We start from the raw sequence: 72,089 nt of genomic DNA, 5'->3' as shown, positions 1-72,089 counted from the left end.
TGCAGAACTCCTGTATTTTGATGAAAACTCCCTGAAATCAAGCTGTAACTTCAAGTTTATGCATCTTTCTATGCTTTCAGGTTGAAACTTGACTGAAAACTCACTTTGAACAAAAGTTATGGCTGTTTTGTGTCGCAGGTCACAAATAGTGTTTTCTCAGCGAGAGAAGGCCAAAATGAACAATTCATGCATAACTTCTGTATTTTGAGGAAAACTCACTGAAATCAAGCTGTAACTTCAAGTTTATGCATCTTTCTATGCTTTCAGGTTGAAACTTGACTGAAAACTCACTTTGAACAAAAGTTAGAGCATTATTGTATTACAGGTCACAAATAGTGTTTTCTCAGCGAGAGAAGGCCAAAATGAACACTATATGTGGAAATCCTGTATTTTGATGAAAACTCACTGAAATCCACCTGTAACTTCAAGTTTATGCATCTTTCTATGCTTTCAGGTTGAAACTTGACTGAAAACTCACTTTGCAGAAAAGTTATGGCATTTTTGTATCACAGGTCACAAATAGTGTTTTCTAAGCGAGAGAAGGCCAAAATGAACACTTCATGCAGAACTCCTGTATTTTGATGAAAACTCCCTGAAATCAAGCTGTAACTTCAAGTTTATGCATCTTTCTATGCTTTCAGGTTGAAACTTGACTGAAAACTCACTTTGAACAAAAGTTATGGCTGATTTGTGTCGCAGGTCACAAATAGTGTTTTCTCAGCGAGAGAAGGCCAAAATGAACACTTCATGCATAACTTCTGTATTTTGAGGAAAACTCACTGAAATCAAGCTGAAACTTCAAGTTTATGCATCTTTCTATGCTTTCAGGTTGAAACTTGACTGAAAACTCACTTTGAACAAAAGTTATGGCTGTTTTGTGTCACAGGTCACAAATAGCATTTTCTCAGCGAGAGAAGGCCAAAATGAACCCTTCATGCAGAACTCCTGTATTTTGATGAAAACTCACTGAAATCCACCTGTAACTTCAAGTTTATGCATCTTTCTATGCTTTCAGGTTGAAACTTGACTGAAAACTCACTTTGAACAAAAGTTATGGCTGTTTTGAGTCACAGGTCACAAATAGCGTTTTCTCAGCGAGAGAAGGCCAAAATGAACACTTCATGCATAACTCCCGTATTTTGATGAAAACTCACTGAAATCAAGCTGTAACTTCAAGTTTATGTGTCTTTCTGTGCTTTCAGGTTGAAACTTGACTGAAAACTCACTTTGAACAAAAGTTATGGCTGTTTTGTGTCACAGGTCACAAATAGTGTTTTCTCAGCGAGAGAAGGCCAAAATGAACACTTCATGCAGAACTCCTGTATTTTGATTAAAACTCACTGAAATCCTCCTGTAACTTCAAGTTGATGCATCTTTCTAGCCTTTCAGGTTGAAACTTGACTGAAAACTCACTTTGAACAAAAGTTATGGCTGTTTTGTGTCGCAGGTCACAAATAGCGTTTTCTCAGCGAGAGAAGGCCAAAATGAACACTTCATGCAGAACTCCTGTATTTTGATGAAAACTCACTGAAATCAAGCTGTAACTTCAAGTTTATGCATCTTTCTATGCTTTCAGGTTGAAACTTGACTGAAAACTCACTTTGAAGAAAAGTTAGAGCATTTTTGTATCACAGGTCACAAACACTGTTTTCTCAGCGAGAGAAGGCCAAAATGAACACTTCATGCAGAACTCCTGTATTTTGATGAAAACTCACTGAAATCAAGCTGTAACTTCAAGTTGATGCAGCTTTCTATGCTTTCAGGTTGAAACTTGACTGAAAACTCACTTTGAACAAAAGTTAGAGCATTTTTGTATCACAGGTCACAAATAGTGTTTTCTCAGCGAGAGAAGGCCAAAATGAACACTTCATGCATAACTTCTGTATTTTGAGGAAAACTCACTGAAATCCACCTGTAACTTCAAGTTGATGCATCTTTCTATGCTTTCAGGTTGAAACTTGACTGAAAACTCACTTTGAAGAAAAGTTAGAGCATTTTTGTATCACAGGTCACAAATAGTGTTTTCTCAGCGAGAGAAGGCCAAAATGAACACTTCAGGCAGAACTCCTGTATTTTGAGGAAAACTCACTGAAATCAATCTGTAACTTCAAGTTTATGCATCTTTCTATGCTTTCAGGTTGAAACTTGACAGAAAAATCACTTTGAACAAAAGTTAGAGCATTTTTGTATTACAGGTCACAAATAGTGTTTTCTCAGCGAGAGAAGGCCAAAATGAACACTTCATGTGGAACTCCTGTATTTTGATGAAAACTCACTGAAATCCACCTGTAACTTCAAGTTTATGCATCTTTCTATGCTTTCAGGTTGAAACTTGACTGAAAACTCACTTTGCAGAAAAGTTATGGCATTTTTGTATCACAGGTCACAAATAGTGTTTTCTAAGCGAGAGAAGGCCAAAATGAACACTTCATGCAGAACTCCTGTATTTTGATGAAAACTCCCTGAAATCAATCTGTAACTTCAAGTTTATGCATCTTTCTATGCTTTCAGGTTGAAACTTGACTGAAAACTCACTTTGAACAAAAGTTATGGCTGTTTTGTGTCGCAGGTCACAAATAGTGTTTTCTCAGCGAGAGAAGGCCAAAATGAACACTTCATGCAGAACTTCTGTATTTTGAGGAAAACTCACTGAAATCAAGCTGTAACTTCAAGTTTATGCATCTTTCTATGCTTTCAGGTTGAAACTTGACTGAAAACTCACTTTGAACAAAAGTTATGGCTGTTTTGTGTCACAGGTCACAAATAGCATTTTCTCAGCGAGAGAAGGCCAAAATGAACACTTCATGCAGAACTCCTGTATTTTGATGAAAACTCACTGAAATCCACCTGTAACTTCAAGTTTATGCATCTATCTATGCTTTCAGGTTGAAACTTGACTGAAAACTCACTTTGAAGAAAAGTTAGAGCATTTTTGTATCACAGGTCACAAATAGTGTTTTCTCAGCGAGAGAAGGCCAAAATGAACACTTCAGGCAGAACTCCTGTATTTTGATGAAAAGTCACTGAAATCCACCTGTAACTTCAAGTTTATGCATCTTTCTATGCTTTCAGGTTGAAATTTGACTGGAAACTCACTTTGAACAAAAGTTAGAGCATTTTTGTATTACAGGTCACAAATAGTGTTTTCTCAGCGAGAGAAGGCCAAAATGAACACTTCATGCATAACTTCTGTATTGTGAGGAAAACTCACTGAAATAAAGCTGTAACTTCAAGTTTATGCATCTTTCTATGATTTCAGGTTGAAACTTGACTGAAAACTCACTTTGAACAAAAGTTATGGCTGTTTTGTGTCGCAGGTCACAAATAGCGTTTTCTCAGCGAGAGAAGGCCAAAATGAACACTTCATGCAGAACTCCTGTATTTTGATGAAAACTCACTGAAATCAAGCTGTAACTTCAAGTTCATGCATCTTTCTATGCTTTCAGGTTGAAACTTGACTGAAAACTCACTTTGAACAAAAGTTATGGCTGTTTTGAGTCACAGGTCACAAATAGCGTTTTCTCAGGGAGAGAAGGCCAAAATGAACACTTCATGCATAACTCCTGTATTTTGATGAAAACTCACTGAAATCAAGCTGTAACTTCAAGTTTATGTGTCTTTCTGTGCTTTCAGGTTGAAACTTGACTGAAAACTCACTTTGAACAAAAGTTATGGCTGTTTTGTGTCACATTTCACAAATAGTGTTTTCTCAGCGAGAGAAGGCCAAAATGAACACTTCATGCAGAACTCCTGTATTTTGATGAAAACTCACTGAAATCAAGCTGTAACTTCAATTTTATGCATCTTTCTATGCTTTCGGGTTGAAACTTGACTGAAAACTCACTTTGAGGAAAAGTTAGAGCATTTTTGTATCACAGGTCACAAATAGTGTTGTCTCAGCGAGAGAAGGCCAAAATGAACACTTCATGCAGAACTCCTGTATTTTGATGAAAACTCACTGAAATCCTCCTGTAACTTCAAGTTGATGCATCTTTCTAGCCTTTCAGGTTGAAACTTGACTGAAAACTCACTTTGAACAAAAGTTATGTCTGTTTTGTGTCGCAGGTCACAAATAGCGTTTTCTCAGCAAGAGAAGACCAAAATGAACACTTCATGCAGAACTCCTGTATTTTGATGAAAAGTCACTGAAATCAAGCTGTAACTTCAAGTTTATGCATCTTTCTATGCTTTCAGGTTGAAACTTGACTGAAAACTCACTTTGAAGAAAAGTTAGAGCATTTTTGTATCACAGGTCACAAACACTGTTTTCTCAGCGAGAGAAGGCCAAAATGAACACTTCATGCAGAACTCCTGTATTTTGATGAAAACTCACTGAAATCAAGCTGTAACTTCAAGTTTATGCATCTTTCTATGCTTTCAGGTTGAATCTTGACTGAAAACTCACTTTGAACAAAAGTTAGAGCATTTTTGTATCACAGGTCACGAATAGTGTTTTCTCAGCGAGAAAAGGCCAAAATGAAGACTTCATGCAGAACTCCTGTATTTTGATGAAAACTCACTGAAATCAAGCTGTAACTTCAAGTTTATGCATCTTTCTATGCTTTCAGGTTGAAACTTGAATGAAAACTCACTTTGAACAAAAGTTAGAGCATTTTTGTATCACAGGTCACAAATAGTGTTTTCTCAGCGAGAGAAGGCCTAAAGGAACACTTCATGCATAACTTCTGTATTTTGAGGAAAACTCACTGAAATCAAGGTGCAACTTCAAGTTTATGCGTCTTTCTTTGCTTTCAGGTTGAAACTCCACTGAAAACTCACTTTGAACAAAAGTTATGGCTGTTTTGTGTCACAGGTCACAAATAGCGTTTTCTCAGCGAGAGAAGGCCAAAATGAACACTTCATGCATAACTCCTGTATTTTGATGAAAACTCACTGAAATCAAGCTGTAACTTCAAGTTAATGCATCTTTCTATGCTTTCAGGTTGAAACTTGACTGAAAACTCACTTTGAACAAAAGTTATGGCTGTTTTGAGTCACAGGTCACAAATAGCGTTTTCTCAGCGAGAGAAGGCCAAAATGAACACTTCATGCAGAACTCCTGTATTTTGATGAAAACTCACTGAAATCAAGCTGTAACTTCAAGTTTATGCATCTTTCTATGCTTTCAGGTTGAAACTTGACTGAAAACTCACTTTGAACAAAAGTTAGAGCATTTTTGTATTACAGGTCACAAATAGTGTTTTCTCAGCGAGAGAAGGCCAAAATGAACAATTCATGCAGAACTCCTGTATTTTGATGAAAACTCACTGAAATCCACCTGTAACTTCAAGTTTATTCATCTTTCTATGCTTTCAGGTTGAAACTTGACTGAAAACTCACTTTGAACAAAAGTTATGGCTGTTTTGTGTCGCAGGTCACAAATAGTGTTTTCTCAGCGAGAGAAGGCCAAAATGAACACTTCATGCAGAACTCCTGTATTTTGATAAAAACTCACTGAAATCCACCTGTAACTTCAAGTTTATGCATCTTTTTTTGCTTTCAGGTTGAAACTTGTTGAAAACTCACTTTGAACAAAAGTTATGGCTGTTTTCTATCACAGGTCACAAATAGTGTTTTCTCAGCGAGAGAAGACCAAAATTAACACTTCATGCATATCTCCTGTATTTTGATGAAAACTCACTGAAATCAAAATGTAACTTCAAGTTTATGCATCTTTCTATGCTTTCAGGTTGAAACTTGACTGAAAACTCACTTTGAACAAAAGTTATGGCTGTTTTGTGTTGCAGGTCACAAATAGCGTTTTCTCAGCGAGAGAAGGCCAAAATTAACACTTCATGCATAACTCCTGTATTTTGAGGAAAACTCACTGAAATCCACCTTTAACTTCAAGTTTATGCATCTTTCTATGCTTTCAGGTTGAAACTTGACTGAAAACTCACTTTGAACAAAAGTTATGGCTGTTTTGTGTCGCAGGTCACAAATAGCGTTTTCTCAGCGAGAGAAGGCCAAAATGAACACTTCACGCATAACTCCTGTATTTTGATAAAAACTCACTGAAATCAAGCTGTAACTTCAAGTGTATGCATCTTTCTATGCTTTCAGGTTGAAACTTGACTGAAAACTCACTTTGAACAAAAGTTATGGCTGTTTTGTGTTGCAGGTCACAAATAGCGTTTTCTCAGGGAGAGAAGGCCAAAATTAACACTTCATGCATAACTCCTGTATTTTGATGAAAACTCACTGAAATCAAGCTGTAACTTCAAGGTTATGCATCTTTCTATGCTTTCAGGTTGAAACTTGACTGAAAATTCACTTTGAACAAAAGTTATGGCTGTTTTGTGTCGCAGGTCAAAAATAGCGTTTTCTCAGCGAGAGAAAGCCAAAATGAACACTTCACGCATAACTCCTGTATTTTGATGAAAACTCACTGAAATCCACCTGTAACTTCAAGTTTATGCATCTTTCTATGCTTTCAGGTTGAAACTTGACTGAAAACTCACTTTGAACAAAAGTTATGGCTGTTTTGTGTCGCAGGTCACAAATAGCGTTTTCTCAGTGAGAAAAGGCCAAAATGAACACTTCATGCAGAACTCCTGTATTTTTATGAAAACTCACTGAAATCAAGCTGTAACTTCAAGTTTATGCATCTTTCTATGCTTTCAGGTTGAAACTTGACTGAAAACTCACTTTGCAATAAAGTTATGGCATTTTTGTGTCACAGGTCACAAATAGTGTTTTCTCAGCGAGAGAAGGCCAAAATGAACACTTCATGCAGAACTCCTGTATTTTGAGGAAAACTCACTGAAATCAAGCTGTAACTTCAAGTTTATGCATCTTTCTATGCTTTCAGGTTGAAACTTGACAGAAAACTCACTTTGAAGAAAAGTTATGGCTGTTTTGTGTCGCAGGTCACAAATCGCGTTTTCTCAGCGAGAGAAGGCCAAAATGAACACTTCATGCAGAACTCCTGTATTTTGATGAAAACTCACTGAAATCAAGCTGTAACTTCAAGTTTATGCATCTTTCTATGCTTTCAGGTTGAAACTTGACTGAAAACTCACTTTGAACAAAAGTTATGGCTGTTTAGTGTCGCAGGTCACAAATAGCGTTTTCTCAGCGAGAGAAGGCCAAAATGAACAATTCATGCAGAACTCCTGTATTTTGATGAAAACTCACTGAAATCCACCTGTAACTTCAAGTTTATGCATCTTTCTATGCTTTCAGGTTGAAACTTGACTGAAAACTCACTTTGAACAAAAGTTATGGCTGTTTTGTGTCGCAGGTCACAAATAGTGTTTTCCCAGCGAGAGAAGGCCAAAATGAACACTTCATGCAGAACTCCTGTATTTTGATGAAAACTCACTGAAATCCACCTGTAACTTCAAGTTTATGCATCTTTTTTTGCTTTCAGGTTGAAACTTGATGAAAACTCACTTTGAACAAAAGTTATGGCTGTTTTCTATCACAGGTCACAAATAGTGTTTTCTCAGCGAGAGAAGACCAAAATTAACACTTCATGCATATCTCCTGTATTTTGATGAAAACTCACTGAAATCAAGCTGTAACTTCAAGTGTATGCATCTTTCTGTGCTTTCAGGTTGAAACTTGACTGAAAACTCACTTTGAACAAAAGTTATGGCTGTTTTGTGTTGCAGGTCACAAATAGCGTTTTCTCAGGGAGAGAAGGCCAAAATTAACACTTCATGCATAACTCCTGTATTTTGATGAAAACTCACTGAAATCAAGCTGTAACTTCAAGGTTATGCATCTTTCTATGCTTTCAGGTTGAAACTTGACTGAAAATTCACTTTGAACAAAAGTTATGGCTGTTTTGTGTCGCAGGTCAAAAATAGCGTTTTCTCAGCGAGAGAAAGCCAAAATGAACACTTCACGCATAACTCCTGTATTTTGAGGAAAACTCACTGAAATCCACCTTTAACTTCAAGTTTATGCATCTTTCTATGCTTTCAGGTTGAAACTTGACTGAAAACTCACTTTGAACAAAAGTTATGGCTGTTTTGTTTCGCAGGTCACAAATAGCGTTTTCTCAGCGAGAGAAGGCCAAAATGAACACTTCACGCATAACTCCTGTATTTTGATAAAAACTCACTGAAATCAAGCTGTAAATTCAAGTGTATGCATCTTTCTATGCTTTCAGGTTGAAACTTGACTGAAAACTCACTTTGAACAAAAGTTATGGCTGTTTTGTGTTGCAGGTCACAAATAGCGTTTTCTCAGGGAGAGAAGGCCAAAATGAACACTTCATGCAGAACTCCTGTATTTTGATGAAAACTCACTGAAATCAAGCTGTAACTTCAAGTTTATGCATCTTTCTATGCTTTCAGGTTGAAACTTGACTGAAAACTCACTTTGAACAAAAGTTATGGCTGTTTAGTGTCGCAGGTCACAAATAGCGTTTTCTCAGCGAGAGAAGGCCAAAATGAACAATTCATGCAGAACTCCTGTATTTTGATGAAAACTCACTGAAATCCACCTGTAACTTCAAGTTTATGCATCTTTCTATGCTTTCAGGTTGAAACTTGACTGAAAACTCACTTTGAACAAATGTTATGGCTGTTTTGTTTCGCAGGTCACAAATAGTGTTTTCTCAGCGAGAGAAGGCCAAAATGAACACTTCATGCAGAACTCCTGTATTTTGATGAAAACTCACTGAAATCCACCTGTAACTTCAAGTTTATGCATCTTTTTTTGCTTTCAGGTTGAAACTTGATGAAAACTCACTTTGAACAAAAGTTATGGCTGTTTTCTATCACAGGTCACAAATAGTGTTTTCTCAGCGAGAGAAGACCAAAATTAACACTTCATGCATATCTCCTGTATTTTGATGAAAACTCACTGAAATCAAAATGTAACTTTAAGTTTATGCATCTTTCTTTGCTTTCAGGTTGAAACTTGACTGAAAACTCACTTTGAACAAAAGTTATGGCTGTTTTGTGTTGCAGGTCACAAATAGCGTTTTCTCAGCGAGAGAAGGCCAAAATTAACACTTCATGCATAACTCCTGTATTTTGATGAAAACTCACTCAAATCAAGCTTTAACTTCAAGGTTATGCATCTTTCTATGCTTTCAGGCTGAAACTTGACTGAAAACTCACTTTGAACAAAAGTTAGACCATTTTTGTATCACAGGTCACAAATAGTGTTTTCTCAGCGAGAGAAGCCAAAATGAACACTTCATGCAGAACTCCTGTATTTTGATGAAACCTCACTGAAATCCACCTGTAACTTCAAGTTTATGCATCTTTCTATGCTTTCAGGTTGAAACTTGACTGAAAACTCACTTTGAACAAAAGTTATGGCTGTTTTGTGTTGCAGGTCACAAATAGCGTTTTCTCAGCGAGAAAAGGCCAAAATGAACACTTCATGCATAACTCCTGTATTTTGAGGAAAACTCACTGAAATCCACCTTTAACTTCAAGTTTATGCATCTTTCTATGCTTTCAGGTTGAAACTTGACTGAAAATTCACTTTGAACAAAAGTTATGGCTGTTTTGTGTCGCAGGTCAAAAATAGCGTTTTCTCAGCGAGAGAAATCCAAAATGAACACTTCACGCATAACTCCTGTATTTTGATGAAAACTCACTGAAATCCACCTGTAACTTCAAGTTTATGCATCTTTCTATGCTTTCAGGTTGAAACTTGACTGAAAACTCACTTTGAACAAAAGTTATGGCTGTTTTGTGTCGCAGGTCACAAATAGCGTTTTCTCAGTGAGAAAAGGCCAAAATGAACACTTCATGCAGAACTCCTGTATTTTGAGGAAAACTCACTGAAATCCACCTTTAACTTCAAGTTTATGCATCTTTCTATGCTTTCAGGTTGAAACTTGACTGAAAACTCACTTTGAACAAAAGTTATGGCTGTTTTGTGTTGCAGGTCACAAATAGCGTTTTCTCAGCAAGAGAAGGCCAAAATGAACACTTCACGCATAACTCCTGTATTTTGATGAAAACTCACTGAAATCCACCTGTAACTTCAAGTTTATGCATCTTTCTATGCTTTCAGGTTGAAACTTGACTGAAAACTCACTTTGAAGAAAAGTTAGAGCATTTTTGTATCACAGGTCACAAATAGTGTTTTCTCAGCGAGAGAAGGCCAAAATGAACACTTCATGCAGAACTCCTGTATTTTGATGAAAACTCACTGAAATCCACCTGTAACTTCAAGTTTATGCATCTTTCTATGCTTTCAGGTTGAAACTTGACTGAAAACTCACTTTGAACAAAAGTTAGAGCATTTTTGTATCACAGGTCACAAATAGTGTTTTCTCAGTTAGAGAAGGCCAAAATGAACACTTCATGCAGAACTCCTGTATTTTGATGAAAACTCACTGAAATCAAGCTGTAACTTCAAGTTTATGCATCTTTCTATGCTTTCAGGTTGAAACTTGACTGAAAACTCACTTTGCAATAAAGTTATGGCATTTTTGTGTCACAGGTCACAAATAGTGTTTTCTCAGCGAGAGAAGGCCAAAATGAACACTTCATGCAGAACTCCTGTATTTTGAGGAAAACTCACTGAAATCAAGCTGTAACTTCAAGTTTATGCATCTTTCTATGCTTTCAGGTTGAAACTTGACTGAAAACTCACTTTGAACAAAAGTTATGGCTGTTTAGTGTCGCAGGTCACAAATAGCGTTTTCTCAGCGAGAGAAGGCCAAAATGAACAATTCATGCAGAACTCCTGTATTTTGATGAAAACTCACTGAAATCCACCTGTAACTTCAAGTTTATGCATCTTTCTATGCTTTCAGGTTGAAACTTGACTGAAAACTCACTTTGAACAAAAGTTATGGCTGTTTTGTTTCGCAGGTCACAAATAGTGTTTTCTCAGCGAGAGAAGGCCAAAATGAACACTTCATGCAGAACTCCTGTATTTTGATGAAAACTCACTGAAATCCACCTGTAACTTCAAGTTTATGCATCTTTTTTTGCTTTCAGGTTGAAACTTGATGAAAACTCACTTTGAACAAAAGTTATGGCTGTTTTCTATCACAGGTCACAAATAGTGTTTTCTCAGCGAGAGAAGACCAAAATTAACACTTCATGCATAACTCCTGTATTTTGAGGAAAACTCACTGAAATCCACCTTTAACTTCAAGTTTATGCATCTTTCTATGCTTTCAGGTTGAAACTTGACTGAAAATTCACTTTGAACAAAAGTTATGGCTGTTTTGTGTCGCAGGTCAAAAATAGCGTTTTCTCAGCGAGAGAAATCCAAAATGAACACTTCACGCATAACTCCTGTATTTTGATGAAAACTCACTGAAATCCACCTGTAACTTCAAGTTTATGCATCTTTCTATGCTTTCAGGTTGAAACTTGACTGAAAACTCACTTTGAACAAAAGTTATGGCTGTTTTGTGTCGCAGGTCACAAATAGCGTTTTCTCAGTGAGAAAAGTCCAAAATGAACACTTCATGCAGAACTCCTGTATTTTGATGAAAACTCACTGAAATCCACCTTTAACTTCAAGTTTATGCATCTTTCTATGCTTTCAGGTTGAAACTTGACTGAAAACTCACTTTGAACAAAAGTTATGGCTGTTTTGTGTTGCAGGTCACAAATAGCGTTTTCTCAGCGAGAGAAGGCCAAAATTAACACTTCATGCATAACTCCTGTATTTTGATGAAAACTCACTCAAATCAAGCTTTAACTTCAAGGTTATGCATCTTTCTATGCTTTCAGGCTGAAACTTGACTGAAAACTCACTTTGAACAAAAGTTAGACCATTTTTGTATCACAGGTCACAAATAGTGTTTTCTCAGCGAGAGAAGCCAAAATGAACACTTCATGCAGAACTCCTGTATTTTGATGAAACCTCACTGAAATCCACCTGTAACTTCAAGTTTATGCATCTTTCTATGCTTTCAGGTTGAAACTTGACTGAAAACTCACTTTGAACAAAAGTTATGGCTGTTTTGTGTCGCAGGTCACAAATAGCGTTTTCTCAGCGAGAAAAGGCCAAAATGAACACTTCATGCATAACTCCTGTATTTTGAGGAAAACTCACTGAAATCCACCTTTAACTTCAAGTTTATGCATCTTTCTATGCTTTCAGGTTGAAACTTGACTGAAAATTCACTTTGAACAAAAGTTATGGCTGTTTTGTGTCGCAGGTCAAAAATAGCGTTTTCTCAGCGAGAGAAATCCAAAATGAACACTTCACGCATAACTCCTGTATTTTGATGAAAACTCACTGAAATCCACCTGTAACTTCAAGTTTATGCATCTTTCTATGCTTTCAGGTTGAAACTTGACTGAAAACTCACTTTGAACAAAAGTTATGGCTGTTTTGTGTCGCAGGTCACAAATAGCGTTTTCTCAGTGAGAAAAGGCCAAAATGAACACTTCATGCAGAACTCCTGTATTTTGAGGAAAACTCACTGAAATCCACCTTTAACTTCAAGTTTATGCATCTTTCTATGCTTTCAGGTTGAAACTTGACTGAAAATTCACTTTGAACAAAAGTTATGGCTGTTTTGTGTCGCAGGTCAAAAATAGCGTTTTCTCAGCGAGAGAAATCCAAAATGAACACTTCACGCATAACTCCTGTATTTTGATGAAAACTCACTGAAATCCACCTGTAACTTCAAGTTTATGCATCTTTCTATGCTTTCAGGTTGAAACTTGACTGAAAACTCACTTTGAACAAAAGTTATGGCTGTTTTGTGTCGCAGGTCACAAATAGCGTTTTCTCAGTGAGAAAAGGCCAAAATGAACACTTCATGCAGAACTCCTGTATTTTGATGAAAACTCACTGAAATCCACCTTTAACTTCAAGTTTATGCATCTTTCTATGCTTTCAGGTTGAAACTTGACTGAAAACTCACTTTGAACAAAAGTTATGGCTGTTTTGTGTTGCAGGTCACAAATAGCGTTTTCTCAGCGAGAGAAGGCCAAAATTAACACTTCATGCATAACTCCTGTATTTTGATGAAAACTCACTCAAATCAAGCTTTAACTTCAAGGTTATGCATCTTTCTATGCTTTCAGGCTGAAATTTGACTGAAAACTCACTTTGAACAAAAGTTAGACCATTTTTGTATCACAGGTCACAAATAGTGTTTTCTCAGCGAGAGAAGCCAAAATGAACACTTCATGCAGAACTCCTGTATTTTGATGAAACCTCACTGAAATCCACCTGTAACTTCAAGTTTATGCATCTTTCTATGCTTTCAGGTTGAAACTTGACTGAAAACTCACTTTGAACAAAAGTTATGGCTGTTTTGTGTCGCAGGTCACAAATAGCGTTTTCTCAGCGAGAAAAGGCCAAAATGAACACTTCATGCATAACTCCTGTATTTTGAGGAAAACTCACTGAAATCCACCTTTAACTTCAAGTTTATGCATCTTTCTATGCTTTCAGGTTGAAACTTGACTGAAAATTCACTTTGAACAAAAGTTATGGCTGTTTTGTGTCGCAGGTCAAAAATAGCGTTTTCTCAGCGAGAGAAATCCAAAATGAACACTTCACGCATAACTCCTGTATTTTGATGAAAACTCACTGAAATCCACCTGTAACTTCAAGTTTATGCATCTTTCTATGCTTTCAGGTTGAAACTTGACTGAAAACTCACTTTGAACAAAAGTTATGGCTGTTTTGTGTCGCAGGAAACAAATAGCGTTTTCTCAGTGAGAAAAGGCCAAAATGAACACTTCATGCAGAACTCCTGTATTTTGAGGAAAACTCACTGAAATCCACCTTTAACTTCAAGTTTATGCATCTTTCTATGCTTTCAGGTTGAAACTTGACTGAAAGCTCACTTTGAACAAAAGTTATGGCTGTTTTGTGTTGCAGGTCACAAATAGCGTTTTCTCAACAAGAGAAGGCCAAAATGAACACTTCACGCATAACTCCTGTATTTTGATGAAAACTCACTGAAATCCACCTGTAACTTCAAGTTTATGCATCTTTCTATGCTTTCAGGTTGAAACTTGACTGAAAACTCACTTTGAAGAAAAGTTAGAGCATTTTTGTATCACAGGTCACAAATAGTGTTTTCTCAGCGAGAGAAGGCCAAAATGAACACTTCATGCAGAACTCCTGTATTTTGATGAAAACTCAATGAAATCCACCTGTAACTTCAAGTTTATGCATCTTTCTATGCTTTCAGGTTGAAACTTGACTGAAAACTCACTTTGAACAAAAGTTAGAGCATTTTTGTATCACAGGTCACAAATAGTGTTTTCTCAGTGAGAGAAGGCCAAAATGAACACTTCATGCAGAACTCCTGTATTTTGATGAAAACTCACTGAAATCAAGCTGTAACTTCAAGTTTATGCATCTTTCTATGCTTTCAGGTTGAAACTTGACTGAAAACTCACTTTGCAATAAAGTTATGGCATTTTTGTGTCACAGGTCACAAATAGTGTTTTCTCAGCGAGAGAAGGCCAAAATGAACACTTCATGCATAACTCCTGTATTTTGAGGAAAACTCACTGAAATCAAGCTGTAACTTCAAGTTTATGCATCTTTCTATGCTTTCAGGTTGAAACTTGACTGAAAACTCACTTTGAACAAAAGTTATGGCTGTTTTGTGTCGCAGGTCACAAATAGCGTTTTCTCAGCGAGAGAAGGCCAAAATGAACACTTCATGCAGAACTCCTGTATTTTGATGAAAACTCACTGAAATCAAGCTGTAACTTCAAGTTTATGCATCTTTCTATGCTTTCAGGTTGAAACTTGACTGAAAACTCACTTTGAAGAAAAGTTATGGCTGTTTAGTGTCGCAGGTCACAAATAGCGTTTTCTCAGCGAGAGAAGGCCAAAATGAACACTTCATGCAGAACTCCTGTATTTTGATGAAAACTCACTGAAATCCACCTGTAACTTCAAGTTTATGCATCTTTCTATGCTTTCAGGTTGAAACTTGATGAAAACTCACTTTGAACAAAAGTTATGGCTGTTTTCTATCACAGGTCACAAATAGTGTTTTCTCAGCGAGAGAAGACCAAAATTAACACTTCATGCATATCTCCTGTATTTTGATGAAAACTCACTGAAATCAAAATGTAACTTCAAGTTTATGCATCTTTCTATGCTTTCAGGTTGAAACTTGACTGAAAACTCACTTTGAACAAAAGTTATGGCTGTTTTGTGTAGCAGGTCACAAATAGCGTTTTCTCAGCTAGAGAAGGCCAAAATGAACACTTCACGCATAACTCCTGTATTTTGATAAAAACTCACTGAAATCAAGCTGTAACTTCAAGTGTATGCATCTTTCTATGCTTTCAGGTTGAAACTTGACTGAAAACTCACTTTGAACAAAAGTTATGGCTGTTTTGTGTTGCAGGTCACAAATAGCGTTTTCTCAGGGAGAGAAGGCCAAAATTAACACTTCATGCATAACTCCTGTATTTTGATGAAAACTCACTGAAATCAAGCTGTAACTTCAAGGTTATGCATCTTTCTATGCTTTCAGGTTGAAACTTGACTGAAAATTCACTTTGAACAAAAGTTATGGCTGTTTTGTGTCGCAGGTCAAAAATAGCGTTTTCTCAGCGAGAGAAAGCCAAAATGATCACTTCACGCATAACTCCTGTATTTTGAGGAAAACTCACTGAAATCCACCTTTAAATTCAAGTTTATGCATCTTTCTATGCTTTCAGGTTGAAACTTGACTGAAAACTCACTTTGAACAAAAGTTATGGCTGTTTTGTGTCGCAGGTCACAAATAGCGTTTTCTCAGCGAGAGAAGGCCAAAATGAAAACTTCACGCATAACTCCTGTATTTTGATAAAAACTCACTGAAATCAAGCTGTAAATTCAAGTGTATGCATCTTTCTATGCTTTCAGGTTGAAATTTACTGAAAACTCACTTTGAACAAAAGTTATGGCTGTTTTGTGTTGCAGGTCACAAATAGCGTTTTCTCAGGGAGAGAAGGCCAAAATTAACACTTCATGCATAACTACTGTATTTTGATGAAAACTCACTGAAATCAAGCTGTAACTTCAAGGTTATGCATCTGTCTATGCTTTCAGGTTGAAACTTGACTGAAAATTCACTTTGAACAAAAGTTATGGCTGTTTTGTGTCGCAGGTCAAAAATAGCGTTTTCTCAGCGAGAGAAAGCCAAAATGAACACTTCACGCATAACTCCTGTATTTTGATGAAAACTCACTGAAATCCACCTGTAACTTCAAGTTTATGCATCTTTCTATGCTTTCAGGTTGAAACTTGACTGAAAACTCACTTTGAACAAAAGTTATGGCTGTTTTGTGTCGCAGGTCACAAATAGCGTTTTCTCAGTGAGAAAAGGCCAAAATGAACACTTCACGCATAACTCCTGTATTTTGATAAAAACTCACTGAAATCAAGCTGTAACTTCAAGTGTATGCATCTTTCTATGCTTTCAGGTTAAAACTTGACTGAAAACTCACTTTGAACAAAAGTTATGGCTGTTTTGTGTTGCAGGTCACAAATAGCGTTTTCTCAGCGAGAGAAGGCCAAAATGAACACTTCATGCATAACTCCTGTATTTTGAGGATAACTCACTGAAATCAAGCTGTAACTTCAAGTTTATGCATCTTTCTATGCTTTCAGGTTGAAACTTGACTGAAAACTCACTTTGAAGAAAAGTTATGGCATTTTTGTATCACAGGTCATAAATGGTGTTTTCTCAGTGAGAGAAGGCAAAAATGAACACTTCATGCATAACTCCTGTGTTTTAAGGAAAACTTCATGAAATATACCTGTAACTTAAAGTTTATGCATCTTTCTGTGCTTTCAGGTTTAAACTTGACTGAAAACTCACTTTGAACAAAAGTTAGAGCATTTTTGTATCACAGGTCACAAATAGTGTTTTCTCAGCGAGAGAAGGCCAAAATGAACACTTCATGCAAAACTCCTGTATTTTGATGAAAACTCACTGAAATCAAGCTGTAACTTCAAGTTTATGCATCTTTCTATGCATTCAGGTTGAAACTTGACTGAAAACTCACTTTGCAATAAAGTTATGGCATTTTTGTGTCAAAGGTCACAAATAGTGTTTTCTCAGCGAGAGAAGGCCAAAATGAACACTTCATGCAGAACTCCTGTATTTTGAGGAAAACTCACTCAAATCAAGCTGTAACTTCAAGTTTATGCATCTTTCTATGCTTTCAGGTTGAAACTTGACTGAAAACTCACTTTGAACAAAAGTTATGGCTGTTTTGTGTCGCAGGTCACAAATAGCGTTTTCTCAGCGAGAGAAGGCCAAAATGAACACTTCATGCAGAACTCTTGTATTTTGATGAAAACTCACTGAAATCAAGCTGTAACTTCAAGTTTATGCATCTTTCTATGCTTTCAGGTTGAAACTTGACTGAAAACTCACTTTGAACAAAAGTTAGACCATTTTTGTATCACAGGTCACAAATAGTGTTTTCTCAGCGACAGAAGCCAAAATGAACACTTCATGCAGAACTCCTGTATTTTGATGAAACCTCACTGAAATCCACCTGTAACTGCAAGTTTATGCATCTTTCTATGCTTTCAGGTTGAAACTTGACTGAAAACTCACTTTGAACAAAAGTTATGGCTGTTTTGTGTCGCAGGTCACAAATAGCGTTTTCTCAGCGAGAAAAGGCCAAAATGAACACTTCATGCATAACTCCTGTATTTTGAGGAAAACTCACTGAAATCCACCTTTAACTTCAAGTTTATGCATCTTTCTATGCTTTCAGGTTGAAACTTGACTGAAAACTCACTTTGAACAAAAGTTAGAGCATTTTTGTATCACAGGTCACAAATAGTGTTTTCTCAGCGAGAGAAGGCCAAAATGAACACTTCATGCAGAACTCCTGTATTTTGATGAAAACTCACTGAAATCAAGCTGTAACTTCAAGTTTATGCATCTTTCTATGCTTTCAGGTTGAAACTTGACTGAAAACTCACTTTGCAATAAAGTTATGGCATTTTTGTGTCACAGGTCACAAATAGTGTTTTCTCAGCGAGAGAAGGCCAAAATGAACACTTCATGCATAACTCCTGTATTTTCAGGAAAACTCACTGAAATCAAGCTGTAACTTCAAGTTTATGCATCTTTCTATGCTTTCAGGTTGAAACTTGACTGAAAACTCACTTTGAACAAAAGTTAGAGCATTTTTGTATCACAGGTCACAAATAGTGTTTTCTCAGCGAGAGAAGGCCAAAATGAACACTTCATGCAGAACTCCTGTATTTTGATGAAAACTCACTGAAATCAAGCTGTAACTTCAAGTTTATGCATCTTTCTATGCTTTCAGGTTGAAACTTGACTGAAAACTCACTTTGCAATAAAGTTATGGCATTTTTGTGTCACAGGTCACAAATAGTGTTTTCTCAGCGAGAGAAGGCCAAAATGAACACTTCATGCATAACTCCTGTATTTTCAGGAAAACTCACTGAAATCAAGCTGTAACTTCAAGTTTATGCATCTTTCTATGCTTTCAGGTTGAAACTTGACTGAAAACTCACTTTGAACAAAAGTTATGGCTGTTTTGTGTCGCAGGTCACAAATAGCGTTTTCTCAGCGAGAGAAGGCCAAAATGAACACTTCATGCAGAACTCCTGTATTTTGATGAAAACTCACTGAAATCAAGCTGTAACTTCAAGTTTATGCATCTTTCTATGCTTTCAGGTTGAAACTTGACTGAAAACTCACTTTGAACAAAAGTTATGGCTGTTTAGTGTCGCAGGTCACAAATAGCGTTTTCTCAGCGAGAGAAGGCCAAAATGAACAATTCATGCAGAACTCCTGTATTTTGATGAAAACTCACTGAAATCCACCTGTAACTTCAAGTTTATGCATCTTTCTATGCTTTCAGGTTGAAACTTGACTGAAAACTCACTTTGAACAAAAGTTATGGCTGTTTTGTGTCGCAGGTCACAAATAGTGTTTTCTCAGCGAGAGAAGGCCAAAATGAACACTTCATGCAGAACTCCTGTATTTTGATGAAAACTCACTGAAATCCACCTGTAACTTCAAGTTTATGCATCTTTTTTTGCGTTCAGGTTGAAACTTGATGAAAACTCACTTTGAACAAAAGTTATGGCTGTTTTCTATCACAGGTCACAAATAGTGTTTTCTCAGCGAGAGAAGACCAAAATTAACACTTCATGCATATCTCCTGTATTTTGATGAAAACTCACTGAAATCAAAATGTAACTTCAAGTTTATGCATCTTTCTATGCTTTCAGGTTGAAACTTGACTGAAAACTCACTTTGAACAAAAGTTATGGCTGTTTTGTGTTGCAGGTCACAAATAGCGTTTTCTCAGGGAGAGAAGGCCAAAATTAACACTTCATGCATAACTCCTGTATTTTGATGAAAACTCACTGAAATCAAGCTGTAACTTCAAGGTTATGCATCTTTCTATGCTTTCAGGTTGAAACTTGACTGAAAATTCACTTTGAACAAAAGTTATGGCTGTTTTGTGTCGCAGGTCACAAATAGCGTTTTCTCAGCGAGAGAAGGCCAAAATGAACACTTCACGCATAACTCCTGTATTTTGATAAAAACTCACTGAAATCAAGCTGTAAATTCAAGTGTATGCATCTTTCTATGCTTTCAGGTTGAAATTTACTGAAAACTCACTTTGAACAAAAGTTATGGCTGTTTTGTGTTGCAGGTCACAAATAGCGTTTTCTCAGGGAGAGAAGGCCAAAATTAACACTTCATGCATAACTACTGTATTTTGATGAAAACTCACTGAAATCAAGCTGTAACTTCAAGGTTATGCATCTTTCTATGCTTTCAGGTTGAAACTTGACTGAAAATTCACTTTGAACAAAAGTTATGGCTGTTTTGTGTCGCAGGTCAAAAATAGCGTTTTCTCAGCGAGAGAAAGCCAAAATGAACACTTCACGCATAACTCCTGTATTTTGATGAAAACTCACTGAAATCCACCTGTAACTTCAAGTTTATGCATCTTTCTATGCTTTCAGTTTGAAACTTGACTGAAAACTCACTTTGAACAAAAGTTATGGCTGTTTTGTGTTGCAGGTCACAAATAGCGTTTTCTCAGCGAGAGAAGGCCAAAATGAACACTTCATGCATAACTCCTGTATTTTGAGGATAACTCACTGAAATCAAGCTGTAACTTCAAGTTTATGCATCTTTCTATGCTTTCAGGTTGAAACTTGACTGAAAACTCACTTTGAAGAAAAGTTATGGCATTTTTGTATCACAGGTCATAAATTGTGTTTTCTCAGTGAGAGAAGGCCAAAATGAACACTTCATGCATAACTCCTGTGTTTTAAGGAAAACTTCATGAAATATACCTGTAACTTAAAGTTTATGCATCTTTCTGTGCTTTCAGGTTTAAACTTGACTGAAAACTCACTTTGAACAAAAGTTAGAGCATTTTTGTATCACAGGTCACAAATGGTGTTTTCTCAGCGAGAGAAGGCCAAAATGAACACTTCATGCAAAACTCCTGTATTTTGATGAAAACTCACTGAAATCAAGCTGTAACTTCAAGTTTATGCATCTTTCTATGCTTTCAGGTTGAAACTTGACTGAAAACTCACTTTGCAATAAAGTTATGGCATTTTTGTGTCGAAGGTCACAAATAGTGTTTTCTCAGCGAGAGAAGGCCAAAATGAACACTTCATGCAGAACTCCTGTATTTTGAGGAAAACTCACTGAAATCCACCTTTAACTTCAAGTTTATGCATCTTTCTATGCTTTCAGATTGAAACTTGACTGAAAATTCACTTTGAACAAAAGTTATGGCTGTTTTGTGTCGCAGGTCAAAAATAGCGTTTTCTCAGCGAGAGAAATCCAAAATGAACACTTCACTCATAACTCCTGTATTTTGATCAAAACTCACTGAAATCCACCTGTATCTTCAAGTTTATGCATCTTTCTATGCTTTCAGGTTGAAACTTGACTGAAAACTCACTTTGAACAAAAGTTATGGCTGTTTTGTGTCGCAGGTCACAAATAGCGTTTTCTCAGTGAGAAAAGGCCAAAATGAACACTTCATGCATAACTCCTGTATTTTGAGGAAAACTCACTGAAATCCACCTTTAACTTCAAGTTTATGCATCTTTCTATGCTTTCAGGTTGAAACTTGACTGAAAACTCACTTTGAACAAAAGCTATGGCTGTTTTGTGTCGCAGGTCACAAATAGCGTTTTCTCAGCAAGAGAAGGCCAAAATGAACACTTCACGCATAACTCCTGTATTTTGATAAAAACTCACTGAAATCAAGCTGTAACTTCAAGTGTATGCATCTTTGTATGCTTTCAGGTTGAAACTTGACTGAAAACTCACTTTGAACAAAAGTTATGGCTGTTTTGTGTTGCAGGTCACAAATAGCGTTTTCTCAGCGAGAGAAGGCCAAAATGAACACTTCATGCATAACTCCTGTATTTTGAGGATAACTCACTGAAATCAAGCTGTAACTTCAAGTTTATGCATCTTTCTATGCTTTCAGGTTGAAACTTGACTGAAAACTCACTTTGAACAAAAGTTATGGCATTTTTGTATCACAGGTCATATATGGTGTTTTCTCAGTGAGAGAAGGCCAAAATGAACACTTCATGCAGAACTCCTGTATTTTGATGAAAACTCACTGAAATCCACCTGTAACTTCAAGTTTATGCATCTTTCTATGCTTTCAGGTTGAAACTTGACTGAAAACTCACTTTGAAGAAAAGTTAGAGCATTTTTGTATCACAGGTCACAAATAGTGTTTTCTCAGCGAGAGAAGGCCAAAATGAACACTTCATGCAGAACTCCTGTATTTTGATGAAAACTCACTGAAATCCACCTGTAACTTCAAGTTTATGCATCTTTCTATGCTTTCAGGTTGAAACTTGACTGAAAACTCACTTTGAACAAAAGTTAGAGCATTTTTGTATCACAGGTCACAAATAGTGTTTTCTCAGTGAGAGAAGGCCAAAATGAACACTTCATGCAGAACTCCTGTATTTTGATGAAAACTCACTGAAATCAAGCTGTAACTTCAAGTTTATGCATCTTTCTATGCTTTCAGGTTATAACTTGACTGAAAACTCACTTTGCAATAAAGTTATGGCATTTTTGTGTCACAGGTCACAAATAGTGTTTTCTCAGCGAGAGAAGGCCAAAATGAACACTTCATGCAGAACTCCTGTATTTTGAGGAAAACTCACTGAAATCAAGCTGTAACTTCAAGTTTATGCATCTTTCTATGCTTTCAGGTTGAAACTTGACTGAAAACTCACTTTGAAGAAAAGTTAGAGCATTTTTGTATCACAGGTCACAAATAGTGTTTTCTCAGCGAGAGAAGGCCAAAATGAACAATTCATGCAGAACTCCTGTATTTTGATGAAAACTCACTGAAATCAAGCTGTAACTTCAAGTTTATGCATCTTTCTATGCTTTCAGGTTGAAACTTGACTGAAAACTCACTTTGAACAAAAGTTATGGCTGTTTTGTGTTGCAGGTCACAAATAGCGTTTTCTCAGCGAGAGAAGGCCAAAATTAACACTTCATGCATAACTCCTGTATTTTGAGGAAAACTCACTGAAATCCACCTTGAACTTCAAGTTTATGCATCTTTCTATGCTTTCAGGTTGAAACTTGACTGAAAACTCACTTTGAACAAAAGTTATGGCTGTTTTGTGTCGCAGGTCACAAATAGCGTTTTCTCAGCGAGAGAAGGCCAAAATGAACACTTCACGCATAACTCCTGTATTTTGATAAAAACTCACTGAAATCAAGCTGTAACTTCAAGTTTATGCATCTTTCTATGCTTTCAGGTTGAAACTTGACTGAAAACTCACTTTGAACAAAAGTTATGGCTGTTTTGTGTCGCAGGTCAAAAATAGCGTTTTCTCAGCGAGAGAAAGCCAAAATGAACACTTCACGCATAACTCCTGTATTTTGAGGAAAACTCACTGAAATCCACCTTTAACTTCAAGTTTATGCATCTTTCTATGCTTTCAGGTTGAAACTTGACTGAAAACTCACTTTGAACAAAAGTTATGGCTGTTTTGTGTCGCAGGTCACAAATAGCGTTTTCTCAGCGAGAGAAGGCCAAAATGAACACTTCATGCATAACTCCTGTATTTTGATAAAAACTCACTGAAATCAAGCTGTAACTTCAAGTGTATGCATCTTTCTATGCTTTCAGGTTGAAACTTGACTGAAAACTCACTTTGAACAAAAGTTATGGCTGTTTTGTGTTGCAGGTCACAAATAGCGTTTTCTCAGGGAGAGAAGGCCAAAATTAACACTTCATGCATAACTCCTGTATTTTGATGAAAACTCACTGAAATCAAGCTGTAACTTCAAGGTTATGCATCTTTCTATGCTTTCAGGTTGAAACTTGACTGAAAATTCACTTTGAACAAAAGTTATGGCTGTTTTGTGTCGCAGGTCAAAAATAGCGTTTTCTCAGCGAGAGAAAGCCAAAATGAACACTTCACGCATAACTCCTGTATTTTGATGAAAACTCACTGAAATCCACCTGTAACTTCAAGTTTATGCATCTTTCTATGCTTTCAGGTTGAAACTTGACTGAAAACTCACTTTGAACAAAAGTTATGGCTGTTTTGTGTCGCAGGTCACAAATAGCGTTTTCTCAGTGAGAAAAGGCCAAAATGAACACTTCACGCATAACTCCTGTATTTTTTATAAAAACTCACTGAAATCAAGCTGTAACTTCAAGTGTATGCATCTTTCTATGCTTTCAGGTTGAAACTTGACTGAAAACTCACTTTGAACAAAAGTTATGGCTGTTTTGTGTCGCAGGTCACAAATAGCGTTTTCTCAGCGAGAGAAGGCCAAAATGTACACTTCATGCAGAACTCCTGTATTTTGATGAAAACTTACTGAAATCCACCTGTAACTTCAAGTTTAAGCATCTTTCTATGCTTTCAGGTTGAAACTTGACTGAAAATTCACTTTGAAGAAAAGTTATGGCATATTTTTATCACAGGTCACAAATAGTGTTTTCTCAGCGAGAGAAGGCCAAAATGAACACTTCATGCAGAACTCCTGTATTTTGATGAAATCTCACGGAAATCAAGCTGTAACTTCAAGTTTATGCATCTTTCTATGCTTTCAGATTGAAACTTGACTGAAAACTCACTTTGAACAAAAGTTATTACTGTTTTGTGTCGCAGGTCACAAATAGTGTTTTCTTAGCGAGAGAAGGCTAATATGAACACTTCATGCATAACTCCTGTATTTTGAGGAAAACTCACTGAAATCCACCTGTAACTTCAAGTTTATGCATCTTTCTATGCTTTCAGGTTGAAACTTGACTGAAAACTCACTTTGAAGAAAAGTTAGAGCATTTTTGTATCACAGGTCACAAGTAGTTTTTTCTCAGCGAGAGAAGGCCAAAAGGAACACTTCACACATAACTCCTGTATTTTATGAAAACTCACTGAAATCCACCTGTAACTTCAAGTTTATGCATCTTTCTATGCTTTCAGTTTGAAACTTGACTGAAAACTCACTTTGAACAAAAGTTATGGCTGTATTGTGCCACAGGTCACAAATTGCGTTTTCTCAGCGAGAGAAGGCCAAAATGAACACTTCATGCAGAACTCCTGTATTTTGAGGAAAACTCACTGAAATCAAGCTTGAATTTCAAGTTTATGCATCTTTCTATGCTTTCAGGTTGAAACTTGACTGAAAACTCACTTTGAAGAAAAGTTATGGCTTTTTTGTTTCACAGGTCACAAATAGCGTTTTCTCAGTGAGAGAAGGCCAAAATGAACACTTCATGCAGACCTCCTTTATTTTGAGGAAAACTCACTTAAATCCAACTGTCACTTCAAGTTTATGCATCTTTCTATGCTTTCAGTATAAACTTACTGAAAACTCACTTTCAACAAAAGTTATGGCTTTTTTGTGTCACAGGTCACAAAAACCGTTTTCTCAGCGAGAGAAGGCCAAAATGAACACTTCATGCAGAACTCCTTTATTTTGAGGAAAACTCACTGAAATCCACCTTTAACTTAGAGTTTATGCATCATTCTATGCTTTCAGGTTGAAACTTGACAGAAAACTCACTTTGAACAAAAGTTATGGCATTTTTGTATCACAGATCACTACTAGCGTGTTCACAGCGAGAGAAGCCAAAATGAATACTTCATGCAGAACTCCTATATTTTGATGAAAACTGGGTGAAATCCACCTGTAACTTCAAGTTTATGCATCTTTCTATGCTTTCAGGTTGAAACTTGACTGAAAACTCACTTTGAAAAAAAGTTATGGCTGTTTTGTATCACAGGTCACAAATAGTGTTTTCTCAGCGAGAGAAGGCCAAAATGAACACTTCATGCATAACTCCTGTATTTTGAGGAAAACTCACTGAAATCCACCTGTAACTTCAAGTTTATGCATCTTTCTATGCTTTCAGGTTGAAACTTGACTGAAAACTCACTTTGAACAAAAGTTACGGCTGTTTTGGATCACAGGTCACAAATAGCGTTTTTTCATTTAGAGAACGCCAATTAAATTTCACTTAATTCTGTTTCAAGAGCTTTCTCCTTTTTTCTTTTATTAACAGTAAGATATTATTGTGCCTACTATAGCACACAAGCTAAGACATCAGGCTGGTCATTTAGTTCACAGAATATTGACCATTCCTCCTTAAAGAATTTAATATAATTGGGGTCCTTGCCTCCGCGGGTTGTCTACTGCTTCTTCCCACTATCCAAAGACATGCAACTGGGGACTAAGCTAATTGAATACTCTAAATTGACCATAGGTATGAATGTGGCAACGGCATTGACTAACTGCTCTACTGATTTTTTCCACTTTTGGGTTGAATACCAGGTTGAAGTCCCCTCCTACTATAAATGCTGTGCCTGAGTAGGCTAAAAGTGCTGTGAAGAAGCTGTGGAAGAAGGATGGGTCATCAACATTTGGACAATATATATTGGCAATTCATACCTCTGTGTTGTGTGTGGATATGATGACTATTGTACCTTCTGGGTCTACAATGGTGTTTTTACTCGTGAACCTGACATTTTTATGAATTCCTTATCCCAGGGTCACTACTGCCTCACACGCCATGGGCACCTACTCCCCAGCAACAGTCTGTAGTTTCACTATATTGGAAAAAACTTCTTCATTTGCCCCATTACATCCGGTCTTACTCGTGTTGCTGAAGACCCCATGTCCACCAGTGCAGAACAGCATGTCCCTCAACAGTCATTATGGCATACCAGCAGTCCCCTACCCAGGTCTCTTCAGCATCACAAGTCCTTCAGCTGACCATCCACGTCAACTGCCAGCCACAATTGGGTTCTTGGGTTCGAGTCCTGGCTCGGGCATGGGATCTTTCTGTGTGGATCTTGCATGTTCTCCATGTGTCTGTGTAGGTTTTCTCTGGGTAGTCCGGCTTCTTCCCACCGTCCAAAGACATGCAATTGGGGACTAGGCTAATTGGATACTCCAAATTGACCGTACGTATGAATGTGAGTGCGAATGGTTGTTTGTCTCTATTTGTTGGCCCTGCGATGGACTGGTGACCTGTCCAGGGTGTACCCCGCCTCTCACCCGTAGTCACTGGGATAGGCTCCAGCCCCCCAGCGACCCTTAATAGGAACAAGTGGAAGACAATGTTTGGATGGATGGATGGTTTACCAGGGGCCCAGCACACAGAATCTCTCTCTCTCTCTGAGGCCAGCTCTAAAGCCTCCAGGAGAGACCTGGGGTGATCCAGCAGTGTCTGGACAAGCAGGTCATTTGGCAGCAGTGCTTGGAGGAAGTGGTCTTGGGCTAATTCACTCTGGATGGCTGAGGGCATATGGACAGCCCCTCAATATCATTGCGAGGTTCCGCAGCGGTTCTCCGGGTCATCATTGGCTGCACAGCTCAGAGTGGAGAAGGCTAACCACTGTGCATAGTCCAAAGCGCCTTTTTAACGCTCCTACTAATGTATCATAATTACGGGCTTAATAGCACCAGGCTTGACAGTGCGTCACCAGTAAGACACATCGCTAGCTGTAGGGCTTTTACTTCAGTGGACCCTTGCCAGCCCGAGCTAGCAGTTCAAACTGTGCATGGAAAGCCTCCCAATCAGCCTTGCAATTGTACCTGGGGGTCTTCATGGAGGGCAGCACCAGCTCAACATGTGGCTCCCTATTCAAAGTCTGTGCTGCCACTGTACCCCTATGCATGTCAAGTCCCCCAACAGGACAGGTAGTCTGGTGAAAACCCACCTGAGCAGCCATTGTAGCTGTCATTTTCCTCTGTCTTCAGGTGCTCCCCAAGCCCCAGTCGCAGTGTACTGATCCAGCTCTCTATCACACTCCTTCTTCATTTTTGGACAGACCGTCGGCAGCATTCTCTCCATGTTGTTGTCCATTGAGGCTAACCTGGCAGATGTGCCAACACTGAGGTAATGTCTTTGTTTACTTTTCTTCTTACACCAGTGTAACATCCCTCATTGACTGACACAGAGACATTACCCAAGTTAGTGATGGTTTATTGTCAGGTTTTAAACTGGCTCCTGGGGGGGCGTAACCAACGCCAAAAAAAACCAAAAACAAACATCTGCACACAACACCAACAGCAACAATGATGCGACACACATACGGAAGCTGCCAACTCTTCCCGAGCCCCTGAGGTGTTCACTGGCCATCTGGGAAAAATAGGACTCAACTAAACTCACAGAACAGAACAGACGCAATATTAACAGTTTGTTTCATTATAAATAGAGAGGTGGCTGTAAAAGCCATGTGAATTGCATTGACCGTGGATATTTTACAGCAGTAGAGACAGTTTCATGACATAGATATATTACACTTATGTTGCTGAGGAAGTATTTATGGCTCTGACAGCAGTAAGGGAGAAACTGTTCGTCAATCTGTTTGTCCTAGTTTCAGTGGCCGTGTACCGTCTGCCTGGTGGCAGAGGCTCAAACAGTGAGTGTCCTGGATGGAAAGAGTCCTTCAGGATGGTGTTGGTTTTCCTGAGGAAGTAAGAGCCATCAAGGTCCTCCAGTGTGGGTAGAGGGCACCCAATGACCTTCTCAGCACTTTGGTGATCCTCTGGAGCTCTTTTTGCCCCTGTGCAACTGGCAAACCACGTACAGAGGCAGAATGTGAGGATGCTCTCCATAGTGGAGCAGTAAAAAGAAACGAGCAGGTTCTGGCAGCTGTTGTTCTTCTTGAATGATTCTCAGGAAGTGGAGTATTTGCTGTGCCTTTTTGACCAGCTGTGTAGTGTTCTTGGCCCAGGTCAGTTTCTCCTCTAGATGGACTCTGAGGAAGCGGAAGTCACTGAACCTTTCCACACAGGTCCAACCAATGACAAAAGGCTGAAAGTCTATTTTTGTTTTTCCTGAAGTCAATGATTAGATCCTTTGTTTTTGATGTGTTCAGGAGCAGGTTATTGTCTCTAACCAACACAGTCACTTGTTGCACCTCATCTTGGTAAGTGGACTCATCGCCTCCAGTCCTATCCACCGTGTTGTCATCCATGTACTTGATGAAGGTGTTGCTGGCAGGGATGGGTGTGCAGTCTGAGGTGTAGAGGGTGAAGAGCAGGGGGCTCAACACGCAGCCTTGAGGGGAGCTGGTGCTGAGTGAGTTCTTGATGTAACATAGTACAGTGTCCATAAATACATCCAGGTCTTTGTCCTCAAAGATGACCCTGTTTTGTAGGGCGGCTAGTCCCTGACCATTAGGTAGTTAGTAGCCACTGTGGTGCATCGATAAGAATGTTTGGAACGTTGGTACACTCCAATTGTCAACTTTATTGATGAAACAGGATTTACAGGAGATTGTGAGTGATGGCGAAAGGATATAGCTAGGTGTGTGTGTGGTTAGGTACGTGAACGCACACGAACTGAAGAACTATGATCCACCAAGGACATAAACAAACTCTGTGCTAACGTTGCTGTATAATATTCCCGACACCGGCTGCACGTTGCGTCAGCATCCCTTGACTCCACTCTTTCACAACAATGGGATTCTGTGGTAGTACCTAAATATGCCTGGACATGTCCCGCGTGTCATATGAGATTCTTTGGTAGTACATAATCCGCCTAGAGTTTGTTGCTGTATCATATGTGTTTCCGACCCAAGGTGTAGCTCGCTGGACTACCGCCCGTGGTTTTTCCTGTGAATCATGGACATGACTCTGGTAAACGGTAAGTTTTTCCCCAATGCCTATTTTTTAATGTGTTTGAGTTTAACGTTGTGTTTTAATACCGCTGTTATTTCTGTGTGCACAAATGTGTCACACGTTGTCCGTTTCCTCTACCGCAGCTCGCAACACTGTGTGATATTATTAAACGTGTCTGATATAGACATAATTAGGGTTATTGGGGGGTTTCTGACCATATGCCCCGCATGTTGTGTTTGTGTGTGTGTTTAAGTCTAGGTTTGTCCCGCGATATGCGGAAGGTGACGGGAGCCCCGGAGCCCGTGAGACTGCGGAAATGTCTCGGAGCAGCTGTGAGTTTGTTTTTCTTTTTTTTTCCCCACTACCTATGTTTTAATGCGTTTGTTTTTAACGTTGTGTTTTAATACCACTGTTATTTCTGTGCGCAGATGAGATGGATTCGTTGATGGCGCCTAAGTGAGGTTATTTTCGATGTGGGTGTTTTTTGTTTTTTTTCCCTGTATACTCTGAAGAGTTAAATAAATATCAACCTTTTTTTACACACTATGTGCATTCTTGTTTTCTGTGATGACATGCTTGTGAAAGGGGTCAGTGTGATAAAATCTGAAAATGTAATTAAACACGAGTATCTGTTTTTAAGAAGTTATGTAGTAACCCATTCTGGCAAAAATATTTGATTTTGTTAAATACAAAATAAAATCAAGGCCCAACATGCCCCGCACAGGTGGCATGGTGGTTATCTCACCAGATGTAAAAACACCGCCCACAGCGGCCGGCATACTATGAGAACACAGCCCTGCCCCATCCTCACACACAGTCCCTATAGGAAACAGACGGCACCGCGCCAGTCCACCGACTCCAGAACCCGGTGTCAAGATCGGATCATCCCATGGGATTTTTTCAAAACCTTAAAGCAGACTCACCAGAAATGGCTACACATCCCGATGGTATGTCAGAGCATCGTGTAGAACAGAACAGGCCAAAATGGAAAAAAAAAAAGCGGGTAGATGAGAGCGCTGCGCTAAAGTATGAGGAGGTTGTAGAAGGAGTTTTTCGGTATGTGTATAAAGTTAAATATGAAGACTGTAAAGTTTATCTGAGCGTGGGCGATACATGTGTGGACTCATATGGAGTTGCACACGGCATGTCTATTCGTGATTGGTCTCATTTTTATGATACATTGCGCGTAGAGTTTCACAGTAGCCATATAACGGGCTTCACCGAGCTGTACATGTCCCGATGGCACAGCTCATCAGGAACCAAATCGTATAGAGCTTGTCACGATGGTGCTGTGTTGTACCTGACATGTCTAACAAAAAAAGGCCCAAAAAAATTTGAAGACTTTTTTTTTTTTTTTAAAGACAGACCAGCTTTGTGTGAGGTGTTTAATGCCTTACAAGAAGTCATCGAGAAGGACACGGTGGCCACAGCTTTTGCAGGAGTTAGGAAGCGCCTTATTTTTGATGCTGTATCAAATCAGACTGACGATAACGCATGTGATGGCTTTCTGCACCCCGCCAAGGAATCATAGATGAGATCCTACAGGGTGTGGGTATGTGGTAGTTGTTGAAGGCAGGGGCTTTTGTAGACATTGTGTATGTGTTTGATTCATGTGTTAATTCCCTTCTCTCATTTCTTTTATTTACAGACACCCAGACACCACTCAAAACCCACCTTGTCCCCAGACTGTATTCACCAGAACTCACATCTATGCTGCACATGCCATCCAAAAACAACAACAACAACCTCCACCAGGGGTCCATTTCACAAAGCAGGTTTAGTGAAAACTCTGGGTCTATTAACCCTGAAATAAGTAAAACACAGAGTTTTCCGTTTCACAAAGGGAGGTAACTAGAAGGAACCAGAGAAAGAGAGTTATCTCTTGCCTGTTTCACAGACAGCGGTAACTTAAGCTCTCGGTCAGTTACCACAATAACAGTTTTACGTTTTACGGGCATCTACCTTCTTTCTGTTGGCTGAGTAGAAGTCTGTGTTAGTTTAAATAGGCTTAATTATTTAACAGAACATGATGTCGATGAAAAGACATTTGTGTATGAAACCAGCATTATGTTGGTGATAAAACAACTATTGTACAGTCAAACAGCCACTTAATATTTAATTTACCATGCAGAACATGGGGTACCCCATGAGATGGTCTGACCTGTTTGAATAATGTTTTTATGCCTCATTTTAAGTTGCTGCCAAGTGTGTTTCTCCCCCGCAGTATTGCATCTAAATGATGTAAATTAATGTGCTAATACAATTCCACTGACGTGAAAAACGAAGCTCTTCTCTTCTCCGTCGCCATGGTGACTCTGTGAATCAGGGCTCCATTTATGCTGGCTTTTTAGAGTTGGCGTTAATGCGCTTTACCCCAGGTGAACCTACTCCTCGTTGATCAAACTGATTCAAATCCGCTGTTCTGAAACCGAAAATTCAGAGTTTTCCATCTTAAGGTAGATCAACTCAGAGATCAGGATTAAACCGAGGGTTTCATGAACTTACTTTGTGAAACGGACCCCAGGACTCTTCATCCATGTGGTTGAACCCACCTTCGGCAGACACTTCCACTCACAGTGGTGTGTATGTAGAGACATTTATGCCTCAAGACCAGGGACCCCGTCTCGTGCAGCATGTGAAATTTGCCGTCTACCACCTGCTCACCAGAACTGTGAATAAGGCGTGGAAAGATGAGTGTTATGGGTGTCTTGTCAACCACCCGAGCCAGTGTCAACACAGCTGTCTGGAAGAAGTCCCGGAGTATTTCCTTCAAGCAAAATATGATGCCATCATGAACATGTTGTGGAACGACATATTCTTGGTGACAATCAGGAGTTACCTGTTTCTGAAACGCATGCTCTGTGACCCTGTGAAAATTGCCGCAGTAGTGGAATCTGTAATGGCTGAACTATTAGAGGTTGACAACTTTGCGGCCATACTCGACAAGCGGAACTATGCTGTGAGCAAGCATGAAAACTTCTGGTTGATATACGACGAGCAGGTGAAAACACATGGGGGCCCAAAACACCAGCTGCTCGAAAATTGTTCTGATCTGCAGTTGTAACCAGCTTTCACTCTTTTTAAAAATTTTAGTCTTTATAGATTATATCTACGTGTGCGTGTGTGTGTGTGTGTGTGTGTGTCGGGATTTTAAAATAAATCTATGATGTTTAACCAACACAAGATCATTTGCGGTTTGTCTTGACCATGAACACCATACTTCATAATATTTTTTACAACCCCTTGCACCCAGGGGGTCTTGGGAGTATAAACAGTCTGCGTAAGGCAGCTAGCGGGACAGGGGCTGCTACACCTGACTTGGACACCTTTAAAACTTTTTTAGTGGGCCAGGATGCCTACACACTCCACGCCAGGGCTTTTAAACACTTTTGCCGTAATAGAGTACTGGTCAGCAGTATTGACAAGCAATTTCAGGCTGATCTGGTTGATATGGGCGAGTATATTGAAGACAATAACAATGTGACATATTTGCTGACGTGTGTAGATGTGTTCAGTAAATATGCGTGGGTACGCTGTCTAAGATCTAAAAGTGTGACAAAGGCGTTTGCTGACATTTTGAGCAGTGGACGCATCCCTGTAAAACTCCAGACAGATGCGGGAACAGAGTTTTATAATAAACATGTGGCAGGATAGTGCTACACTCGCCACCGTGAGGGGCAGTGTGGCAGACAATTAGCGAGTGGTCACCTATAAATAGACCTGGTCGGACCCTTCTCCGCCCTTTCCGCTTCTTCTCCCTCCTTTACGGAGCCAACAGCCATGCGTGGTGGCGTCTCGCTGGTCTCAGCAGATCGGGTTATAAAACAAAGGTATGCATGCTTGCTCTGCTCAATTTATTCAGTGTTATGGGCCCCGTGTTTACTCTGGTTTTGCTCCATCCAGCAGTGTGGTGTTACTGGGAGCTGGGCTGTCTCCCTTGGGCCGGTGGGCGCGTGGTGCGCTTTCTGTGGGTAAGACGCTTAATTGTCTGCCTTACATATCAAGCTGCCAATGGTCTGTGGTGTATTGATTATTTTCCTCTCCTGGCCATCTGTGGTGTAGTCTGGGCTGCTCCCCCTTGGAGACTGGTTTTAACTAGAGGGGCAGACATTTACTTAATTACTTGAGTTTATTCCTTTTCCATTTGTTATTTCTTTCTTTGAATTATTACTGTTAAGTTTTTGTGGGCTATATCTGATTTATTGTTTAGAACCTTTATCATTATTATTATCATTATCATTATTATTATTAGTATTACCTTTTGCACCCCATTTTGATCATTTGGATTTAGAATAGTTTCTTTTGGGTTTGGGGTAGGGATATTTGGTTAGTGTGTGAGGGTTGCCTTGATTTCATGTTTTCACGTAATTGTGTTCTTTTTCTTTGACAGGTGTTAAGGGCCCGGAGCGGCAGCGGTTCCCCTGGTGGTGGTTCCTTATTCACGTTTTTTTTGGTTTGCTGTGTCACGGGTGCAGTGTAGTTTTGTTTTTTTTGGATCCCTCCCCTTTTCGTTACCACTGTCGTGGTAAGCCCCAGCCCTGTCCCCTTTTCCTTTTGGTAATTCCTCATAACACTCCTTATAATCATATTCATTTAGTCTGTTGCTCATTTTAAAATAGTTGTCGAATAGAAGTATTTTTATAATTGGAAATCACGCTCTTGTCCTGTGGAATCTCTCAAACTGTGTGCCTTTGTCCAAATTGAAGCCTGGTAATTTTGAAATCTTGTTTATATCCTGGGGTGAAAGCCCCCAGGTGGCGTTGTCAGCAACTGTTCCCCACCGCTCACCTTGCCACACTTTCAGAGGCTCATGAAGACACATAACGTCGTACATTTTTCCACCCTGAATGAGACCAAGGCTAGTGTTGTGGAGCGGTTTAACAGAACCTTGAAGACACATATGTGGAGGTATTTAACATCTGTTAATTCAAGGAGATATGTGGACGTGATCCAGGAGCTGGTCAGTGCGTACAGCAAGTCTTTTCACAGATCAATTAAAATGGCTCCTTGTGATGTGAACAGTGAAAATGGGGCCATAGTCTTTCACAGCTTCTACAAAACAAGACCAAATTCCAAAGTCACACCTTTTAAATGTTAGGTGAGGGACACAGTGTGAATATCAAAGCTGCGAGGCGTGTTTAGAAAGGGTTATGAACAGACTTTTACAGATGAACACTTTAATGTGATAGAGCGCGTGGCCAGAGACCCGCCTGTATACAGATTAAGAGACATGGCGGGAGAGCTGGTTGGACGAACATTTTATGCTCAGGAGCTGCAACATGTGATCATGGATAAAAACAAATGCTTTAAAATTGAGAAAATACTGTCCCGGTAAAAGAGGCGGGCAAAAACATGGTTCTGGTAAAGTGGGTGGGGTGGCCTGAGAAGTTTAATAGCTGGGTTGACGCCCATGATATCGTTGATGTATCATAAATGTCAGAGCCACATTACAGTGTTAACCACTCTGCATTCTGGCGCGCCACAAGATGGATAAAAAGAACGGGTTCTACATCACGCTGCCTAGTAATGCATCAGCACACGTTTATCCTAATAACAAGATATGGAACTGCAGGACAAACCTGGCCAGGACTATTGTTTTAAATGAGCCATACGAGGTGGGTGTTATTGAAGTACAATACCCCAGGATTTGGGCTTGTTTTCCCGCCTCTGACGGCGTCATCACCGTGATGACGACTTATAATGTGACAAAGACTGTGGAATCAAAAGACATTATGCTAACTGTGGGACATTATGATTCAGTCTGTAGAATTTTAAAAGAGGTTAACGCAAAGCTTGCCACCCACACCACAAATGGGGTCATACACTTTGCATACAACAACATCAGCAATAGGGTTTACATCGGGTGGTTTGAGCCATCTACCAACAAAATGCAAGATGCTACTCAAATGACCACCATCACGCTGCGCAGGCGACTAGCTGAAATACTGGGTTTTACCCCGGGTGAGGAGTTTGAGATTTATTCGCCAGTTATTCCTATGAAACATATAGCCCCCTGCCCCGCAGACATCCATGGGGGGCAATACAATATTTTTATTTATAGCGATATCGTGGATTACCAGCTGATCAGTGACAGCCATGTCCTGCTCTTGAGGTGTATAAATGTGTCTGACGAACCCCGACACATGCCCACTTTGACTTTTGACAAGCCGCATTACACATCGCTCTCCAAATCTATTATAGACGACATGGAGAAATCTTTCAAAAACGATCAAAACAAGCACATACCGTTAATGTACGGGAAGGCGACGATGGGCGATATATGACATATTACATGAACCGGGCAGGTGGGGCTATGACAGGTTTCATAGGGACAAGCACCCAATATGGTAACGGTCTGGGGGGGATGTTTCGCAGTTTATTGAGGATGGCCCTGCCACTGCTGTGAAGAGGTTTAAATATAGCAAAACCTCATTTAAGGACAGCAGCCATAATGGGAGATGTGGTTTCAAACATAGTGAGAAGTGCCGAGCCGGGGCATCAGGAAAGAAATGGGTTTATTGCACACAGCGTGAGACCGAGAAAAAGACCCCCCCCCCCCGTGTCACCGCCTCTAAAAAAGAAGAAAAGAAATAAAACACCTGCAAAAGAAGGCAGCACTCAAGAGGAGAAGAACTGATATTAAGTGTTTTTCTGTTGTCTTATATTATCTTTTAATAATACTTTGAACTTACATATACTAATAAGTCAATCATGCAAGTTTACGTGGATCTAAAGACAAATAGTCTTGGAATGTGCTTCCATATAATCCTTATCGTATGTGGGTATCTCTGTTGTGGAAATAGCCCCAATTTGTCTGATTAGTCAGGAAGAGCTGTGAGGCCCCCTTGTAAAACACCTTAACTACTTCCTGAGGCTCAGGAGTTTAAATAAGATTACATGCAGCTATGTCATTGATTTTGCCTGGGATGCATAAGCAGGAGATCCCAGATCCGTTTCTAATATTAAAGAACTACATTGAATAATAACTAAATATGGTGTTGGATCATTTTCTGCCTCTTTGGGAACTGCCACAGAAACATCTTTATAACAAGAACATCATCAGCTCGTGGCAAAACAGCGATAAGAGACATATTTTAAGAAAATGTTTGATTCACACCCAGTCAGGAGTGTGTGTGAAAACCGAGCTCTACCTGTTCACAGTCCCATACACGCAGACGTCTATTGAGAAATCTACGAATGTGGAGGTAGCACCAGTCTCAGCTCTCACAGAGAATGGCCCCCTGGAGTTCTATATTTCAGCATGTGGTGAGGATCACCTGGATTTGAATGATATCATATATCTACACACGAGTGCGGATCCAAAACCTGGATGGGACGGCTCTGGACAGTCGGGCTGACATGGGGTTTATTAACTACCCCGGATGCACGTTATTTTGTCAAATTGATATTAAAATAGGGGATAGGTTGGAAACATCACTGATGATGTGTCCAGGTTGCATCACTAGTTGATGTATGTAACAAGCTTCTGTCTGGAACACCCAGTGACTATCAGGAAAGACTGATTGACTACCAAGAATAGAGTGGTGGCAGCTGGAGAGACAGCGGACAGCCCGGAGAGATGGCACCGGGGCAGAAAGGGTCAGCAACCCAAACCTGCATCTTCCTCTCTACTAGGAGGAAGAACCCAACCTAAAGCTACAGATCAACTTACGGGAAAATACCCCCAGGGATCCCCGAGAGGGGGGGAGGATGAGGGTCCCACTCGGAAGGACCAAAGAATGACGACACTACGCAGCGGAAATACGACAACGAGTACAGAATGCTTTTGTGGCAAAGTGTGCAAAAACCCGCGTGGCCTGAAGATCCACCAGACCAAGATGGGATGTGTGCAGACGGTGCAGGTGTCACAGCGCGCAGGGAACGCCCCTGGTGAGACGCAGGAGGAGCTAGGCCTGGAGTCAAACCATAGTGCCCAGATCCCCCAGGTGACACAAGCCCCAAACCCACACAGACCACCAGAACACCGTCGGGTTAAATGGCCCCAAGCGAACAAGGAGCAGGAGTGGCGCCAGTTTGATGAAGACACCAATTCCATTTTGGAAGCGACAGCCAAGGGGGAAGTCGATGGACGTCTCCAAACCATGACCACCATCATCATCAGCCTAGCAGCTGAGAGATTTGGCTTGGAGGAGAAGAAAGCAACGAAACTTCCTTACACCAAAAGCAACAGGGCAAACAAGATCCATCAGCTCAGGCAGGAGCTGAAGGTCCTGAAGCGGCAGTTTAAGGAGGCGAGAGAGGAGGAGAGGGGACCTCTGTCAGAGTTGCGAAACATACTCCGCAAGAAGCTCATGATCCTGAGGAGGGCTGAGTGGCACAGGAGAAGGAGGAAGGAAAGAGTCAGGAAGCGGACTGCCTTTCTAGCTAATCCATTTGGGTTTACAAAACAGCTGCTGGGGCAGAAGCGCAGTGGCCAACTTACCTGCTCCAAAGCTGAGATCGATCGTCACCTAGATGCAACCTACCGAGATGCCGCCAGGGAGCAAGAGCTGGGCGACTGCCAGTCCCTGATCGACCCACCTGTACCAACGCTGGACTTCGATGGGAGGGAGCCCAGCTGGAAGGAGATCCAGGAGGTGGTCAAGAAGGTGAGATCAAGCTCAACCCCAGGACCTAGTGGGGTACCTTACAAGGTATACAAGAACTGCCCAAAGTTACTCCACAGGCTCTGGAGGATTTTGAAGGTGATCTGGAGGAAGGGAAAGGTTGCTGAACAGTGGCGTTTCGCTGAAGGGATATGGATTCCAAAGGAGGAAGAGTCTAAGAACATCGATCAGTTTAGAACCATCTCCCTGCTCAGTGCTGAAGGGAAACTCTTCTTCAGCATTGTTGCCAGGCGTCTGACAGACTACCTCCTGAAGAATTCCTACATCGACACTTCAGTCCAGAAAGGAGGGATCCCAAAGATATCGGGGTGTCTGGAGCATAATGGAGTAGTCACCCAGCTGATCAGGGAAGCCAGAGAGAACAAGGGCGACCTAGTCGTACTGTGGCTGGACCTTGCAAACGCATATGGGTCCATACCTCACAAGCTGGTCGAAGAGGCATTACGCCGGCATCATGTCCCTGCCGAGTTCAGAAACCTCATTCTGGACTATTACAACAGGTTCAGTCTGAGGGCCTCAGCAGGGACCACAACATCAGACTGGCATAAGCTGGAGAAGGGAATCATCACTGGATGCACAATTTCAGTGATCCTCTTCGCACTCGCCATGAACATGCTGGCGAAGTCTGCTGAGGTTCAGTGCAGAGGGCCCCTAACCAAGTCCGGTGTGAGGCAGCCGCCCATCAGGGCCTTCATGGACGACCTGACTGTGACAACACCAAACGTCCCAGGGGGCAGATGGATCCTGAAGGGCCTGGAGGAATTAGCCACCTGGGCCCACATGACCTTCAAGCCTGCAAAATCCAGATCCCTTGTGTTGAAGAAAGGAAAGGTTACCAACAAGTTCCACTTCACACTTGGTAGCATCCAAATACCATCCATCACCGACAAACCTGTGAAGAGCCTCGGGAAGGTGTTCGATTGCAGCCTGAAAGACAAGGCAGCCATCCATTCGACCAACCAGGAGCTGGAGGCGTGGCTAGCCAAGGTGGATAAGTCCGGTCTATCGGGCAAGTTCAAGGCCTGGGTGTACCAACATGGTATCCTCCCAAGGATTCTCTGGCCCCTCCTGGTGTACGAGGTCCCAATCTCCACAGTCGAGGGCTTTGAGAGAAGAGTCAGCAGGTTCCTGCGGAAGTGGCTTGGTCTCCCTCGAAGTCTGAGCAGCATCGCCCTGTATGGCAAAAACAACATGCTGAAGCTCCCTATCAGCAGCCTGAAAGAGGAATTCAAGGTGAGCCGTACTAGGGAGGTGCTGCAGTACAGAGAGTCATGTGACCCTAAAGTCTCTCAAGCAGGGATCGTAGTCAGAACAGGGCGGAAATGGAGGGCAGCAGAGGCTGTGAATGTTGCTGAGACACGGTTGCGGCACAGGGCTCTGTTGGGGACGGTGGCTCGGGGAAGAACAGGCCTGGACAGCAGCAGTACAACATCTCGCTTTGACAAGGCAAGGGGGAAGGACAGGAGAGCACTGCTCCAGGAAGAGGTGCGAGCAGCAGTGGAAGAAGAGCGAGCCAGCAGGATGGTTGGGATGCGGCAGCAGGGAGCCTGGATGCGTTGGGAGCAGGCAGCAGAGCGTAAAGTCACGTGGACTGAGCTGTGGAAAGCCGAGCCCCAGCGTATAAAGTTTCTGATCCAGGCCGTCTCTGATGTACTGCCAAGCCCATCTAACCTGTTCTGCTGGGGGAAGGTGGACTCTCCAACTTGCGCTCTGTGCCAGAAGAGAGGGACCCTGGAGCACATCTTGAGCTGCTGCCCGAGAGGCCTGAGTGAGGGGCGCTATCGCTGGCGCCATGACCAGGTCTTGACGGCAATAGCGAACTCCATCTGCAGTGGAATTGCACACTGCAAGCGCCTCCGCCCAGTGAAGAAGACCATCGCCTTTATCAGAGCTGGGGAAGAACCAACCTTCCAATGAGGCCAAGACCTGTTCCTCTGGCCTGCTGGCAATGGCACAAGACTGGGAGCTGAGAGTTGATCTGGGGAAGCAATTAAAGTTCCCAGAGATCGTGGCCACAACATCGCTAAGGCCAGACGTGGTGCTGACCTCAGCAACCTCCAAGCAGGTCGTGCTCCTGGAACTCACGGTCCCTTGGGAAGACCGCATCGAGGAGGCCAACGAGCAAAAGAGGGCTAAGTACCAGGAGCTGGTGGAGGAGTGTCGGCGCAATGGGTGGCGAGCGAGATGTGAGCCCATTGAGGTGGGATGCAGAGGGTTTGCAGGCCAGTCCCTCTGCAGGGTTTACAACATGCTGGGCATTACGGGGGCCAGTAAGCGAAGGGCCATCAGGGAGGCCACGGAGGCAGCAGAGGTTGCCTCACGTTGGCTGTGGATCAGGAGAGGAGATCCGTGGGTAGGGTAGCGCTACCTGGACACAAGTTGGGGGATTGATCATCCCCGGCTGGGTCGCCTGGGTGAGAGTGTATGATGTTGTGAGACCCGAAACACTCAATGAGCCCAGGAAACATCACTGATGATGTGTCCAGGTTGCATCACTAGTTGATGTATGTCACAAGGTTGATCACACAGAGCTCCAACACATACCCATACAGGGGTATAATTGAATGTTTAATCAATTATAACACGGGCACCCTGAACACACAATTTAGCAATGCGCTGTTTCGTAAAGACAGCCATAATCACATGAACGACACGTCTATAACTGGCGCTAATCCCGGACTCGCCCACAGAGGAGCGTATACCGTACACAGCAGAATTATAGAGCTAATTGTACCGTTACATGCTGATTTGTTTTTCCAAGAAAAACGTATGCTCAATGGAGTCAACATATCGTTAAAGTTTATACGCTCTACAGACCAGTTTTGTCTGATGACTCCACAAAATGTGTTGTATAAAGCCAATATCATGTCAGCCAGCATATTTGTGAAAAAAGGAAAATACCGTGGTTCCCTGCAATGACGATTGTTAACACAGATCCATCTCATCTGCCCGGAGAGCATTGGCTCGCTTTTTACATCACAAAAGACAAGAACGGATGCTGTTTCAACAGCTTTGGGAATACACCTGATATTTTTGCCCCCGAGATGAAGACTTTTTTATGGAAAAACTCTATAGCTGTGTCTTTTTCAAAAAAACAGGTTAAAAGCAATCAGGTTGTCTCCTGTGGCCAACACTATGTGCTTTTTCTTTACCACATGCAGAAAGGAATGTCTTTTGATAGAGTGTTAAAAATGTATACGGATAATTTACTGTGTAATGATGCTATGGTGTGTAAGTTGGTAAACAATATCAAACCTGTAGCCGTGTGCCACGGCCATGATTTTACATGTGTGCGGTGTGGAAAATAAAAAAATAAAAACACAAGAAATCAGTATGATCTCAAGCGTATTTTATTCTCAAAGAAAAATGCACCAGCATTTATTTATAGTAAAGACAAACAAGGCAAAACATGTGTGATAAGTGAAAAAAATCATGGATTTACATCGACCAAAAACCTTTTAAAAATAAAATAAGCCAGTATAATGCATGTATTGACAACGACAATAAAATGAAAAAAAATAAATAACAGAAAAGAAAAGAATAATGCAGACATCAATTCCATTAGCTTTTCCACATTGATCAAATAGCTTTTTAAAAATTACACGAATGCATGAATTGACAACAATAATAACATGAAAAAAGAATAAAAGAATAACTAAACATCAATAGGTCTCCCACTACTCGTCACCCAACATTGTTCTCTTGCTGCCTCTTTTAACAATAGGTGTTGAATAGGTAAAGCTGACATCGTCTGCGTGTATTATGTCACCGATAGCTCTGCGGACATGAGTGTTTGGTATCGCAGAAAGCAACACATTTAAATCAGTTTTTAGAAAAGTCGACCACCCCTTCAGTCTTGACGAGTCGCTCACATTGTGGCTCGCTGTGACATTCTTGATCAAATCATACACGTGTGAGCCTTTAATTATTTTATTATTGAGAATAATTTCCCCTTGGTCTGACCACGACACAGTGTCTGGAGCCCTAGTTAGTAATGCCAAAATGTGCTCCGTGTTTCTCTCACTCCTCTTAGGCATATGTTTAATTAAATCTGAGACTACGCGGTCTGTTGCATCTGTTGTGTTTGCAGCAGATGTGGCAACAGCGCCCTCTTCAGCGTGAGCAACGGCCTTAACAGGGTTTTGGGAAATATGGAGCGACAGACTCAACACATTCTTTTCCTGCTCACCTTGTCTCACAAGTGTCAGATATCTCTTTAAGATATATGCATATTTTTTGGCTTTTTCATGCAAATTCCCACCTGGCTGATCCAGAACCTCGGCCATGGCTTTGTCCCCCTCGTTTTGCGCATCAACTCGTATTGAGCTGGTGGTCTGCTGCTTCAATGAATCCAGCTGACGTTCGGGAACCAGATACATTTCATCCGCATATTCCATGGCTCCCTCTACTTTCTCCGGACAAGGTCAACAATGAAAGGGATTGCAGCACCTAACAGCGGCAGTAAAAAGCCTCCAGACTGGTTTACAGGTTTTCTCTTTTTAACGAGTTTGACTTTTTTGTCTGCAATGAGTCTGATCTGTTTTTTTTTTCTTCTTAAGCTGTCTGTATTGCCTAGTGTTTAGAGGTATGTTCCCATTTAGCACATTAAGTGCTATTTCACAAAGCGAAATGATGAGATCAGACCCCGAACTTGCTACAATGACCCTTCTCATATTCGGCGGTGACTTATATAGCAGTTCGTGCAGTGGGAGGTTTCTTTGAACGCATGAAAACGTCATGACTTTTTTTTCTAATCTTTTTTTAGGCACGTAGACGACCATCTTCTCAGCCAAAAGATTGCCTCTGAGTCTCAAATGTTCAGGGTTCTTTGCTTTATAATCTATGAATAGGTACCCGTAAGCGGCGAGGGTTGCGTCATTGAACGACTCTAAAAATATTTTTTAGGCTTATGGTCCTGCTGGCTTTGCCTTGGATAAACAGATTTTGCACCAGATATATGCAGCTAAGGTTTGATGATGTACATATTTTGTAAAAACATTTTGAACTTCTATATTACCACTGGCGTCATTCATCAATAATTAATTGATTTTTTTTAGGCGGTAGTAGAAAATCGTCACACAGAGAGTACGGTAAACCCTTCACAAAGTTTATCTATCTAAGTTTTAAGAGTTGGTCGCACAGTGGCTGCCAACACAAATAAATGTAAACAATGTTGTTTTATAGGGTGTGAAATAATCCGCTGCGCATTTTCTGTAATATCTTTAACAAAAAAAGTTTTTCAACAATTGGATGGGCCACTCACCACCATGCTAAAGGTGTGTGTTTTAACCGGGGGGTCAACACCAGAATCCATTTTTAAAAACCGTAAGGCAGAGTGGTGTAATCAGGAACCACCCAGCGCTTGTTATAAACTACCTGAACTCTTTTAACTACTGTGTCATTTTTTTTAAAACCTGTCCTGTTCAGCAGCTGGGGCAAGCAGCATCAATGTTCCTGGTGCCTTGTTGTACTGAAGCAGTTTTACTCTGCATAGGAGGAATCTGATAAACTCCTCCTATTGCCATTTATGTTCAATTTTATTAGGAATGGTATTGGTTCATTGATAAAGCTACCGGACTGAGGCTCAGGAGTGGATAGAAAGAGAACAGGGACAGGATAGGGAAGACAAGGGGGGGGACAAAAAAAACAACAATAGCTGAAAAAAAAAAAAACCAAACCAACCAACAAACAAACAAACAAACAAACAAACAAAAAGTAACAACAACAACAGAGAGGAGAAAAGAAAAAAAAGAGGAAAAAACATTGGTTGCAGAATTTCCATTGCAGGCTTACCATTTAGTTTAATCTAATTTTTAGATAAATGTCTGAGTGTGTTATTATGGGTCAGTTGTGCGCTGCATGCATGTATGTGTGTATATGCATGTGTATGTGTGTGCTACGGTTTGTCTTGGATGCTGTAGCTGATGTGGGGGGGCCAGGACATCATAACCCCAGTCCAGGATAGCAGGCAGGTCAGGACCAGGCCACCGCAGCACCCAGAAACCCGCAGGACAATGGGAGCCCCAGGCCACCCCTCCCCCCAGGAAACAGCCACAGGCCCAACCCATGCCAGGACCTGTAGGAAAGCATAGGAGCAGCAACCCCCATCCGGAAGCAACCCACAGAGAGACAGGGGCAGAGAGAGGACCCCGGTCCGAGATTCGGCCAGAGCCCCCTAAGAGGTCGGCCAGCGGCGAAGGGCCGACACCTGCCCACACCCAGGTGGGGCAACCACAGCCCAGGCCCAATGACCAGGCCCACCGCCCCCGTACAGGGCTACCCTGCCCCCAACCCTTGATCCCCATCCCCTCCATCCATCCCCTGTTCTCCCCCTCCCCCCAGAGCAGGCGGGCTTCAGGCTATAGGGCAGGATGTAGTTGTCAAAACCTGAAGCATTGTGTGCTATGAATGTGAATCCGCGAAACTTGGGCCGTCTGTAATGATCAACAAATGCCCCGATGCAGCGCAAAGTGTTGAAACAGAATTTGTTTCCATCCATGTCCATAGCACACACAAAACATGCCTTGTGTTTTCCCTCGTGGTACCGGGTTTTGAAATCATAAAAGATGTATTTCTCTCCAGGTCTTTTTTTTCTCTATAGGCTGTATAAAGCACATGTGGTCTGAGCTGCCGTTGACAAGACATTCATTACAGTGGGCACATTTTGCAGGTGCACAAGCGTGGGTTTTTTTACCAACTTTGTAAATCACCCCGCAGCCGATACAATATTTTAAGCTGTCGCATGGGATCAGGCCATGAGTTTTATCGTGCTCTTTGTGTGCTTTGTAACAAACCTCTGATTTGCAGATGCGGTTGCAGTCCTTGCATTTTAGAGTGTTTGACGCTCGTTCGCAGCAGTGTGTAAAGCACACATTGCACAAATATTTACATTTATGCCTTAGAGGACTGTCATAGGTTTTGTGGCAGTAATTACAGACATACGCTGTGCCAAAAAATGTTTTCACGTTGGTGATTAAGTAGCAGTGATTGTTGTGTAGATAAAGCCAGATGGTGTTTAAATTAGGAGCGGTGTTAGTCTGGAAACATTGCAATAGTTTACGGGCCTCTGTGTGGTGGTAAATCACAATTTTGGCGTTTATTACAGCCTCAAAATTGGCCACGTGTGTGAGTAAAACCGGCTCTGAGGGGTCGAGACCTGCCGACACGTGTAGACGTGTGGCAAGCACCATTTTGTCAGATTCAGACGCTGCAGCATCAGCAGCGTGCGCTAGGCATAGTGAAAAGCAAAGGCTGTTATCTTCCACATTGTTGTTTGGGTTAAAGAGAGCATGTGCCTTTTTAGATAGAATCTGATCATAGCACACATTACCCAATTTCAAACGCCCTGCTCCTGAGTGGTTTTCTACAATTCTACAAAAATTCTACAATTTCATTTAGCAGACGCTTTTGTCCAAAGCGACGTAACAGTAAACTCCAGCTCGTTGTCAGTCATCGATGGATTATTACTCTGAAAAGCCTGTGGAACCGCCTCTATAAACATATCCTGGTTGTATTCATCGTCAGATTGTAATACACATTGCACGACGTTAGCCAGGGACGGTCCTCTCAACACAACATTTAAAACACTGCCAAGTTGCGACCTTTCTTTTTTTTTTTTTTTTTTTGGAAAGGTTGCGACCTTTCTAATACGCTGTCAATCACTCCAGAGAGCCTGTCCCTAATAAAAGTGGGTACACTTTCAGGGTTGTCAATAGCTACATCCCTAAAATCAACTTTTTGACGCAGTTCTATAGCATTAAATTGGCTAATCTCCCTCACAAACCCCTGCCCATAGCCAGTTTGTCTTGAAATGTGTGGAGTGTTAATACTGCTACAAGCAACGGCTTCAGGTTCATGTACAGGTCTGGCAATTACCTGTTGAGATTGTGGTGGCGGTGTGGTGTGAGGCCCTCCATTTAAAAGTTCAGGGGCTCTTGCCGGTTGTGCTGGTTCGAACTCCGTTGCAAAGATTTTCTATTTTTTTCACAATGGATGATTTCGCCCTGTTACACACCCATGCGCCCTGGTCAATCGTCTCCTCTTTAAACTGAGCCTGTTTTTGCACTCAGGTGCGGTAGGGGTGTCTGTAAACAAATAAGTGATTAATTCATATAGGGTTAGGGTTACACTTAATTAGTGGTAAATTTGTTACTGTAAAAAGTGAAGACAATATATCCGGAGTTGCTCACCGCTGCGAACACCCATTATTTCTCCCAGCAATAAGGAAAATCAGGATCCCAATCCTCTGTGCCCATGCACCACAGGGCCCAAACACAAAACTGTTTGATCTTCTGAACCATTGTAGTTAAACCATACAAATAAATAAAATGGGTGGAGCCATGCCACCTGCATGTCGGGACATATTCTCTAAATAGACTTAAACACACACACACGCACACAGACACACACACACACACACACACACACACAACATGCTGGGCATATGGTCAGACACCCCCAATAACCCTAATTACATCTACATCAAACACATTTAATAATATCACACATTGTTGCGAGCTGCGATAGAGGAAACGCTGTCGGGGCTTGAGTTTTACTTTTAAACACAGTATTTTACAAAATCAAATATTTTAGCCAGAATGGGTTACTACAGAACCCCTTAAAAACAGATACTCATGTTTAATTACATTTTCAGATTTTATCACACTGGCCCCTTTCACAAGCATGTCATCACAGAAAACAAGAACGCACATAGTGTGTAAAAAAGGGTTGACATTTATTTAACTCTTCAGAGTATACAGGGAAAAAAGAAACACCCACATCGAAAATAACCTAACTTAGGCTGCCATGTGTTTGAAATCAAGCAGTGTTCAACACAACTGTTCAGGAATCCGGGTCCCAACGGTATGCTGGCATAATAGCTGTCAATGGCTTTTATGGCAGTGTCTGTTTGGGCTAGATCGTGTAACATTATCTCAACAGCTCCTGCTATTTTAGAGGGGCTGATGAGCATTTTCTTTAGAAATAGAAAGTTTCCTATTGTGCGCAGGAAATTGTTGTTCCACAACCTCGTCATGATGGCATCATAATTCCTATCAAAGTACCGATAGGGTATGTCATCATCACACGTATGGGGTCCCTGCCACACGTCCACACAGCCATTGTCCCGCTGCTGCGCGCGGCACCCCGCACAGTCATCGTACCACAGCAACATGATTGATTCGTTTAGCAGCGACAGTCCAACTCTTTTCAGGTGCTCCATAAAGCGGTCTGAAGTCTCACGGTCCATGCAGAGAACATCACTATCCACATATACATCGGCAGATCCCACTAGAATCTCACAGGGCGGATCCTCTAGTTGATGCTTCGCCAACGACGAATACAAACGCACACCCTCATCTGCGCACAGAAATAACAGCGGTATTAAAACACAACGTTAAACAAAAACGCATTAAAACAAATAGGCATTGGGGAAAAACTTACCGTTAACCAGAGTCATGTCCATGATTCACAGGAAAAAAGTCCAGTGGGCTACACCTTGGGTCGGAAACGCATATGATACAGCAACAAACTCTGGGCTTAATTATGTACTACCACAGAATCCCATATGACACCCAGGACATGTCCAGGCATAATTACGTACTACCACAGAATCCCATTGTTGCGAGCTGCGGTAAAGGAAATGGACACGCCCCTTTTTAGGGCGGGGATGCATGCCCACGAGGATGCGCAAAGTTTTCACATGCACATGCTAAGGTGCCGTATTATTACTACTCATGTCTAGATAACATCGTGACAGGATATTTATAATAACACAACTTTCATTACAGTCGGTGTCCCTTGATATAGACTCTGGGATGTTTTGTGAATGAGAGATTGCCACTTTAATGCTTTAAAACTCAAATATTCTGCAGATCCTGTCAGCTGCAGGTGGTGGGAGCTCAACAGGGAGCAGTTGGAACCAACAGGTGGTACGTAAGAATAATTTGATTTGATTTATTTGATTTGCACAACTGAACATATAATTATTCATAGTATACAAGTCAGGCCCGGACTCAAAACAGGACTCAGATGCAGTGGTATGGTGCAAAACAGGCTTAATTTAACTATTTAAACCTCTCAACAGAGCGATAAAATATAAGGCTATGAAAAATATCTATGAAGGCTTAAATAAAACAAAGAAAAATCACTCCAGAAGTGGGAAAAACCACTAATGAAGAAATAAACCAACGTAAAATCTCTCAAAGAGGAAAACAAAAGCTAAGTACAAAAAACTAAGAGCGCTCTCTACTGAGGAAAAAACTAGTCTATGAATTCACTAAACTGAAAATAAATCGCTCACACCAAAAACACGGAGGATAACAAGAACCGGGAAGCAAACTGGGGCCCCCTGTCAGAGATGATGTCCTTGGGAAATCCATGAACCCTGAAAACATTGTTCATCATGATCTCCGCCGTTTCCTTAGCGGAGGGCAGTTTAGGCAGAGCAATGAATCTAGCCATCTTGGAAAATCTGTCCACCACAGTAAGAACTGTGGTGTTACCTTGAGAGACCGGGAGCCCTGTGACGAAGTCCATCGAGATGTCGGACCACAGTCTGGAAGGAATGGGAAGCGGCTGCAGTAGTCCCATGCGTGGCCCGGTGGTGGTCTTGTTTCGGGTGCAGACTGAGCATGCCTCTATGTACTACCAGACCTCCGGCTCCATGGACGGCCATCAAAACCTTTGGGAAATGGCAAACTTCGTCCTACGAACTCCCGGATGGCAAGAAAGCAGCTAGGTGTGGACCCAGTGGATCACCTGTTGGCGCAATTCAACTGGGACAAACAAACGATTCTCAGGGCACCCACTAGGTGGCAGACCCTCACCATTGGCCTGCTTAACCTCATTTTGTATCTGCCAAGTCACAGCTCCAACCACACAGGTAAGTGGAAGGATAGGTTCTGGTTCTTTGGCAACAGGCTTGGGGTCAAAGAGTCGAGACAGGGCATCAGGTTTGACGTTTTGGGACCCCGGCCTGTAAGAGAGAGAGAAAGAAAAGCGGTTAAAGAAAAGCGGTTAAAGAAAAGCGCCCACCTAGCCTGGCGAGAATTTAGTCTTTTAGCCTTTCTGATATATTCCAGATTTTTATGATCAGTCCAGACAATGAAAGGATGCTTGGCCCCCTCAAGCCAATGTCTCCACTCTTCGAGAGCTACTTTGACCGCCAGTAATTCCCGGTTGCCAACATCATTGTTCTGCTCTGCTTTGGACAGGCGGCGAGACAAGAAGGCGCAGGGATGCAATTTTCCGTCTTGCTCTGACCGTTGAGAGAAAACTACTCCGATCCCCTCATTGGAGGCATCAACTTCAACCACAAACTGACGCTGCGGATCAGGCATGGTGAGAATGGGGGCTGTGGTGAAACATTGCTTTAGAGTCTGGAAGGCAGCCTCCGCCTGAGGAGACAAATGGAACTGCACCTGTGAGGAGGTAAGAGCATGGAGAGGAGCAGCTATTGCGCTAAAGCTTCTGATGAACCGCCTGTAAAAGTTGGTGAACCCAAGGAACTGCTGAACCTTTTTGCGGCTATCAGGTGTAGGCCACTCAGCCAAAGCGCTGACTTTTGCCGGGTCCATCTGCACTCTTCCAGGGGCTACAATGAAGCCCAGGAAGGAGATGGTATTGGCATGAAACTCACTCTTTTAGGCTTTGACATAAAGTTAGTTTTCCAACAGTCTTTTTCATACTCTTGTAACATGGTCACGGTGTGAGTCAAGGTCAGGTGAGTATATCAGTATGTCATCAAGGTACACATAGACAAAATGATCAACAAAGGGTTTTTACCCACAAAGAAGAACCCGGCACCTGCTGGTGATGATGAGGGGCGGATTAACCCGGCCTTCAACGAGGTGTCAATGTAGTCCCGCATGGCTTCCTTCTCTGGTTCGGAGACAGAATAAAGACGGCCCTTGGGGATGTTAGATCCAGGGAGCAGATCTATAGCACAGTCATACGGCCGATGCGGGGGGAGGGACATCACTTTGGTCTTGTTAAAAACCTCCCGAAGATGGTGGTAGCAAGAAGGCACCGAGCTCAGGTCTGGGTAACTGGAGTCTGTGGCGGAATTATTAGAAACATGGTTATCCTCTGCCACAAAATTTTGAGTAAGCTCAACCAGGCAGTCAACACACTCTTTTCCCCACTCCACGATTTCTCCCATTCTCCAGTTCACATGGGGATTGTGGCGAAACAGCCACGGCTCCCCCAGAACGAGTGTGTGAGAGGGGGACTTGAACAAATAAAAGCTAATAAGCTCTCTATGCTCTCTTATGTGCAACTTGAAGGGTTCAGTGATATGTGTGATGGTGAAAAGTTCTCGACCATCGAGATCCTTGGCCTTGATTGGCTTGGCCAGAAGTTCAGTTTTGAGGCCCAGTTCCACCGCTAGACCCCAATCCATCAAACTCTCATCTGCCCCTGAGTCTATGAGTGCTTTGAATTCTGTGGCGGTGTGGTGTATTACCTTAACAGTCGTGAGAGTTCGTGAAGCAGAGCCTGGAGCTGAGAATTGACCCACCACCGTGGGTCTCTTGGCTGGACAGGCATTGACGAGATGACCTGACTGTCCACAGTAGAAGCACCGACCCTCCTGCAGACGTCTCCTACGCTCCTCTGGAGTCAGCCGAGCCCTGCCGAGCTGCATGGGCTCCTCCTCTCCCTCCACTACTTCTACTTCTACTTTCTCACGTGGGCATTTAATGTATATGTTAGACTAATTTTATAAGTGGACAGAGAGGATGTATTGGCCACAAGATGGAAATGGGCATTCTATAAGGAGACACCTTTGTATTTTAAAGAGAACTGCCCCCTGGAGGTACTATATAATGGCACATGCAGTAGGTTGATTGTCTAGTGGGGTAGGAATGAAAATTGGAGTTTGACTGGAAGTATTGCTTGAAGTGGTCAGGTAGTTAAGTATTTTGGTATTTTATCTTATAGATGAAGATACATGTTTGGAGGATGTTTATATCAAAGATGGTTAGGATATTGAGGGTTGCGAATAGAGGTTCAGATGGATCCAATGGATTTGGTTTTGTTGCCAATCTAACAAACTTTTTTTGTAATATATATAGTTTTTGGAGGTAAGAAGGATAGGTACTAGCCCACACAATATTACAATAGGCTAGGTAAGGATAAATGGAACCGTAGTATAGGGTTTTTAAGCAGGCTCTATTTAAAAATTGACTAATTTTCCTGACAATCCGTACTGATTTTGTAACCTTCTTTGAAATCATGTCAATGTGATCTTTCCAGCAGTACTTCTCGTCAACCAATACACCCAAGAAAGGTGTGGAGGCAACTCTACCATCTCTCATTACCCTCAACAGCGATCCTAGCTTCCCCGGGGTTGTATTTCTTCTTACCTGCAAATATTATAAACTTGTTTTTTTTTGTATATTTAATGATAATTTGTTAACTTGAAACCATTTGCTCAATATAATAAGACATTGATTTGCTTCGTTAATGAGGGTTTTGAAGTTTTTGTGGGAAAGGATGACATTTGTATCGTCAGCAAACAGAATGGAGAACATGGTACATGATACTGTAGGAAAATCATGAATATAAATCAGGAATAACAAAGGCCCAAGTATTGATCCTTGAGCCACTCCACATGATAATGTAGCTCTGGAGGATTCTGTGTTCTTGACAGTGACATATTGTTGTCTATCAGTGATGTAGTTTTTTTAACCATTGTAAAACAGTGCCTTGAAAACCATATCTGCTCAGCTTTGACAGTAGTCCAGTGTAATTTACAGTATCAAAAGCCTTGGAAAGAGCTAGGAAAATTCCCAGTGCATATTCCTTATTTTCTAATGCAGTTGATATTTTATCCGTGAGGTCAAGTAGAGCCATATAGGCCGAGTGTTTTTTACGGAAGCCATATTGGTGATTGTGAAGTATGTTGTTCGTGTTAATATGATGAAGCATTCTTTTGTAGACAAGTTTTTCCAGAATCTTTGAAAAAGATGGTAATATCAAAATTGGGAGATAGTTTGTGAAATAATTTGGATCCTCGGATTTGAAAATGGGGATGACTTTGGCTAACTTTAGGTCATTTGGTACATTACCAGTTGCCAATGAGATGGAGCATATAAATGTTAGTGTCAAGGACAACTAGTCCAAGGGTTTTAGTTGGACCCAAATAGGCAAACACAAGGCACAGAGAAAAGGAGCCGTGAACAGACAAAACAAACAGCTGGCTGGAGGAGACAGGTTTCAGTTGGGAGACATGAAACGTAGGGTGAATTTTCATCGTCGCCGGGAGTATTACATGTGTGACATGTAGAGCTGGCTCAGGTGAGCCCCTGCATGGTTTCTCCCTCTCTCTCTGTTTCCCTCCTCCCTCTCCTGCTCTTAAGACGAAGATCCAGGAGGACGCTGGCTGCTTCCTGTTCTGCCCTCCCACATGACATCTGGGAGAGGAGTTGATTGGAGCCTGGTTGCCCCTCCAACTGGCTGGTTACAGGGAGGCCTCTTTATAAGCCACTCCCCTGCTTTGTTCTGGCTCTCTGTCTGGCGACCTGCTGAGCAAAAGACTTTGAGACAACTTTGTAAGATCAACCTATTTGGAAGTGGGAGGTGGTAGGTTTAGGTTAGATTGGGGTATCCCACACCTTACATCACGTAGTCTTCTTTTGTATACCACACTAATTTATGGGTTGGTGCCATCCTTGTACGTTTTTGACAACCTTTATTAGTTAGACAGGCAGGCCTTTTGTTACGTGTGTTTCTTGTGTCAGCAAGATTTCCCTTAGGCCTTATTTTGTTGTCTTAACTTAATTGGTTTGGCACAATCCCCTCACAGCCTACCTTCCCTCCCACTCTGTACACAACTTTTGTTTGTTTGATCACCCCTATTTTGTGAAATAAATAATTCTTGCACTTATAATTTTCCACTTGGCTGTTTGTGTTATTCCTTGTGTTGCCACAAGGAACGTAACACAATTGGGGGCTCGTCCGGGATACCTAAATATCCCTTTCAATCAGCTATACATGGTAAGTTTTTGTGTTTGAATTGTTGTGGAGTAGGTAGGTAGGTGAACATGAGTTTCAACCTGCAGGACTTTGTGGATAATCCCACACTTGAAAAACTTGATGTGTGTCGCAAAGATGATTTGTTGTGTGTTGCGGCCCATTTTGATATTCCTGTTCAAAAATATCGTGTGAAAAGGGAAATAAAGAGCACAATTGTGGAACACTTAGTTAATTTGAATGTTCTTGGCTCTTCAGCTGATCTCCCTTCTACTACAGCAGAGGTTTCCTTCCAGAGTGGCATGGAGGAACCAACTGCACTAACCACTCTTAGGGTACAGATGGAGCGACGAGTTTCCCCCAACTACTTTGCCTCATTTTGACCCATCTTCTCCACAGTTTGAGGGGTCGAGTGTGAGCACTAAGATTAGGGTCCGCTTAGCCCATCTCCAGCTGGAGGCTCAAGAGAAGGAGATGGCATGTAAGGCTGACCTTGACCTCAGACTGCAGATACGTAAATTGGAGATAGAAGCAGACAAACAGATTAGATTAAAAGAGCTTGAAATTGAAGCTTTGAGAATTTCCTCTGGTTTTCCTGGAATGTCTGATAAATCTTTGTCATCTCATTCAGCCCACAATAAACAACCTTTTGATGTGAGCAAGTACATTTCTCTGGTGCCACCATTTAGAGAGTCAGAAATTGATTCTTATTTCAGCGCTTTCGAGCGTATTACTACTGCACTGGACTGGCCTAAGGACATGTGGCCCATCTTACTTCAGTGCAAGCTTATTGGTAAGGCCCAGGAGGTTGCATCCTCTCTCTCTCTGTAGAAGAGAGCTTGGAATATGACATCTTGAAGGAAGCCATCTTGCGTGCCTATGAGCTTGTGCCTGAAGCTTACAGACAGAAGTCATAAAAAAAGTGCAGGTCAAACATTTGAGTTTGCACGAGAAAAGTCAGTTCTCTTTGATAAATGGTGTGCTGCGAGTGATGTGAAAGATGACTTTGACTCTCTCTGCCAGTTAATATTATTGGAGGACTGTAAAGGCTCTCTACCAGAGAAAATGGTAGTATTTCTCAATGAACAGAAAGTTTCTTCTCTGTCTAAAGCTGCTGTCTTGGCAGATGAGTTTGTCCTGACTCACAAGAATCTGTTTGGGCCTTCCATGCAGCCAGAGAAGTCTCCTGTGTCACGTCCTGTGCGACCTGATTCTGGCCTGTCTATGTCAGTTCAGGCTAAGAGTCCACCGCCACAACCACAGGAGTCTCGTGAGTGCTTCTATTGCCACAAAAGAGGCCACATCCTAGCTGACTGCTTAGCACTAAAAAGAAAACAGCAGGCTCAGCCAAAAGAAGTGAGTTTGATTAAAACAATTCAGTCACCTGCTGCTGTTTCACTGCCTGACAAAATAGGTCCTTTTGAACCTGATCCCTGTTTCAGGCCCTTCATTTCAAAGGGATTTGTTTCTGTTTCTGAAGAGCCAAAGGATAATAAATCAGTCACCATCCTGAGAGACTCTGCTGGCTCCCAGTCACTTATTAAGGAAGGTATCTTGCCTGTCTCACATGAGACCTGGTGTCGTTCTAATGTAGTTGTTCAAGGGGTGGGAATGGTTAGTGTTGTTGCGCCATTACACAGAGTGTATGTGCAGTGTCCCTTAGTTAGTGGTTGGTTTGAGGTGGCTGTTCTCCCTGCATTACCAGTTTCAGGTGTAGACTTTGTCCTTGGCAATGATATTGCTGGGGGTGAAATACATTCAACTCCCATTGTGGTGGACACTCCAGTTGTAGGGGCATCTGACTGGGCCATGGATGCTCAGTCTGAAGTCCTCCCTGCTTGTGCTGTCACTCGGGCCCAAACCAGGAAGTATGGCCCTGATCTTGCTGACTCTTTTTTGGTTATTGATCAGGCACCTGATGCGACAATGACAGGATCTAAAAGTCAGCCTGAGATTTTAACTGTGACTGCGCTGCCTGGTTCCCTTGGTACAGAAGCAGTAAAGCTACCTGCCACTAGGGGGGAGTTTATTGCAGCCCAGCAGAGCGATTTAACACTTGCGAAGTGTTTGTCCTCTGTTGTTAGCCTAGAAGAAGCAAAAAGAAAGAAGTTGGCCTACATAACTGACAGCGGGTTACTCCTACGCCGCTGGAGAAAGAGGATTGGAATACAATCAACCAGATTGTGGTTCCCACAGCTTTCCGGTCCCAGATATTAACCTTGGCGCATGATAATCCATGGTCTGGCCACCTGGGAATCACCAAGACTTATGACAGAGTTCTTAGACATTTTTTCTGGCCAGGACTCAAGTATGATGTGGTTCAGTTCTGCCGCTCATGTCATGTCTGCCAGGTAGCAGGGAAACCAAACCAGATAATACCTCCTGCTCCGCTCTGTCCCATACCAGTAATGGGGGAGCCATTTGAGAAGGTTATAGTAGATGGTTTTTGGCAATGGGCCCACACAAAGTATGGTCATCAATTCCTGTTGACTATTATGTGTGCTGCCACCAGGTTTCCAGAAGCCATTCCTTTGCGGAAAATCACTGCTCCTGCCATCAGTATGGCTCTCGTCAAGTTTTTCACATTGTTTGGGCTTCCCAAAGTGGTCCAGTCTGACCAAGGCACCAATTTTAAATCTTGTGTGTTTGGTCAGGTGTTGAGAGCACTAAATGTTAAACATTCCACTTCGAGTCCTTACCACCCTGAAAGCCAGGGGTCACTAGAACGATTTCACCAAACCTTGAAGTCCATGCTGAGAAAGTACTGTCTGGACTGTCAGAGAGACTGGGATGAGGGTGTGCCATTCATTCTTTTTGCTGCACGTGAAGCTGTTCAGGAGTCTGTGGGGTTCAGCCCTGCTGAGTTAGTGTTTGGGCATGAGGTGAGAGGTCCTCTTAAGCTGCTCAAGGAACAGCTTCTTCTACCAAAAGAGACTGCTCACAGCATTCCCGAATATGCTGGCAAAATTAAAGCCCACCTTCAGCATGCTTGCTCTTTAGCCAAGGATGCGCTGGTTTCTTCCCAGGTGAGGATGAAGCAGCATTATGACTTAAAAGCTGTCTCTCACTCATTTCAACCAGGGGACAGGGTTCTGATGCTCTCCTCTGTACCTGGATCTGCTCTCAATGGCAAATTCTCTGGTCTGTACATTGTAGAGAAGAAGCTCAGTAGCACAAACTAAGCCATTCAAACTCCTGAGCGCAGGAGAAAGAGCAGGGTTTGTCACGTGAACATGCTGAAGCAGTACATCCCTCGGGGGGATGGGGGGGAGGTGTCTGCAGTTGCTGCTGTGCAGGCCATGGTTACACCCATGCCCGTTGGTCCTGAGGATACTTCTTTTGATGATGGGCTGGTGATGCATAGTGCTACACCCCAGGGGGCCAGATTACACAACTCTGAACTGCTGTCTCATTTTTTGTCGCACCTTCCTGATGCTCAACGTCATGACATTGAGGGACTGATTCGTAGTTTCCCCTGTTTGTTCAGCGATGTTCCGTCCCAAACCACAGTTATTGCTCATGACATTATCCTAACAGATCCAAGACCCATTGAACAGCGGGCCTACCGAATTAATCCGGCCAAAAGGGAATTGATGAAGGGGGAAGTCGACTACCTTTTGAGTCGTGGACTGGCGCTACCAAGTTCCAGCCCCTGGAGTTCGCCTTGTCTACTGGAGCAAAAATCTGATGTGAGTCGAAGATTCTGCATAGATTATCACAAGGCGAACTCTGCGACTGTTCCTGATGCGTACCCCTTACCTCTTATTGATGACTGTATTGATGAGATTGGCCCAGCTACTTATGTTTCCAAGTTGGACATGCTAAAGGGTTACTGGCAGGTTCCCTTGTGTCAGGAAGATTTCAGTTAGGCCTTATTTTGTTACCTGAGAGATAAACTGTGGGCCTCTGTCAGACACAATATCCACAGGGATTCCATGAATGCGGAAAACCTGTAGGACTAACTGGTTGGCCGTTTCTCTAGCCGACGGTAACCCAGACAATGCCACAAAGTGAACAGATTTAGAGAATAGATCCACTATGGTGAGAACGGTGTCGTTACCTTTAGATCGTGGCAGTCCTGTGACGAAGTCCACAGCTACGTGCGACCTCGGGCGGTGGGGAACAGGGAGAGGCTGGAGGGAGCCTGATGTGATGACTTGCCCCGGGCACAGACTGTGCATGCCACGCCGAACTCCCAGACATCCCTCTCCATGGACGGCCACCAGAATTTCCTCCGGAGAAAAGACAGTGTTCGGTTCGAACCGGGGTGGCAAGCCAACTTCAATGAATGTCCCCACCGCAGGACCTGAGAGCACACTCCTGCCGGGACGAAGAGAATGTGGGGTGGACCACCCCGGGGTCCGGCTCCGCCAGCAAGGCGTTGCGCACTACGGCCTCCACGTCCCAGGAGACCGCCGCCAGCACCCGTTCAGAGGGCAGGATGGTCTCAGGCCGCTCCTCCACGCGTGAACCGTTGGGACAAGGCATCAGCCTTAGTATTGCGGCAGCTGGTGAAGTAGGTTAATGTAAAGTTGAACCTACCGAAGACCATAGCCCACCTAGCCTGGCGGGAATTAAGTTTTTTCGCCGTTTGGATGTACGACAAGTTCTTGTGGTCGGTCCACACAACGAACGGCTGTTCCGCCCCCTCCAGCCAGTGCCGCCACTCCTCCAGTGCCTGCTTAACCGCCAACAGCTCCCGGTTCCCGACATCGTAGTTCCTCTCAGCTGGGCTCAGTTTACGGGAGAAGTAGGCGCAGGGGTGAAGGCGCTGGTCCGGTGCAGCACGCTGAGAAAGCACAGCCCGATCCCGCTGTCCGAGGCGTCCACCTCCACAACAAACTGCCAGGAGGGATCCGGCTGCGCAAGCACAGGGGCCGTAGTGAAAAGAGTGTTCAAGGTCTGGAAGGCTTGCTCCGCCTCCTCCGGCCAGGAGAAAGCAAGTTTGGTGGAGGTTAGGCGAGTCAGTGGCGCCATCACTCGGCTGAGGTCTTTAATGAAGCGCCGGTAGAAGTTGGCGAACCCCAAGAACCGCTGGAGCTGCTCACGGTTGGACTGGGTGGGCCACTCGGCGACCGCCTGCACCTTAAGCGGATCAGCCCTGAGCTGTCCCCTTTTGATGATGTAACCCAAAAACGGAATTGACGACTGGTGAAAGGAGCACTTCTCAGCTTTAATAAACAGTCTGTTTTCTAATAGTCTCTGCAGCACCAACCACACATGCTGGACGTGCTCGTCCAGGGTGCGCGAACAAATCAATATGTCATCCAAATAAACAACAACAAAACGGTCTAGGCAGTCTCTCAACACATCATTGACCAGTGCCTGGAAAACAGCGGGGGTGTTAGTAAGCCCAAATGGCATCACCAGATACTCAAAGTGGCCTGTCACGGAGTGAGCCATGACGCTTGCGCCAAATGCGCGCACCTAGCCACTCACGCAAGCACATAGGCGCATAGGCAGCTATCTGCCGGCACAATAAAAACACCAGCTGACCTACTGCTGCGAGTAGCACTTCATCTACATTCAGTTTCTGTCTTGGTTTACCTGGTTTTCACATTCCACACTACACCGTTCCCCATACAGTCTCACCAGCATGTGTTCGAGTGTGCAGGGGTGGCCAACCAGCATGTTCAAACATTTATTTTTTTTTAATTCATCACTCGCGTTTTCAACGCGCCATTTTTCTAAAACATTCCCTCATCTGTTAAAACATTGTACTGGTAACGAAGCACACTTACACACACCACCGTTTTTGCAGTTTAATGTTTTTAGCAATCTTTACAAACACATTCAGTTTTCTGTAGACTCACCAGCATAGCATCAGCGCTCCAGCTGAAAATTTTACCGGCTGACCAATCAATGTCGGGGTTGTGGGCCTTGAGCCAAGGATGGCCCAAGACCAGAGGAGACAGACCAGAAGACAAGACTTTAAATTGTATCGTCTCGTGATGGTTACCAGACACAACCATCTGTAACGGAGCGGTCTGAAAGGAGATCGTAGTGAGGGGCTTACCATCTAGTGCGTTGACACGTATGTCCTCAGAAAGGGGGATAAGGGAAATGTCGGCTTGACATGCAAAGTCTGCGTTGAGGAAGTTGTCCTCGGCCCCAGAGTCAACGAGGACAAGTAGCAGCCAGGCCAGGAGTCAAAGCCTGATCACTGACCAAACAGCGCCTCCACCGAAGTTAAGGCCCTCCCCCTAAGTAGCCCGATCAAAAACTATATCTTTGCCCGATCTGTGGCAAAGGCTTGGGGCCGCTGCAAGAAGATTTGCCGACACTGAAATAGAAACCCGCGACATCTTTCAAACTCACCAGAGTAGGGGTCCGGATTGGTGGTGGGGACGTCCCGGGCGGGGTTGGGGTCTGCCGGGACGAGGGCAGGTGCCGAAGCTGGAGCTTGCGCTCCGGGGTCTGGGAGCGCAACGGCGAGACCAGCCACCTGCGCACTTAACTGGCTCACCTGTGCTGCGAGTTGCTGAGTGGTATCTAACAATGAGCGTAATGCATGGTCGTGGTTATGAAGCCACTCACCCTGTTTACGCAAGGCAGACTTCACAGTGGAATCCCCGTCCCCGTGCAGAATATCCGCCGGGTCCATAAGGCCAGATTGTTCTGTCAAGGACAACTAGTCCGAGGGTTTTAGTTGGACCCAAATAGGTAAACACAAGGCACAGAGAAAAGGAGCCATGAACAGACAAAAGATTTATTCAGAACCAAAACAAACTCCAATAATCAGCAAATAATTTCTAGTACTAAACAATCAACTACGCCGTGGTGAGCAGGTAGGAAAAAACACACTAATTCTAAGGAAAAAACTAACTCAAGACAGAACCACTATAGGAACGATGCAAGACCAAAACAACGCTACAAACTCAGAAACTGGATAAATACAAGGAAACAAACACAGGGAAACAACTAACAAGGCACACGATCTAGAGACACAAGGAAAAGATGGCTGGAGAGTCAGGCAAGGACCATGACAATCTGGCAGTGAGGTGACGCTGCCACGCTGCTTAAGAGCAGGGAGAGTAATGAAGGAGATGAGCCTCAGGTGCGCAGTGGGCCTGCCGCACCGCTAGGCCACACCTCCCCCGCAGAGTTAGGAGGAAAACAACAAAAAAGCATGAAACATAAACACAAGCATACCTAACAAACACCAAACTCACAACAGTTAGTGGATCAATAATTATTGTTTTTACCTCCTTTATTAGTGTGGTTCGGATTTCATCATGTCCTGCTGCAGTTGGTTTCAGTTGTCCTATGATGTCTTGTACCTCCTGGGAATCAGTGTCGTAAAAATGATTAAATACAGGGTAAGTCCCATCAATGTAATTCAGTGGATTTACATCTCTTTTTACTATTTTTTTACTAAGGGAGGGACCAACATTAACAAAAAAATGGTTGAACTTACAGGCTATTTCGTGAGGGTCGGGGATGGTTTTTCCTCCATCGTAGAAGTGATGTGGGAACTTTGCTCTGGCTTTCCTGCGGTGGAGTAGCTGGTTAATGATTGACCATGTTTCCTTGATATTGTTAGTAGAGGCCTTGAATTTGTCACTGTAATGTTTCTTTGTAACTGCTCGGAGGAGATGGTTGAATTAATTTCTATATCGTTTATATTTTGTTTGATTCTCTGGTGTGGGGTTAGAAACAAACATTTTGTACCATTTGTTTTTCTTCCTAGAGAATTTTTGCAATCCAGGGGTGAACCATGGTTTGCAAAAAATCTGCCTTTTGCAATTCTTGGCAGTAGTTAGTGGAAACCATTTGTTGAAAACTGCATTAAAAAATTTAATAAAGGCTTGGTATGCTCCATTTGCATCAGTTTGAGTATAGACAGTGTCCCATGACATAGTTTCAAGTTGTGTTTTAAATTTAGCCATACTTTTTGCGTAATTTTTAACTCCTCCTTTCATCAAGGAGGGTAAATTGGAAAGTGGTCTGAGATGTCTGTGCACACAATACCTGCATGGAGCACTTTGTTCACTTCATTAGTTAAAATGTTATCTATTAAAGTAGCAGACTTGTCAGTCACCCTGGTTGGTTTGTGAATCACTGAATGAAAATAGTTTATATATGTTTATATATAGGGTGTTTTGGAAATTCTGGGTAGGAGGATGTACTTCGTTTTTAAATAAATTTATATTAAAATCAACAGGAATATAGCATATCTTGCCTTCTTTGTTTATTTGGTCTAGAATAGTCGTCATGTTTTCATTGAAATTGTCGATGTCTGTGTCAGGGGGTCTGTAGACACAGCCAACAACAATTCTCTTGCCTCTATTTGGTAGTATAATTTCTGGAAAGTGAGATTCAGCACCATCAGAGTTCAGTGACAAGGCCGTTCTAATTATATAATCATAGTCCCTTCTGATGTACATTACTATCCAACCACCAGTCCTCACCTCTCTGGTCAGATGGACAAAGTTGTAGAGGAGGAGTTCATATAAACCTTTTGTATCTTCATTAGCCCGTGTCCCTGTTAAGGCAATTATTGAGAAATTGTGCTTCAGAGATTATAAAAATAATAAGAGGGGCTCATGATTCGCATTGAGGCTGCGTATATTGAGGTGGAGAGTTGTAAACACTTGATTTTCACGAGGTAAAGAATCAGTAAGCTCCTTGAGTTGTTTCTCAGTATAATATGTACAAGGCTCCTTCATTTGTGGGTTACAGTTTATATCGGGGTCTACTCCATATAGTCCTGTGTTGGACACCTTGTTGTTTAGATTGAAGGGGTTGAAAATCATATTTTCAAAATTTGTACCTTGGTGATTTAAATTGCTATTGAGCAAGAAAATAAGATCATCATTGTCAGCATCATAAAATGGAAGGTGTCCTGCACATATATGACAGGTCCAGGATTCCCATAACCTGGACTTTGTGTTTGAGGCAGGTGTACACTTTAGGTGAAACTTACTTCAACATATAGAATAGAATAGAATGCCTTTATTGTCCCTATACCAGGTACAATGAGATGCAACACTGCTCCTTGGGTTGTGCACATATAAATAGAAAAATATACATAGACACATATTTACATTACTATACCTACTATAGGACTAATACTGACATAACTGTACATAGGCTCTGCAAAGACATAAGGACATATACTTATACATATAAGATATATACATAGACTGTACAACTGTAAACAGGCTTGTGCAAGTCCCACTGTGGATACATGTGAGAGTGGATAGCAGCTTTAAGTGGTGCTGTGGTGCATCTAGGTGCACAGGCACATTATAGTACCAGATTCAAGGTGGCTGTGTCATCAACAGATTGAGGTGACGTAGCATTTGCAGTGCAAACATGGCAGAACAAGAGCAGATCAACAGTCCTGGTGATAGTGTAAAACATATAGAGGTACTTACACAGTTCAGTCTTCATCCTGAGCTGGTTTTGTGTAGGAGGCTGGCAGATTTGGTGGTAGAAAAGAAAAGATCGTGCCGGTAATTGTGCTGAGGCACTTCAGTTCCTTAGTGCAAGCTTGCATTGAGCATGGTGACAGCTTTGGGAAAGAAGCTGTCCCTGAGTCTGTTTGTCTTTGCTGGGATAGACCTGTAGCGCCTGCCAGAGGGCAACAGGTTGAATAGGTGGAATGCAGGATGAGTGCTGTCCTTGATGATGTTCTTGGCTTTGTTAAGGCTGCGTGAGGTGTAGATGGTGGTTAGGTCAGGCAGGGGGCATCTGATGGTCACTCTCTGCAGACTGCTGGAGTGCCACACTGACACAGCGTACGTCAGCAGGCTCTCAATGGTTGAGCAGGAGAAGGTCACCTGCAGATTGGTGTCAAGCTGTTCTTTCCTGAGCACCCTCAGGAAGTGGAGTCGCTGCTAGGCCTTCTTAACCAGTGCTGACGTGTTGGCTGTCCAGGAGAGGTCGGCAGAGATGTGGACCCCGAGGAATTTGAAGGTCTCTACTCGCTCCACCATTTCCCCATTGATGTAAAGGGGTGCAGGGGGGGTTCTGTTCCGTCGGAGGTCCAGGATGAGTTCCTTCGTCTTTGAGATGTTCAGCGCCAGGTTGTTGCCTGCACACCACTGGCTGAGTCTAAGGACCTCATCTCTGTATACCACAAGTGATACTTTGTACTTTCACAGGTTTAAGGCATTTAGGACAGGTGTTTGTTACCTTCATTGTTATCATAAAAGGAAATAAACATGATAATAGTGAGTTACTTCGGGGTTGAGGTAGCTGGGGGGCTGGATGGGCTATTCCTTCTCCTTGGGGGGTGAGTGATCAGCTGGTCATACCTTAGACAGGCAATGTCAGCCTTTTCCCGAGCAGCCCACATCTGAGGCAGAAGGGCTTTCCTTCTTTCTTGCACTTGAGCAGAGAAATCCTCATTTATATAGATACCAGTGTTTTTAGTTTTTTAGCATTTTCAAGAATGTTGGCTCTGTCTTTAAAATTGAGGGATTTTACCACGACGGGTCACGGTTTTCTGCTGTTCGTATCAGGCTTGCCTGTGCGGTGTGCTCTCTCGATGGCCATGTGTCTGGTGTCCAGCTTCAGGTTGTTGGAGATCACGCTGCGGATCTTTTCCTCAGTGGTGGCCCAGGTCTCCTTAGGCCTCTCCTCGATACCATCAAAGACCAGGCTGTTCCTTCTGGACTCGTTCTCCAGGTCGTCAGTGGTTTTATCGAGGATCTTGAGGCTGTCACACATTATTTTCTGGTTCTTCTCAAGCAGCTCACTGTCAGTATACAGTTTGGAAGTGATCTTCTTCAGTTCATCTACTTCATTTGGGGTAAAGTGGAGGCTGGTTTTGAGCTCATGCGTAAGGTTAACCGCCGAATCAAATCGCTCGTTGGTGGAGTCCATCATTACCCGGACAAGTTTGCCAAACGTGTCAGCCTGCTTATTTAGCAGGTCCTCCTTGTGAGCTTTTTGCTGGGCAAGTTGTTTATCCAGCTGCTTAGCATGTTCAGCCTTTTGTTGCGCCAGTCCCTGGTTTATTAGTTTTCTCACCATGTCTAATGTGACAAGCTCTGGTTCAGCCTCCATCCCTTTGCTGGATGTTTTGTTGGCCTCTTTCCCTGAGGTGGACATCTGGGCAGAGGGGGTGGGATCACAACTGAGCTGGGCCGAGCTGGCCCGGTGGTTTGCTGCTGCAACTATGGGCCTGGGCCCGGTGTGCTGGCTGCTTCTACTGCTGCAGGTAGCCTGGGGCCGGTGTGCAGGCAGCTTCTCCTGCTGCAGGTAGCCTGGGCCCAGTGTGCTGGCAGCTTCTCCTGCCAATAAGTGTGGCCTGCAGCTGAACCGGAGCTCCGGGAGCCTTGGCGCGCTGGGCCGCGGGGAACCTGACACTGGGGAGTGGACAGCTGGAAAACTTTTGCCGCAGCTAAAGCTCTGCCTTTTACGCTTCCTGGGAGTGAGGACGGCGGGGACTCGGGAGCAGCTGGCTGGAGACACAGCAGGCTGGAGGGACTCGCCGGTCCGGTGATCGGTGACCGTGTGTGAGTGTGTCAGTGCACCTCTTGCTATCGGCTGCTGGGGTTGCTTGGGGGGATTTGCCAGCGGATAGTCTCAGATGCTGGGCGGGTGGTAGTTCTTGGGCTGTACACTCTTTCACATGGATGTTAAAGGTATCAGCCACTGGATATCTCGCTCATCATGATGTAAAAGGCACCGCACACTGACAGCGATGAAGAAACTGTTCAAAAACGTGTGTGCAACCTGAGCTTCTCCACTGCAGCACTCCAACAATTTCCAGAGGTTTCCTCATGTAAGAGAGATATCCTCTTTCTTGTTTGAGCCAATGTAAAGTCACAAAGTAAATTTCCTGAAATTATCAAAATTTTAATTACGTACCCAAAATTTTAATTATGTACAATAGAACAAGCACTGAAAGTGAGAACACCAAGCCACTGTGTCTACATATCCCGCCATCTGGGTTCATCAAAAATTATTTTCTAAAAAATGAATACAAAAATAAATGATACTACTACAAACATGCAGCTGTGTAGTTTCACGTGATATCGTGTGACTGAGCTCTGACGAACCATTCCAAAGATATCCAAATGCAAAGAATGTGTGTCGAAAGATACACACTTTGCTTGAATGGGTCCCTAAGGGTTGATATGACTGGGAGGAATGGATTAATTCAGACCAACCCACTAATGATAAGATAGCCAGGTTTCAGTGAGAAAGAAGAAGTCAATGTGATGGTTAGATATCAATTCACTTACTCATACAACTTTTGATGACATAGATCTGATGTTTAATAGTGCAAATCTAATTCTCGTATTCTTTTTCTCTGGAGCCTTCAGGCTCCCCACATCCCAGATCCTGCTGCTGGAGGAGGCCACAGACCTGAAGAGGCTCAAGCTGCCACCCGAAGCACACCTGCTCACGTCCCCATCTGTCCATCAGTCTATTTCATTTTTTTTCTTTTAAACTTGTCCTGTTCAGTAGCTGAGGCAAGCAGAATAGATGTTCCTGGTGCCTTGTTGTACTAAAGCAGTTTTACTCTGCAAACTGAATCTGATAAACTCCTCTTATCGTCATTTGTGTTTAACTTTATTTGGAATGGTGTTGGTTCATTGATAAAGCTATCGGACTGAGGCTCAGGAGTGGATAGGAAGAGAGAACGGGGACAGGATAGGGAAGACGGGGGGGACACAAAAACAACAACAAAAGCAGAAAAAAACAAACAAAAAACAGTAACAAAAAGAAAAAACATTGGTTGCAGAATTTCCAGTGCAAATTTACCATTTGTTTAATATAATTTTAAAATAAATGTCTGAGTGTGTGATTATGGATTAGTTGTGCACCGCAAATATATATGTGTGTATGCGCATGTGTATGTGTGTGTATGTGTATGCTACGGTTTGTTTTGAATGCTGTGGGTAGCTGACTCAAGCTGATGTGGGGGACCAGGACAACATACCCCCAGTCCAGGATAGCAGGCAGGTCAGGACCAAGCCACCAGGGCACCCAGAAACCCCCAGAACACAGTGTTGTAATGAACATATTTCAGAATTGTTCATTTTGGATGTTTTTTTTTTCTTACTATGTGGAATAATTAATGTGTACAGTTGGAATCTAGATAGCTGTTGTCACATTTAGTGATGAAAACAGAATATTTATCAATGTCTTTATTTGTCTATGGTTGTAATAAAGATGTTTCTGTGGCAGTTCCCAAAGAGGTATCCAACACTGTATTTAGTTAATCAATGTACTTCTTTAATGTTAGTAACGGCACCGGGATCTCCTGCTCATGCATCCCAGGCAGAATCAATGACTTAGCTGAAAGTCACCTTATTTGAACTCTTGAACATCTGGAGGTAGTTAAAGGTGTTTTTCAAGGGGGTCTCACAAATCTCCTGAGCACTCAGACTAGTTGGCTCCATTCCAACAACAGGAAGGCACTCACAAATGGTGAAGATAACACAGACACACATTCCAATAACATTTGTCTTTATATCTACGTAAACATATATCATGTACATGCTTAACTTATCAGTATACGTGAGTACAAAGTATTATTAAAAGATAATATATAAGACAACAGAAAAACACTTAATATCAATGGTGTTGTAGCCACATCTTAAAAGGAAAACCGAAGATTGGGAGCTGAAGATTAATTACGATTAGCTGAAGATTTGTTGATAATCTTTGGCCTATGTACTGATCACCTCACTAATGTCACCTCAATGTGCGAATCGAATGATTTGTTTTGCAGATGAGCATACAAATGTGGAAATAACGAAGGACAAAGCATGAAGGAGAGAGGAGGAGAAAAATAGTTCAGGTTGCAGTTGAATAAGTCTTTCACAGTAGTCACAAGGTTGCCTGAAATAATCAGTGAAACATATTACTAAGAATATAAGTAAAACCCCCAGCACAGATCCTTAAAGTGGTCATTGTGGTTAGACTGGTTCAAGAGAGCCAGCTTCATCAGACAGAAAGATATTCTTTAAGCGCAAAGGTCGTTGTTACACCACTAATGTGACTTGATACAGGCCCTGATCTAACTCTGTACTCTGTAGCACATGTGATAGCATTGATTTATGATGGTTTCTGAATGTCAAAACCAAATGTTGTCTTCCAGTTGTCACATGCCACAGAAGAAAACACCTCATTATCATTTTGCACACATTGTTGAGGTCATGGAATTCACTGAAAACACATGTTCTATTGTGTGTCTTTGGATATGTCATGTGAGAGGCGACATTTGTGTTAGTATGTGACTGCTGGGATAGGGTCCCTTCATCTGGAGGCCAAAGTTAAGGGAAATATTCATACCAGTATGGTCCTAATCATACTGATATTATATAATAAATATGCATAGCTGTTGTGGCTGTGAGTGTCAGTCACACAAACATACTGACAGAACAGCAGGGCAAAAATAAATATTTAAAATATCATTTTTAAATGTTAGGAAATCAATAATCCAATCTCATGCTACCATCCATGTCATAAAACAATTTGGGGCATGAAAAATACCGTGAGGAGGCCACAATCAGTGTACTTTAAAAAGGATTTCTAAAATTGCAACATTATTGGTCAGAAGACAAAAAGTCACACACATGAAATACACCCTGAAGACAGAAGATGATTTTACAGTTTCAAAGACATTTTCCATGCATATTAATGTGTCTGGGACAGAGAGGCATGATAAATTACCTAATGGTAGTTCTGATTCAGTCAGAAGCATGACTTTTGACTGAGTACAAAATGACAAAAAAGACATTATCGGATAACCTTTACAAGACCGATGACATTAACAAAGAGATCCAAAGGAATGTTGACTCTAATTTGATTGCCTGATGGATGATAGAGATCAATTCTATCTTGTGAGGAATCTCAAAGTGTGTGGTGAATGTCCATCCATTTTCGTCTGTTTAATCCTGTAAAGGGGTGGGTGGGGCTGGAGCCTATCCCAGCAGCTACAGGCGAGAGGCGGGGTACACCTTCGACAGGTTGCCAGTCCATTGCAGGGCCAACACATATAGACAGACAACCATTCACTCTCCCATTCATACCTAGAGTCAATTTAAAATATCCAATCAGCCTAGTCCCCAATTGCATGTCTTTGGATGGTGGGAAGAAACCGGAGTACCTGGAGTGAACTAACACAGACACGGGGAGAACAAACAAACTCCATGCAGAAAGATCCCGTGCCGAAGCCAGGACTCAAACCCAGAACCGTTTTGTTGTGAGGCAACAGTGCTAACCACTGCACCACCATGCCGCTGTATTGTACATTCCCAACTTAAACAAAATAAAACTTTCAGGGAACTGCTTTTCTTGGTACTAGGATTCACAGATTCAAGAGGATTCAAGGGGCTGCACGGTGGAGCAGTGGTTAGCACTGTGGCCTCACAGTAAGAACGTTCCCGGTTTGAGTCCCAGCTCGGGCGTGGGATCTCTCTGTGTGGAGTTTGCATGTTCTCCCTGTGCCTGTGTGGGTTCTCTCCGGGTACTCCGGCTTCCTCCCACAGTCCAAAGACATGCAATTTGGGGACTAGGCTGGTTGGATTCTCTAAATTGACCGTAGGTATGAATGTGAGTGTGAATGGTTGTTTGTCTCTGTATGTTGGCCCTGCGATGGACTAGCGACCTGTCCAGGGTGTAACCCGCCTCTCGCCCATAGATGCTGAGATAGGCTACAGCCCCCTGCTACCCTTACTAGTAAGGAATAAGCGGAAGATGACGATTGATGGAAGAGGATTCAAGGATCTTTATTGTCATACCACTCACATTTCCATGTTGGTAGTACAAACATTGAACTCTGGTCCCAAGATAGCGAGAGATAGCATAATAGAGAGTAGAGAAGAGAGAGAGTATGTGTATATATATATTTAAATAAATAAATTGATAAGAAGAATGTATATGTTTCAAGTTGAGGGATATTGCACTTAGAGGACAAGGGACAAGATATTGCACTGTGGATGGGAGAGGGTGGGAGACTACAGATTCCTGAGCCTGGTCTTCTTGCCCTGGATGCTCCTAAAATGCCTGTCAGAGGGGAGAGGATGAAACAGAGTGTGTGCGGGATGGGTGGAGTCCTTCATGATGTGGAGGGCCCTCCCCTTGCATCGTGAGGTGTAGAGGTCCCAGATGGTGGGAAGACTGCTCCCCACAGTTTTTTGTGCAGCCTTGACCAACCTCTGCAGAGCCTTCCTTTCAGCAGCCGTTTCGCTGCCGTGCTACACGGTGATGCAAGTGCAAAGGACACTCTCCACCACAGAGTGGTAGAAGTTCCTCAGGACAGAGATCCCCAGTCCAGCTCTCCACAGCTTCCTGAGGAAGTAGAGACGCATTGGGCCTTCCTGACCAGATTGGAAGTGTTGGCACTCCAGTTGAGGTCATTAGATATATGCACACCCAGGTACCTGTAGCTTGAGACCACTTCTACAGCTGCGTCACCAATGTGCAGGGCAGGGGAGGGTGCTTGTCCCTCCGAAAGTCCACCACCAGCTCTTTCGTCTTCTGGACATTGATGCAGAGGTTGTTTGCTCTGCACCACTGCACCAGGTGTTCCACCTCCTCTCTGTATTCAGACTCATCATTGTTCGTGATGCGTCCTACTACTGCTTTGTCATCTGCAACTAAATGGCAGCTGGAATGTCTTGCCGCACAGTCATACATCAGCAGAGGGAACAGGAGGGGGCTCAACACACGGCCCTGTGGCTGAGGGTGATGGAGGAGACGGTGTTGTGGATCCTGACGGTCTGAGGTCTATTGGTCAGGAAGTCCAGGACCGAATGCCCCAATGTGGGACTCAATCCAAGGTAGGAGAGCTTCTGCACCTGGGTCTGTGGGGTGATGGTGTTGAAGGCAGAGGAAAAGTCCAGGAAGAGCAGGCGGACATAGGAGTTCCTGCTATCCAAATGGGTGAGGGCTGTGTGGACCACTGATGAAATGGCGTCATCAGTGGAGCGGTTTTGCCTGTAGGCTTACTGATCCACAGTGACATCAAGGGAGGTCTTGATGTGGACCTTGACCAGCCTCTCAAAGCACTTCATGACTACCTGGGTGAGTGCAATGGGTCGGTAGTCATTTAGGCCTGTCACTGTGAGCACTTGGGGACAGGAACAATAGTGGCAGTCTTTAGGCAGGTGGGGACAGATGACAGCGGCATTGAGGTGCTGAAGATGTCCGCCACCATCTCGGACAGCTGTTGTGCACAGTCCTTCAGTACTCACCCAGGGATGTTGTCAGGGCCTGCAGTTTTGCGAGGGTTGATTCCCTGAAAGGTCTTCCTCACGTCTGCTGTGGTCATACTGAGGGGTGTGTCGTCAGGTGGTGTATGAGTCTTAAGCTGGGGGGAGGGTGTCAGGGTCCTCGAAGCGGGCATAAAAGAGGTTGAGTGCATCTGGCAAGGACAGGTCCGTTGGGCATTGTGTATTCCTGGTGTTGTAGTCTGTGATGCACTTGATGCCCTTCCACATGCGCCGAGGCTCATTTGTGTTGAAGTGACCCTGGATTTTCTGGGCATATGTGTCTTCAGCCCTTGCGATGCCTGCCTTCAATTTTTTCCTTGCCTCTTTGAGTGCTGATGCCTCACCTGCCTTGAACGCAGCGTCCCTGGCTTTCAGCAGCACTCTCACTTCCGCATTCAGCCAGGGTTTCTGGTTTGGGTAGCAGGTTACTGTCCTGGTGGTAGTGACATCATCAGCAGACTTGGAGATGTACCCAAGGATGGAGGAGATGTATTCCTCTAGATCCACCTCTCCCTCGTAGGTGGCTGCCTCTCTGAAGACCTGCCAGTCTGTGCACTGAAAACAGTCTTGGAGCATAGAGGCTGCATCACTAGGCCACACAGTGACGGTCTTCGTTGTTGGCCTGATCCGTCTCAGCAGGGGGCGGTACATTGGCGCTAGCAGGATGGCGATATGGTTGAAGGGGCCAAGGTGGGGGCGGGGAAGAGCTCTGTATGCACCACGAATGTTGCTGTACACACAGTCCTGAGTGTTATCTCCCCATGTGGGGAAGGTGACATGCTGCTAAAAATTCGGCAGAGTGTCCATCAGTATCACGTGATTAAAGTCTCCCGCAACTTCGTAAAATGCCTCCGGGTGTTTTGCTTGCAGCAAGCTGATGGTGTTGTGAAGCTCCTTCAATGCTTCTTTAGCATTAGCACCCAGCCGGATGTAAACAATGGTGATGAACACCATGGTGAACTCTAGTGGCAGGCAGTACGGCTGACATTTCACCGTCATTAGTTCTATTTCCTTGGAGCAGTGGCTTTTTACCAGTCCACAGTTTTTACACCAATGTTCATTCACGTACACAAAGAGCCCTCCTCCCTGTGTTTTCCCAGATCAGTGGTCGCGGTCCGCTCGGAAAAGCTGTAGCCCGTCAATCGGGAAGGCTGAGTCCGGCATGTTTTTGTTGAGCCAAGTTTCCGTGAGCAAAGAACAGCACAGTTCCTCTTATCTACAGAAACACTCAGCCTCAGATGAAGCAAGTTGGCCAGAAACAGAGGAAGTATTGGTGGTCTGCTCGCCTTTAGTTAGGCCAACGCGCCCACCTCTCTTTTGTTGTCGGGAAGACATTGTCATACTATCAGTGTGCCCAACAGCTTTTTGCTCTGCATATTTGGATGGAACCAATGCAACAACATTGGGGAAAGTGATAGAATCACAATATTTGTGGACTTGGGAAAAGGTCCATATAAGACAAGCGTTTTGTGGTTGTGCACTAAGGAGCTCACAGGTAAAGATTCTGCGGAGAACAGGTTGAGAAAAAGTATGTGAGATTATAATCATCACTATTATAACAAAGCATTTGGTTTTAGAAAAGTACTTAACATTTTATGGTTGTCATTGTATGAGAATGATGTGGTCTTTGTTAAGTCAACAAAAACAGGATAAACTGAGGCTCAACTGTGTGGGTCAGTGTTCCAAAATGTGTCCAAATTGTGTCAGGGACAGTCACTGTGTCTTTAATGTGAATTCCTTGATATCATATATCAATCTAAATAGACATGGGTAGGGATGATGTATTTTTGTAGTCCAACTGGGACTACCCCTCTCCATGAATTCCCTTGACCAAAAAAACATATGGGACTCTTACATTGTGTGACCACTTGTCATTGACAAGCCCAGAATTAAAAGACAAATACACGAATATCTTTTGTAGGTTCAGTAAAGAGAAGAGTAAGCAAACACAATGATCGATTTTGTGCGATAGTATACAAAAATTTACAGGGAAAAATTTTACATAGAGCATCGACAAAAGTATAATGCATTGTCCACCCTAATTAGTTCAGAGTTAAAAATATAAAGATATTTTCTGTATAATCCGTGCCTTGAGTCCTTTGGTACTCCTCTACAAGAGCCCTTTGATTTTTTTTTGCGGCAAAAGTTTGTTCAGTATGTATAGTTTATTTTTGTTTAAATTGGAAAATTGTAAATTAATCAGTTGCATAAGTAGGGGCCCTTTTTTTGTTTGTCTTATCTGTAATCCAAAAGAAGAGATGGAGGACCCACCACATA

The 72,089-nt window shown here is 42.5% G+C and overlaps 1 long non-coding RNA gene across 2 annotated transcripts; it reads right to left on the bottom strand.

Moving 5' to 3' along the window:
* Positions 1–59,135: 59,135 nt before the first annotated feature.
* Positions 59,136–62,336, bottom strand: LOC147272272 (uncharacterized). Of its 2 annotated transcripts, XR_015115862.1 has the most exons (4): positions 62,010–62,336; positions 61,041–61,114; positions 60,047–60,120; positions 59,136–59,912 (listed from the first exon to the last, which is right to left on the bottom strand). It is a non-coding gene; the product is annotated as an uncharacterized LOC147272272 (long non-coding RNA). The 2 variants fall into 2 exon arrangements; XR_015115863.1 differs by lacking the exon at positions 61,041–61,114.
* Between the last annotated feature and the right edge of the window lie 9,753 nt (positions 62,337–72,089).

This window comes from Aulostomus chinensis, chromosome 1, assembly GCF_037954235.1.
Source record: "Aulostomus chinensis isolate RoL2024-O1b breed Wild chromosome 1, RoL_Achi_v1.0, whole genome shotgun sequence".
Taxonomy (NCBI): domain Eukaryota; kingdom Metazoa; phylum Chordata; class Actinopteri; order Syngnathiformes; family Aulostomidae; genus Aulostomus; species Aulostomus chinensis.
This window is presented reverse-complemented; position numbering and strand designations above follow the sequence as displayed.